Source organism: Emys orbicularis, chromosome 6 (genome assembly GCF_028017835.1).
Source record: "Emys orbicularis isolate rEmyOrb1 chromosome 6, rEmyOrb1.hap1, whole genome shotgun sequence".
Lineage (NCBI taxonomy): Eukaryota > Metazoa > Chordata > Testudines > Emydidae > Emys > Emys orbicularis.
Genome location: NC_088688.1, coordinates 250,406 through 322,494, shown reverse-complemented (window position 1 = coordinate 322,494; position 72,089 = coordinate 250,406).

Here is a 72,089-nt window from a genome sequence, read left to right as displayed (position 1 = left end):
CTGAGATTGGCACTCTCAGTTGTGAACCTCTCCAGACAGCATGATATCGAGCTTAACACGGCTTGACTTTGTGTGAAATGTCATAATCTAACCAAGACTGGCCTTCCTTCAGTGGCTCATTACATTCAAAAGTGGCATTGCATGCGCCTCAGCCACGTCGCCAGAATGGACACCCTGCCCCCAGCATACCGTGCTCTCAACCTCTCCACTGATGCACGAAGGGATGCATGCCCTGACCCTGCCTGGCCCCACCAGCAGGCTCACCCCAGAGACTTCTGTGTTTGCAGGATTGAGCCAGATCTGGGAACTTCAGTACAGGATGCCTGTTGCGACACCATCAACCGCGGTCGCTCTGGCTGGTGTAACAGCCTCAGTAGACTGTGTGAATTGATGATGATGATTTAGTACCTGGTATATTCTCCCGGGAAAGGCACTGATACACCACAATCAAGTCACCTCTCAGTCTTCTTTTTGGTAAAGTAAATAAATTAAGTCCCTGAAGTCTCTTGCTATAAGGGCTTGTCTAGACAGTGTGGTAATACGCACTATGGGGTGTGATTTCTCAAGTGCACTGTGTTGCACATTAAGTGGTCTGTGTAGACCCTGCTGGGGTGCACTAAAGCATCCCCTGTGCACTTTAGTGTAGTGCTACTTGAAATGAAAGTGCACTAGGGAAACTTTAGTGCGCACAAGCAGGGTCTGCATGGACCAATTAATGCACAACACATTAGTGTGCTTTAGAAATCACCCACCTTGACAGCCCAATAATCCACCAGGTAGACAAGTCCTAAGGCATTCTTTCCACCCCTCAAATACGAGCAGCAAGGGCCTGGTTCAATATCAAGGGGTTGATGCCTCTTAGTATTATAAAACAAAACCAGTCCCTACGCAGAAACCTGGGCACACTAAATACCTCCCCTGGCCCCCCCAAATAGGCAGTACTTCCCCTCTCACAAGCTCTTAGGGCTTGTGTACACAAGCCACACCATACTCGTTGTCTTGATGGAGTGCGTCCTCACTAGCAGCGCCTGCATTGATGCACAAAGCAGTGCATCGTGGGTAGCTATCCCAAAGTGCAACTTGCCGCAGTGTGTTTTGGGAAGTTTGTGCAATGCCTCATGGGACCAAAACATTGTCACAGGGGAGACTGGGAACATTGCGTCGGTATCCCATGATGCACTGTGCTCTCTCCATCAATGGCAAACAACCCAGTGGTTTTTGCGCCTTAAAACCGCCATGCGTACGCCATAATCCCAGAAGCCTGGCGCCTGCTCAGTTGTGCACTCTTGCTGTGAGCATCTCAAACACCTCGCGCCTTCTCCTGCAGTATTTCCAGAGCCAAAGTAGGGTCCGCCGCGCGGAACATAGCGATGTCCTGCAAGCAGCCCTGCTGCAAGCCATTGAAAAAAGAATTCACAGTTACCGATGGCAGTCACAGAGCAGCTGCACTCTGTTGAGCGCTGTTTCTGTTCCCGTGAAACAAGCACTTACTGGAGGGACCACATCATTTTGCAGGTATGGGATGATGAGCAGTGGCTACAGAACTTTCAAATGCGGAAGGCCACCTTCCAGAAACTTTGTGCAGAGCTTTCCCCTGCCCTGCAGTTCAGCATAGGGGACCAGATAGCAAATGTGAAAAATCGGGACAGGGGATGGGGGGTAATAGGTGCCTATATAAGAAAAAGCCCCCAAAATCAGGACTGTCTCTATAAAATCGGGACATCTGGTCACCCTAGTTCAGCAACACAAAAATGAGAGCTGCTCTGACAGTGGAAAAGCGAGTGGTGATCGCTATTTGGAAGCTTGCAACGCCAGACAGTTACCAGTCAGTGAGGAATCAATTTGGAGTAGGTAAATCAACAGTGGGAGCTGCTGTGCTCCAAGTGTGCAGGCCATTAATCGAATTCTGCTACGAAGGGTAGTGAGTCTGGGAAATGTGCAGGACATAGTGGATGGGTTTTCCACGATGGGGTTCACTAAGTCCGGTGGGGTGATAGATGGCAAGCATATCCCCATCTTGGCACCAGACCACCTTGCTAAAGAGTACATAAACCGAAAGGGATACTTTTCAATGGTGTTGCAAGTGCTGATGGATCACAGGGGGCGTTTCACCGACATCAATGTAGGATGGTTGGGAAAGGTTCATGACGTGCACATCTTTAGGAATTCAGGTCTGTTCAAAAAGCTGCAATCCGGGACTTTCTTTCCAGACCACAAAATTAACACTGACGACGTTAAGATGCCTATAGTTATCCTGGGGGACCCAGCCTACCCCTTGCTCCCATGGCTTATGAAGCCATACACCGGCCGTCTGGACAGCAGTAAGGAACGGTTCAACTATAGGCTCAGCAAGTGCAGAACGGTGGTTGAATGTGCCTTTGGTCACTTGAAAGGGCGTTGGAGAAGTGTACTAACAAGGTTGGACCTTACTGAGGAGAACATCCCCATGGTTATAGCTGCCTGCTGTGTGCTCCATGATATCTGTGAAAAAAGGGGGGAAATTCTCCGCAGGGATGGGCAGTTGAGACAGATCCCATGGCAGCCATTTTTGAGCAGCCAGACACCAGGGCAAGGGACGCTGCATATCCGTGAGGCTTTGAAAAGTCATTTCAATAATAATGAGTCACAGTAATGTGAGCTGCTTGTCTGCATTGTGCTTTCCCAAACCTTCACCTGGCTTGTATCACTGTCCCTGTAAAGCCAACCCCCCACCCAAGCCCACTGTTTCTACTCAATAAAGAACATTTATTTCTCGAATCCATTTACTTTATTTAACAAACATAAGTGAAGAGGGAGAGCAGAAAGAAAAGGTAAACTTGGGGAAAAGGGGTTGTAAAGTTGGAACAGGAGAAACATTTTCATCAAAGGTCTGTGAATGGGTGCCTTCTGTTCCTTGTACCCTCCCCCCACATCCCGAGTTAAGTGAAAGGGATAATGGACTTTTTGCCCACGCCTCATGGAAAACTTGGGGGAGGGTGATTCTGTGCCAGGCGATGCTGGCTGGCTGTCCATCGGGGTCTGCAGAGGGACTCTACCCTCCTGCTTCTGTTCCTGCAGTTCAACCAGACATCTCAACATGTCTGCTTGGTCCCTCATAATCCGAAGCATCTCATCCTGCGCCGCACGCTCTCACTCATTGGAAGCTTTCCTGCGCTCCTTGTCCAACTTCTCAGACAGTGAAATCCTCCACGCTCTCAGCTCTGCGTCAGTCGTCCCGGAGGCGTTCATTATCTCAGTGAACATGTCCTCCCGCATTCTCTTTCTCCTCCTGCTAATCAGCGAAAGTCTGCTTTCAGGTGTTGATGACCTGCCAAAGGACACATTTCTAGCTGTCAATCAGGGGGGGAAATAAAGGAGCCATTGTACATGAATAAAATGTTTCCATAGCAAGGCATTAAAAAAAACAAAAACAAAAACCCTTATTACACTAGGGGCAAGCCATAACATAATCAGAATCCGTAACCGTTCAGTGTGCTGTTTTGCTGCTCCAGCCCTGGTGAGTAGGCCCCCCCCCCCCGGGTCATGGGTGACTGCACTTTTAATGAAGTTTATGGCAGGCTCATGTCAGGAGCACAGGTAGCTAGTCGAACAATGGCCCTTCCCCATAGCACCATGGGAAGCTGTTTATGAACAGGGTGGGGGAAACATTTTCACTCCCAAATTGTGGAATCTCTCATGTGGGGCCCCAGTCCACTATCCGCCACTTTAAACTACTTGCCAACCCATGCCGAGCACAGTAAAGGCACAATAGTGGCCGTGTGGGTTGGCGATCCGGAATGTGTGTGTGGGGAGTCTACACGCCTTTTTTTCCCCGTGTAAAAGCACTTTTAATGAGAACTTCCCCAGTTTTCCCTAGGTGACCCTATGTGATATCAGTCTCTTGAGGATAACAGAGGCAGAAAGGAAGGAGATCACAGAATCATAGAATATCAGGGTTGGAAGGGACCGGTCATCTAGTCCAACCCCCTGCTCAAAGCAGGACCAATTCCCAACTAAATCATCCCAGCCAGGGCTTTGTCAAGCTGCGCCTTAAAAACCTCTAAGAATGGAGATTCCACCACCTCCCTAGGTAACCCATTCCAGTGCTTCACCACCCTCCTAGTGAAAAAGTTTTTCCTAATATCCAACCTAAACCTCCCCCACTGCAACTTGAGACCATTACTCCTTATTCTGTCATCTTCTACCACTGAGAACAGTCTAGATCCATCCTTTTTGGAACCCCCTTTCAAGTAGTTGAAAGCTGCTATCAAATCCTCCCTCATTCTTCTCTTCTGCAGACTAAACAATCCCAGTTCCCTCAGCCTCTCCTCATAAGTCATGTGTTCCAGACCCCTAATCATTTTTGTTGCCCTCCGCTGGACTCTCTCCAATTTTTCCAAATCCTTCTTGTAGTGTGGTTCCCAAAACTGGACACAGTACTCCAGATGAGGCCTCGCCAATGTTGAATAGAGGGGAATGATCACGTCCCTCGATCTGCTGGCAATGCTCCTACTTATACAGCCCAAAATGCCGTTAGCCTTCTTGGCAACAAGGGCACACTGTTGACTCATATCCAGCTTCTCGTCCACTGTAACCCCTAGGTCCTTTTCTGCAGAACTGCTTCCTAGCCATTCGGTCCCTAGTCTGTAACAGTGAATGGGATTCTTCCATCCTAAGTGCAGGACTCTGCACTTGTCCTTGTTGAACCTCATCAGATTTCTTTTGGCCCAATCCTCTAATTTGTCTAGGTCCCTCTGTATCCTATCCCTACCCTCCACAGCGTATCTACCACTCCTCCCAGTTTAGTGTCATCTGCAAACTTGCTGAGAGTGCAGTCCACGCCATCCTCCAGATCATTAATGAAGATATTGAACAAAACCGGCCCCAGGACTGACCCCTGGGGCACTCCACTTGAAACCGGCTGCCAACTAGACATGGAGCCGTTGATCACTACCCGTTGAGCCCGATGATCTAGCCAGCTTTCTATCCACCTTATAGTCCATTCATCCAGCCCATACTTCTTTAACTTGCTGGCAAGAATACTGTGGTAGACTGTATCAAAAGCTTTGCTAAAGTCAAGGAACAACACATCCACTGCTTTCCCCTCATCCACAGAGTCAGTTATCTCCTCATAGAAGGCAATTAGGTTAGTCAGACATGACTTGCCCTTGGTGAATCCATGCTGACTGTTCCTGATCACTTTCCTCTCCTCTAAGTGCTTCAGAATTGATTCCTTGAGGGCCTGCTCCATGATTTTTCCAGGGACTGAGGTGAGGCTGACTGGCCTGTAGTTCCCCGGATCCTCCTTCTTCCCCTTTTTAAAGATGGGCACTACCTTAGCCTTTTTCCAGTTATCCGGGACCTCCCCCGATCGCCATGAGTTTTCAAAGATAATGGCAAATGGCTCTGCAATCACATCCGCCAACTCCTTTAGCACCCTCGGATGCAGCACATCCGGCCCCATGGACTTGTGCTTGTCCAGTTTTTCTAAATAGTCCCAAACCACTTCTTTCTCCACAGAGAGCTGGTCACCTTCTCCCCATACTGTGCTGCCCAGTGCAGCAGTCTGGGAGTTGACCTTGTTCGTGAAGACAGAGGCAAAAAAAGCATTGAGTACATTAGCTTTTTCCACATCCTCGGCCACTAGGTTGCCTCCCTCATTCAGTAAGGGGCCCACACTTTCCTTGACTTTCTTCTTGTTGCTAACATACCTGAAGAAACCCTTCTTGTTACTCTTAACATCTCTTGCTAGCTGCAACTCCAAGTGTGATTTGGCCTTCCTGATTTCACTCCTGCATGCCTGAGCAATATTTTTATACTCCTCCCTGGTCATTTGTCCAATCTTCCACTTCTTGTAAGCTTCTTTTTTGCGTTTAAGGTCAGCAAAGATTTCACTGTTAAGTCAAGCTGGTCCCCTGCCATATTTACTGTTCCTTCTACACATTGGGATGTTTTTTTCCTGCAACCTCAATAAGGCTTCTTTAAAATACAGCCAGCTCTCCTGGACTCCTTTCCCCCTCATGTTATTCTCCCAGGGGATCCTGCCCATCAGTTCTCTGAGGGAGTCAAAGTCTGCTTTTCTGAAGTCCAGGGTCCGTATTCTGCTGCTCTCCTTTCTTCCTTATGTCAGGATCCTGAACTCGACCATCTCATGGTCACTGCCTCCCAGGTTCCCATCCACTTTTGCTTCCCCTACTAACTCTTCACGGTTTGTGAGCAGCAGGTCTAGAAGAGCTCTGCCCGTAGTTGGTTCCTCCAGCACTTGCACCAGGAAATTGTCCCCTACACTTTCCAAAAACTTTCTGGATTGTCTGTGCACTGCTATATTGCTCTCCCAGCAGATATCAGGGTGATTAAAGTCTCCCATGAGAACCAGGGCCTGCGATCTAGTAACTTCTGCTAGCTGCCGGAAGAAAGCCTCGTCCACCTCATCCCCCTGGTCTGGTGGTCTATAGCAGACTTCCACCACCACATCACCCTTGTTGCTCACACTTCTAAACTTAATCCAGAGACTCTCAGGTTTTTCTGCAGTTTCATACCGTAGCTCTGAGCAGTCATACTCCTCTCTTACATACAATGCAACTCCCCCACCTTTTCTGCCCTGCCTGTCTTTCCTGAACAGTTTATATCCATCCATGACACTACTCCAGTCATGTGAGTTATCCCACCAAGTCTCTGTTATTCCAATGACATCATAGTTCCTTGACTGTGCCAGGACTTCCAGTTCTCCCTGCTTGTTTCCCAGGCTTCTTGCATTTGTGTATAGGCACTTAAGATAACTCATCGATCGTCCCTCTTTCTCAGTATGAGGCAGGAGTCCTCCCCTCTTGCGCTCTCCTGCTCGTGCTTCCTCCCAGGATCCCATTTCCCCACTTACCTCAGGGCTTTGGTCTCCTTCCCCCGTGAACCTAGTTTAAAGCCCTCCTCACTAGGTTAGCCAGCCTGCTTGAGAAGATGTTCTTCCCTCTCTTCGTTAGGTGGAGCCCGTCTCTGCCTAGCACTCCTCCTTCTTGGAACACCATCCCATGGTCGAAGAATCCAAAGCCTTCTCTCCGACACCACCTGCGTAGCCATTCGTTGACTTCCACAATTCGACGGTCTCTACCCAGGCCTTTTCCTTGCACAGGGAGGATGGACGAGAACACCACTTGCGCCTCAAACTCCTTTATCTTTCTTCCCAGAGCCACGTAGTCTGCAGTGATCCGCTCAAGGTCATTCTTGGCAGTATCATTGGTGCCCACGTGGAGAAGCAGGAAGGGGTAGCCATCCGAGGGCTTGATGAGTCTCGGCAGTCTCTCCATCACATCGTGAATCCTAGCTCCTAGCAAGCAGCAGACCTCTCGGTTTTCTCGGTCGGGGCAGCAGATAGATGACTCAGTCCCCCTGAGGAGGGAGTCCCCGACCACCACCACCCTCCTCCTTCTCTTGGGAGCGGTGGTCGTGGAACCCCCATCCCTAGGACAGTGCATCTCATGCCTTCCAATCGGTGGAGTCTCCTTCTGCTCCCTTCCCTCAGATGTATCATCTACTCCACTCTCCGCATTAGTACCTGTGGAGAGAACATGAAAACGGTTGCTCACTTGTATCTCCATTGCTGGTACATGGACGCTCCTCTTTCTTCTTCTGGAGGTCACATGCTGCCAATTTTCTTCACCGTCCCTCAGTCCCCTCTGCGCGACCTGCTCCGATTCTTCAGAACGTTGTGCCTGTAGAAGCATATCCTGACGTCTGTCCAGGAAATCTTCATTTTCTCATATGCAACACAGGGTCGATACTTGTTTCTCCAGACCTCGAACCTTCTCTTCCAATATGGAGACCAGCTTGCACTTTGTACAGACAAAGTCGCTTCTGTCCTGTGGAAGAAAGACAAACATGGCACAACCTGTTCAGGTTACAACAACTGAACACTCACCTTCCATAATTTCTTCCTTCTAAGAGCTTCCTCAGCTGTTGCAGCAACTCACAGAAACCCACGAGATGTAAGCCTCAGTGGGCTCTCCGCAGGCAAACTCCTCTGTTACCCTCTGCTATTCGCCGCTCAGCTGGTTTGCTGCTGACTGCCCTTATATACCAGTCAGGCCCACTCAGGCCCACCTGGAACAAAGCACTCCCAATTCACACTGTTCAAACAAACAATCAAACAATCAAGCACACAGTCAAACTGACAAACTGTCCCCTGCAACAGACACTCAGATACTCATCAACACAGCCCCGCTAATGCAGCACGTAGCGTACCTCCTCTCTGACAGATCCCAGGCAAACTCCCTCTGTTAGCCTCCGCTATTCGCCACTCCACCACTGGATCCACCACTTGCCAGTCTCCTATTATCCGCCTCCTACTCTTCGTCATCCACCATATAATCCTCCTTGTTGTCCCTAGACTCACACACCTGTGAGGTGTCCACATTGCTTGTGGGGATGCTGGTAGAGTCACCCCCCGAGAATCGCATGCAGCTTGTTGTAGAACCAGCATGTGGGTTTAGCACCAGCACCAGAACGACTGTTCGCCTCCTTTGCCTTTTGGTACGCCTGGCAAAGTTCTTTTCTTTTCACACAGCACTGCTGTGTGTCATAGAATCATAGAATCATAGAATATCAGGGTTGGAAGGGACCTCAGGAGGTCATCTAGTCCAACCCCCTGCTCAAAGCAGGACCAATTCCCAACTAAATCATCCCAGCCAGGGCTTTGTCAAGCCGGGCCTTAAAAACCTCTAAGGAAGGAGATTCCACCACCTCCCTAGGTAACGCATTCCAATGCTTCACCACCCTCCTAGTGAAATAGTGTTTCCTAATATCCAACCTAGACCTCCCCCACTGCAACTTGAGACCAATGCTCCTTGTTCTGTCATCTGCCACCACTGAGAACAGCCGAGCTCCATCCTCTTTGGAACCCCCCCTTCAGGTAGTTGAAAGCAGCTATCAAATCCCCCCTCATTCTTCTCTTCTGCAGACTAAACAATCCCAGCTCCCTCAGCCTCTCCTCATAAGTCATGTGCTCCAGACCCCTAATCATTTTTGTTGCCCTCCGCTGGACTCTTTCCAATTTTTCCACATCCTTCTTGTAGTGTGGGGCCCAAAACTGGACACAGTACTCCAGATGAGGCCTCACCAATGTCGAACAAAGGGGAACAATCACGTTCCTCGATCTGCTGGCAATGCCCCTACTTATACAGCCCAAAATGCCGTTAGCCTTCTTGGCAACAAGAGCACACTGTTGACTCATATCCAGCTTCTCGTCTACTGTAACCCCTAGGTCCTTTTCTGCAGAACTGCTACCTAGCCATTCGGTCCCTAGTCTGTAGCAGTGCATGGGATTCTTCCGTCCTAAGTGCAGGACTCTGCACTTGTCCTTGTTGAACCTCATCAGATTTCTTTTGGCCCAATCCTCTAATTTGTCTAGGTCCCTCTGTATCCGATCCCTACCCTCCAGCGTATCTACCACTCCTCCCAGTTTAGTGTCATCTGCAAACTTGCTGAGAGTGCAGTCCACACCATCCTCCAGATCATTAATAAAGATATTAAACAAAACTGGCCCCAGGACCGACCCTTGGGGCACTCCGCTTGAAACCAGCTGCCAACTAGACATGGAGCCATTGATCACTACCCGTTGAGCCCGACAATCTAGACAGCTTTCTATCCACCCTACAGTCCATTCATCCAGCCCATACTTCTTTAACTTGACGGCAAGAATACTGTGGGAGACCGTATCAAAAGCTTTGCTAAAGTCAAGGAATAACACGTCCACTGCTTTCCCCTCATCCACAGAGCCAGTTATCTCATCAAAGAAGGCAATTAGGTTAGTCAGGCACGACTTCCCCTTGGGGAATCCATGCTGACTGTTCCTGATCACTTTCCTCTCCTCTAAGTGTTTCATAATTGATTCCTTGAGGACCTGCTTCATGATTTTTTCCAGGGACTGAGGTGAGGCTGACTGGCCTGTAGTTCCCCGGATCCTCCTTCTTCCCTTTTTTAAAGATGGGCACTACATTAGCCTTTTTCCAGTCATCCGGGACCTCCCACGATCGCCATAAGTTTTCAAAGATAATGGCCAATGGCTCTGCAATCACATCCGCCAACTCCTTTAGCACCCTCGGATGCAGCGCATCCGGCCCCATGGACTTGTGCTTGTCCAGTTTTTCTAAATAGTCCCGAACCACTTCTTTCTCCACAGAGGGCTGGTCACCTTCTCCCCATACTGTGCTGCCCAGTGCAGCAGTCTGGGAGTTGACCTTGTTCGTGAAGACAGAGGCAAAAAGATCATTGAGTACATTAGCTTTTTCCACATCCTCGGTCACTAGGTTGCCTCCCTCATTCAATAAGGAGCCCACACTTTCCTTGACTTTCTTCTTGTTGCTAACATACCTGAAGAAACCCTTCTTGTTACTCTTAACATCTCTTGCTGGCTGCACCTCCAAGTGTGATTTGGCCTTCCTGATTTCACTCCTGCATGCCTGAGCAATATTTTTATACTCCTCCCTGGTCATTTGTCCAATATTCCACTTCTTGTAAGCTTCTTTTTTGCGTTTAAGATCAGCAAGGATTTCACTGTTTAGCCAAGCTGGTCGCCTGCCATATTTACTATTCTTTCTACACATCGGGATGGTTTGTTCCTGCAACCTCAATAAGGATTCTTTAAAATATAGCCAGGTCTCCTGGACCCCTTTGCCCTTCATGTTATTCTCCCAGGGGATCCTGCCCATCTGTTCCCTGAGGGAGTCAAAGTCCCTCGTGTAGTCCTTCTCCCCCATTCCACGAGCAATCTTTGCATACATGTCAGCGTTTCTTCTGCTGGATCGGAGCTCTGCCTGCACAGACTCTTCCCCCCACACAGCAATGAGATCCACCACCTCCTGTGCAGACCAGGCTGGAACGCGTTTGGGGTGTGTAGTTCCATGATCAGCTGTGCTCAAGCTGGCATGCTCCCAATGCTGATCAAACCGGAAATGGGAATTCAAAAGTTCCTGGGGCTTTAGCAGGGGAGGGGCTGTTTCCTGTGTACCTGGCTGCAGTACAGCTGAGTTGAGAATGATCTCCAGAGTGGTCACAGATGAGCATTGTGGGACACCATGTGGAGGCCAATTAAGTCGAATTACACAGTGCTGCATCTGCACTACCTTGCAGTCGGCCCATGAAAATCGAACTAAGCGCTACACCTCTCGCAGAGGTGGATTACAGAAGTCAACATCAGAGGCGACTTAGGTCGATGTAAAGGACCCGGTAGTGTAGACACATACATTAACAGGTCGACTTAAGGCATCTTCCTTCGACCTAACTTTGTAGTGTAGACCAGGCCTCAGTCAGTGTATAATACACAGGACACTTATTATGGGGAGAGGGACAGAGCATTAATTTGAGAACACACAGCAACAATGACTCAAAAGTACGCAGATAACAATTCAAACCCCGATCCCACAGTATCTTGGACAGCATCCTTTGTCTCACTTTCCCCCTTCCAGTGTGAAAGTCCAGTGGACAAATGTCCCTTTAACATGCCACTTCCCCTTCCCTCACTGTACCCCACTTACAGTTTGTTGTCAGAGGCTAGCGAAGTCCCAGCATCATGGAGTGCATTCAGGCGGGTTCATGTCCAGTCCCAAGGGATGGGGGTGGGGAGTTACTGCTGCCTGGCTGCCATGAAGAGATGTTTTGCTGCCTGTCTCCTCTCTTGCCACTGCTGCTACGACCACCTCTCGCTGTTGCTGTTACCTTGCTGCCTCTCCTTGTCACTCCGCCTGTCCGATCTGGTCCCACCATGCCATGACCACCTAGCCCAGCTGTGATCACAGTTCTGGGATTGTTGAGCAGGGGGCACCTTGCTGCTGCTACAGCTCCCACCACCAGGCTGCCTTCAATTGCAATGTTATTTTGCTAGTGGTTTCACTAGGTAGGGGGGAACAGTACTGCTGCAGCCTCCTCTGCACCACTGGAACTCTGTCTCCACGCCACGTCATAGAATATTTGGGTTGGAAGAGACCTCAGGAGATCATCTAGTCAAATCCCCTGCTCAAAGTAGGACCAACACCAACTAACTCATCCCAGCCAGGGCTTTGTCAAGCTGCGCCTTAAAAACCTCTAAGGATGGAGATTCCACCACATCCCTAGGTAACCCATTCCAGTACTTCACCACCCTCCTAGTGAAATAGTGTTTCCTAATATCCAACCTAGACCTCCCCCACTGCAACTTGAGACCATTGCCCCTTGTTCTGTCATCTGCTACCACTGAGAACAGCCGAGCTCCATCCTCTTTGGAACCCCCCCTTCAGGTAGTTGAAAGCAGCTATCAAATCCCCCCTCATTCTTCTCTTCTGCAGACTAAATACCCCCAGTTCCCTCAGCCTCTCCTCATAAGTCATGTGTCCCAGACCCCTAATCATTTTCGATGCCCTCCGCTGGACTCTCTCCAATTTGTCCACATCCCTTCTGTAGTGGGGAGACCAAAACTGGACACAGTACTCCAGGTATGGCCTCACCAGTGCCGAATAGCGGGGAATAATCACTTTCCTCGATCTGCTGGCAATGCTACTACTAATACAGCCCAATATGCCATTAGCCTTCTTGGCAACAAGGGCACACTGCTGACTCATATCCAGCTTCTCATCCACTGTAATCCCCAGGTCCTTTCCTTATGTCTAAGGCTCAGCCCCCTAGACCAGCTTCAGTAATTTCAGTTCCAGTGGTCGCTGGGAAGGGAGGGGGACTCTCAATTGAGTCTAATCAGCTCTGTCTTTGAACTCTGGAAAGGGAGGGCTCAAATGGGGTATAGGACCCTGTAGAGAGGTTAGCCGGGGCTTGTCTCTCTCTGGGGCGGCGGGGAACCAAAGCGCCTCACTAAACTCAGGAAGATGCCTTTTGGGGAATTAGTCCGGCCATGGGAGTCTTCCTCTGTGGCCTTTGTGAGGGCAGAAATAAACACAGTGAGCACAGGCCCTAGGCTAGGGCGGGGCAATGGTGAGTCAGGAGCTCAGGTGCTCAGGTAGGGGCTGAGCAGTAACAGTACAGGTAGTAGTGAGCCCAGGCCCTAGGCCAGGGTGGGGCAATGGTGAGTCAGGTGCTCAGGCAGGGCTGAGCAGTAACAGTACAGGTAGTAGTGAGCCCAGGCCCTAGGCCAGGGCGGGGCAATGGTGAGTCAGGCGCTCAGGTGCTCAGGTAGGGCTGAGCAGTAACAGTACAGGTAGTAGTGAGCCCAGGCCCTAGGCCAGGGCGGGGCAATGGTGAGTCAGGCGCTCAGGTGCTCAGGCAGGGCTGAGCAGTAACAGTACAGGTAGTAGTGAGCCCAGGCCCTAGGCCAGGGCGGAGCAATGGTGAGTCAGGCGCTCAGGTAGGGCTGAGCAGTAACAGTACAGGTAGTAGTGAGCCCAGGCCCTAGGCCAGGGCGGGGCAATGGTGAGTCAGGCGCTCAGGTGCTCAGGCAGGGCTGAGCAGTAACAGTACAGGTAGTAGTGAGCCCAGGCCCTAGGCCAGGGCGGGGCAATGGTGAGTCAGGCGCTCAGGTGCTCAGGTAGGGCTGAGCAGTAACAGTACAGGTAGTAGTGAGCCCAGGCCCTAGGCCAGGGCGGGGCAATGGTGAGTCAGGCGCTCAGGTGCTCAGGTAGGGCTGAGCAGTAACAGTACAGGTAGTAGTGAGCCCAGGCCCTAGGCCAAGGCGGGGCAATGGTGAGTCAGGCGCTCAGGTGCTCAGGCAGGACTGAGCAATAGCAATAGGCCCAAGCCTCCAAGGCCGGGGAGAGGGGGAGACGGCCACCCGCGAGGTGGGTGGCAGGGGGGACGCAGGCCCTCCCACTCCACTGCGTCCCAGCCCAGGGCCCTAGCAGCGGCACAAGACTCGCTGCTGTGTCAGTGGGGATCCTGGTCGCAACTAGAGTGACCAGACAGCAAATGTGAAAAATCGGGACAGGGGTGGGGGATAATAGGAGCCTATATAAGAAAAAGACCCAAAAGTCGGGACTGTCCCTATAAAATCGGGACATCTGGTCACCCTGGCCGCAACACACTGACATGGGCTCTAGCAGTGCTGCAGCCAGACTAGGGTCGGCTGCCCCTGGGCTACTTCCTACCTCCCCCTCGGGTCATACCTGGGTTGGGGTGGTGTCCTCCGGGGGGGCCAGCACCACGGGTTCCTCAGGATAGCTGGTGAGGGGTAGACTCGGCAACTCGTCCGGGTAGCTGGCGCGGGGCAGGTCGGGCCAGTCCTTGGGTTTACTGCAGGCCGCTGGGTTTCCCAATCGCGAGCTAGGCTGGAGGCATCTGTCCTCCCCGGCGGCTGCTCTCTCAGTGAGCTCTGAGGTCGGCCCTTTATACTTCCGGGGCAACGCCTGGCCCTCTGGGGGTGGGCTCAGAGCTCCCTGGCTCCGCCCACTCTGGTGTCCGGAGGGACTTGTCTCTCTCCAGGGCGGTTGGGAACCACATTGCCTCACTACAGACCCTTACACAGAGTCCTTACCACCAGGTAGGAGCACCTGTCCCTACCACTTCTCCTTTTCACTGGGATTTTGGCTCACTACATCGCAGACCAGGACACACCAACTCAAAACGGCCTCAGACCCTGCCAGAACAACAGATGTAAAACCTGCAGACATATCTTCACTGCTACAAAGATCAACACCCCCCAACACACCTTTCAAGATCCATGGGTCATACCTATGCATAGGCACCGACTCTGTGGGTGCTCCGGCACTGGAGCACTCACGGGGGGAAAATGGTGGGTGCTGAGCACCCATTGGCAGCCCTCTTATCAGCTCCTCCCATCCCCAGTGCCTCCCAGCAGGCCCCACGGATCAGCCTCTCCTTCCCGCACCTCCCGCCCACCGCAACCAGCTGTTTCACAGCGTTCAGCAGGTTCGGAGGGGGCGGGGGGAGAAGCGGGGACGAGGCGCACTCAGGGGAGGGGGCGGAACTAGGCGGGAAGAGGCAGGGTGGGGGTGGAGCGGGGACGGGAAGAGTTGGGGCAGCGGTGGGGCCTTGGGGGAAGGGGTGGAGTGGAGGCAGGGCCTGGGGCAGAGCCGGGGGTCGAGCACCCCCGGCATTTTGGAAAGTCAGTGCCTGTGTACCCATCCCTATCACAACATGATACAAACATCATATCATAAACAAACTAGGGAAATGCAACCTAGATGGAGCTACTATAAGGTGGGTGCAAAAGTGGTTGGAAAACTGTTCCCAGAGAGTAGTTATCAGTGGTTCACAGTCAAGCTGGAAGGGCATAACGAGTGGGGTCCCACAGGGATCAGTTCTGGGTCCGGTTCTGTACAATATCTTCATCAATGATTTAGATAATGGCATAGAGAGTACACTTATAAAGTTTGCGGATGATACCAAGCTGTGAGTGGTTGCAAGTGCTTTGGAGGGTAGGATTAAAATTCAAAATGATCTGGACAAATGGGAGAAATGGTCTGAAATAAATAGGATGAAATTCAATAAGGACAAATGCAAAGTACTCCATTTAGGAAGGAACAATCAATTGCACACATACAACAAAATGGGAAATGACTGCCTAGGAAGGAGTACTGCGGAAAGGGATCTGGGGGTCATAGTGGACCACAAGCTAAATATGAATCAGTAGTGTAACGCTGTTGCAAAAAAAGTGAACATCATCCTGGGATGTATTAGCAGTAGTATTGTAAGCAATTCACAAGAAGAAATTCTTCTGCTCTGATTAGGCCTCAGCTCAAGTATTGTGTCCAGTTCTGGGCGCCACATTTCAGGAAGGATGTGGATAAATTGGAGAGAGTCCAGAGAAGAGCAACAAAAACGATTAAAGGTCTAGAAAACATGACCTATGAGGAAGATTGAAAAAATTGGGTGTTTAGTCTGGAGAAGAGAGGACTGAGAGGGGACATGATAACAGTTTTCAAGTATGTAAAAGGTTGTTACAAGGAGGAGGGAGAAAAATTGTTCTTCTTAACCTCTGAGGATAGGACAAGAAGCAATGGGCTTAAATTGCAGCAAGGGAGATTTAGGTTGGACATTAGGAAAAACTTCCTAACCTTCAGGGTGGTTAAGCACTGGAAGAAATTGCCTAGGGAGGTTGTGGAATCTCCATCATTGGAGATTTTGAAGAGCAGGTTAGACAAACACCTGTCAGGAATGGTCTAGATATTACTTAGTCCTGCCTTGAGTGCAGGGGACTGGACTAGAGACCTCTCGAGGTGCCTTCCAGTTCTATGATACTATGTAGCGTACCTCATGCAGTGCACTAAGTGCCCCAATTACAACTATGTGGGTGAAACCAAACAATCACTATGCTCTCGAATGAACTCATACAGGAAAATGATAAAGGACAAACACCATATCACCCATGGGTGATAGGGGTGCCAATCCTCCAGGATTGTCCTGGAGTCTCCAGGAATTCAAGTTTAATCTTTTATTAAAGATTATGTCATGTGATGAAACCTCTAGGAATACATTCAACCAAAATTGGCAACCCTAGTGGGTGAACACTCATCACACAGCGACCACGCTGTATCTGACCTATCAGTCCTCATCCTCAAAGGAAACCTGCACAACACTTTCAAAAGATGAGCCTGAGAACTTAAATTGATTTATCTTCTAGACACTAAACATCATGGACTGAACAGAAACACTGGATTTATGGTTTATTACAATAATTGACAACAAACTTTGGCCCACTAATCCCCTCTTTTTATCCTATAACTGCAGAGGTGTTAAAGGGCCACTCTGCCTTGAATGGTCCCTTATAATATGCGCTAATACTTATGCTAAACAATCTGTTCCACCTGGAGTTTAGCTGTGATGCTCCTTGTTCCTTTCCCAGACCTGAAGAATAGCTCTGTGTGGCTGGAAAGCTTGTCTCTCTCACCAGCAGAAGTTGGTCCAATAAAAGATATTGCCTCACCTACCTTGTGTCTCTCATATTAGAGATCTGCGTTTTTACACCAAACTGGTCTCCTTCTGTTCACACAAATATCTAGGCCTGTCTCTGAAATCTCATGGATGTGTAGCCGCCAGCTCAAGCTAAATGTGGCTAAAACAGTGCTCCTAATCTCCCCCATCCCACCAAGCCCTCCCCGTTACCTCCTTACTTGATCACTGTAGACAACACCACCATCCTGCCTGTCACTTAGTCCTGTAACCTTGGCGTCATCTTCGACTTGGACCTCTCTCTAGGTCCTCACATCCAGGCTACAGCTTGCCAACTCTTCCTGCAGAACGTCTGTCAGATCTGGCCTTTGCTGTCCATCCACACAGCTAAACTCTCAGCAAAGCTTTCATCATCTTGCCTCTCATGGCAACACCCCTCTCTGTGGCCTTGACAAATGCAGTCCTGCCCTGCTCATACCCACTCCGAGTGCTGCTGCAAAGAGCATTTGCCAAAGGTCCCCAAGCACTGAGACTAAGGAGCTCCAGGAATGATGACCACACAGGATTATTGCATCACCCTCCTAAATCAGGAGAGTCAGTAAGGAGCCACTGACCCCCGCTGTGGAGACAGAGCTGTACTCATCCCTCCACACTCACTGCAATGTGAACTCAGCCCTGCACCTTATTACTGCACAGTTCTCACAGCCTGCCAGCCTCCCCACAGGCTACGGGCACCACACGTGCTGCACTACACAGCAACAATAACCGACAAGGAAAACTGCTTCAGCCGCAAGCAGCTGTACTGTACCCATCACCCTCACCCCTGTCCTGAGTGAGGCATTCCCTAGGAAACCCATAGGAATTGCCAGACAGCATCAGACCTACAGCCCCCGTCAAGCCCAGTATTATCTGGCCTGTGCTATACTGGAAGTCAGATTAGCTAATCTAATGCAGGGGTTCTCAAACTGGGGGTCATGACCCCTCAGGGGGTCAGGAGGTTATTACGGGTGTGTGTGTCACAAGCTGTTAGCCTCCACCCCCAAACCCCGCTTCACTTCCCGCATTTATAATAGTGTTAAATATAAAAAAAGTGTTTTTAATAGATTAGGGGAGTCACACTCCGAGGTTTGCTGTTTGAAAGGGGTCACCAATACAAAAGTTTGAGAACCACTGATATAATGGGCACTGCTGGCCTTGGAATCTAGGAATCTATCTTGACTCCGACAATGGCCAGCAGCAGATGCTTCAGCAAAAGGTCCAAGAAACCCACACCAGGGGATGTAGAATAATCTCCCTTCCATGAAGGGCACCTCCTGGTCTCTAATGGTTATGGACTGGCTCAAGACCAGTTCCTTTCTGAAACTCTTGTTTCCAGTGCTTAATTTGTGCAGGGGTGAGCCCCGGCACCTCTGGGCCTGGCAGCTCAGAGCCCCGGCACCTCTGGGCCTGGCAGGGCTACATAACAATGGCCACACTGGATCAGACCAAAGGTCCATCTAGCCCAGTATCCTGTCTGCCGACAGTGGCCAATGCCAGGTGCCCCAGAGGGAGTGAACCTAACAGGTAATGATCAAGTGATCTCTCTCCTGCCATCCATCTCCACCCTCTTGCAAAAAGAGTCTAGGGACACCATTCCTAGTTCTTATATTATGGGAAAAAGTAAATAACTTTTCCTTATTCATTTTCTCCACACCACTCATGATTTTATAAACCTCTATCATATCCCCCCTTAGTCTCCTCTTTTCCAAGATGAAAAGTCCTGGCCTCTTTAATCTCTCCTCATATGGGACCTGTTCCAAACCCCTAATCATTTTAGTTGATCTTCTCTGAACCTTTTCTAATGCCAGTATATCTTTTTTGAGATGAGGAGACCACATCTGTACGCAGTATTGAAGATGTAGGCGTACCATGGATTTATATAAGGGCAATAAGCTATTCTCCGTCTTATTCTCTATCCCTTTTTGAATGATTCCTAACATCCTGTTTGCTTTTTAGACTGCCACTGCACACTGCGTGGATGTCTTCAGAGAACTATTCACGATGACACCAAGATCTCTTTCCTGATTAGTTGTAGCTAAATTAGCCCCCATCATATTGTATGTATAGTTGGGGTTATTTTTTCCAATGTGCATTTCTTTACATTTATCCACATTAAATTTCATTTGCCATTTTGTTGCCCAATCACTTAGTTTTGTGAGATCTTTTTGAAGTTCTTCACAGTCTGCTTTGGTCTTAACTATCTTGAGAGGTTTAGTATTGTCTGTTAACTTTGCCACCTCACTATTTACCCCTTTCTCCAGATCATTTATGAATAAGTTGAATAGGATTGGTCCTAGGACTGACCCTTGGGGAACACCACTAGTTATCCCTCTCCATTCTGAAAATTTACCATTTATTCCTACCTTTTGTTCCCTGTCTTTTAAACAGTTCTCAGTCCATGAAAGGATCTTTCCTCTTATCCCTTGACAACTTAATTTACTTAAGAGCCTTTGGTGAGGGACCTTGTCAAAGCTTTTTGGAAATCTAAGTACACTATGTCCACTGGATCCCCCTTGTCCACATGGTTGTTGACCCCTTCAAAGAACTCTAATAGATTAGTAAGACATGATTTCCCTTTACAAAAACCATGTTGACTTTTGCCCAACAATTTATGTTCTTCTATGTGTCTGACAATTTTATTCTTTACTATTGTTTCAACTAATTTGCCAGGTACTGACGTTAGACTTACCGGTCTGTAATTGCCGGGATCACCCCTAGAGTCCTTTTTAAATATTGGCATTACATTAGTTATCTTCCAGTCATTGGGTACAGAAGTTATAGGACAGGTTACAAACCATAGTTAATAGTTCTGCAATTTCACATTTGAGTTCTTTCAGAACTCTTGGGTGAATGCCATCTGGTCCCGGTGACTTGTTACTGTTAAGTTTATCAATTAATTCCAAAACCTCCTCTAGTGACACTTCAATCTGTGACAATTCCTCAGATTTGTCACCTACAAAGGATGGCTCAGGTTTGGGAATCTCCCTAACATCCTCAGCCATGAAGACTGAAGCAAAGAATTCATTTAGTTTCTCCGCAATGACTTTATCGTCTTTAAGTGCTCCTTTTGTATCTCGATCATCCAGAGGCCTCACTGGTTGTTTAGAAGGCTTCTTGCTTCTGATGTACTTAAAAAACATTTTGTTATTACCTTTTGAGTTTTTGGCTAGCCGTTCTTCAAACTCCTCTTTGGCTTTTCTTATTACATTCTTGCACTTAATTTGGCAGCGTTTATGCTCCTTTCTATTTACCTCACTAGGATCTGACTTCCACTTTTTAAAAGATGCCTTTTCATCTCTCACTGCTTCTTTTACATGGTTGTTAAGCCACGGTGGCTCTTTTTTAGCTCTTTTACTGTGTTTTTTAATTTGGGGTATACATTTAAGTTGGGCCTCTATTATGGTGTCTTTGAAAAGTGTCCATGCAGCTTGCAGGGATTTCACCCTAGTCAATGTACCTTTTAATTTCTGTTTAACTAACCTTCTCATTTTTGCATAGTTCCCCTTTCTGAAATTAAATGCCACAGTGTTGGCTGCTGAGGTGTTCTTCCCACCACAGGAATGTTAAATGTTATTATATTATGGTCATTATTTCCAAGTGGTCCTGGTATAGTTACCTCTTGGACCAGATCCTGTGCTACACTCAGGACTAAATCGAGAATTGCCTCTCACCTTGTGGGTTCCCGTACCAGCTGCTCCAAGAAGCAGTCATTTAAAGTATCGAGAAATTTTGTCTCTGCGTTTCGTCCTGAGGTGACATGTACCCAGTCAATATGGGGATAATTGAAATCCCCCACTATTATTGAGTTCTTTATTTTGATAGCCTCTCTAATCCCCCTTAGCATTTCATCATCACTATCATTGTCCTGGTCAGGTGGTCGATAATAGATCCCTACTGCTATATTCTTATTAGAGCATGGAATTACTATCCATAGAGATTCTATGGAACATGTGGATTCATTTAAGATTTTTATTTCATTTGAATCTACATTTTCTTTCACATATAGTGCCACTCCCCCCGCTGCACGACCTGTTCTGTCCTTCCGATATATTTTGTACCCTGGAATGATTGTGTCCCATTGATTGTCCTCACTCCACCAGGTTTCTGTGATGCCTATTATACCAATATCCTCCTTTAACACGAGGCACTCTAGTTCACCCATCTTATTATTTAGACTTCTAGCATTTGTGTACAAGCACTTTAAAAACTTGTCACTGTTTATCTGTCTGTCCTTTTCTGATGTGTCAGATTCTTTTTTATGTGAATGTTTCTTGTCTGATCTGGCCCATCCTTTATCCTCTTCCATCCTCTGCTCCTGACTAGAACCTAGAGAATCTCTATCAATAGACTCTCCCCTAAGAGAAGTCTCTGTCTGATCCACATGCTCCTCTGCAGCAGTCGGCTTTCCCCCATCTCCTAGTTTAAAAACTGCTCTGCAACCTTTTTAATGTTTAGTGCCAGCAGTCTGGTTCCACTTTGGTTTAGGTGGAGCCCATCTGTGGGCTTGGCAGGGCTGAGCCCCAGCACACCCGGGCTTGCTGCATCAGTTTTGAAAGTAAAAAAATTGCTTGAGCTCTGGCACCTCTTTCATAAGCACTGCTTGTTTCCAGTAACTGTTATGACGCTGGATATTCTTGATATCCAGATAACCCTCTAATCCTTCTTTGAACCTTATTAAGTACTTGGCGTCAATGATCTCCTGTGGCAACAAGTTCCACAGTCTAATTATAAGTTGAGTGAAAAAGTATTTCCTTTTATCGATGTTCAGTTTTCCACCGTTCAGTTTCACTGCATGTCCCCTTGTTCTTGTGTTATGAGACAGGGAAAACAGAAGCTCCTGATCTCTCTTCTCTAGACTGGTGTTTGATATTTCTTTATCATGTCCCGTCTTAGTCATCTGCCTCGTGTAACAGTTCCAGTCTTTTCAGTTTCTTCCTATGAGTTTTTCCAGGCCCTTAATCATTCTTATTGCCCACCTTGTGAACCCCCTTCACTCTGCACTATCCTTTCTGAGATGGGGGGACTAGTGCTGCACACAGTATACAGATGATGCCAAACTATTGATTTATATCAAGGCATTAGAATATTCTCTGCATCACCCTCAACCCCATTCCTTCCTTATGCCTCCTGACATCTTTGTTAGCTGTTTGTACCACTGCTGCTCACTGAGCAGAGTTCTCCATTGCACTGTCTGCAGTGACACCCAGGTGCTTTCCCGAGCTGACAGAGTAATTTAGAATCCTCCCTCCAATGACATTACTTTGTATTATAGACATCAAATTTCACTTGCCCTCATGTTGCCCGCTCATCTGACTTTTGGGTTCAGGGTGTGAAGTTCCTCAGTCCATTCTGGTCCTGACTAACCTGAAAAGCTTTGTGTCATCTGCAAATGTTGCTCCCTCCCGGCCGATTCCCTTTTCCAGATCATTAATATATTTAACAAGACTGGGCCTAGTGTGGAACCTTGAGGCCCTGATGGAAATTGACCATTTAACCCTCCTCTTTGTTTTCTCTCTCTGAGCCAGTTTCTGATCGATGACAACACTTTGCCTCTCACCCATGACAACTCAGTTTCCTTAGGAGACAGAATAGGGTTTAGAGGCTTCGGAGGTGTTGGAGTCATGTGAGCCCTGGAAAATGCTCCGGAGTTAAAATTAAACAGCAGCAAATCCAACTTATGCTGTGTGCGCGCCAGTGTCTGTGTCAGGGTGGAGGAATGCAAAGAGATGTGTTCCAGGCTCTCCCCTGAGGGGGCTTCTGAACTCAGTAGCGAGAGGGGGACTCATACCTATACCCCAAGTTAGAGATGGCACAGAACTTCTCTCCTCCTACAGCAGGTCAGAGGTTCCTCTCCCAAGTCCCCCTAGTATCAAGTGACACACACACACACACACACACACCTCGCTCCCCCTCAAGCAGCTGCACTGGCCAAGTATGGCCTTTGAGCGCTTTGAAATGGCCAGGTGGTAGTGCGCTGTTCCCCATTAGCCAGGCAGTCGTAAGTTGTTTTCACACAGGAACAATGTTTGCCCAGGTGCTTCTTTTTGGGGAGCGAATTAATCCCCTTCGTTCTCCTCAGCCAATAGCACTCCTATCTCGCATCCCACATGCAGGAGTGGACACACCGCTGGCGACAATGGGCGTTACTCTCAGTGGCGTAGCCAGCTTCTAAGAGGAGGGGGAGCAAACATAAAAAAGGCGTCCCCCCTTGGCTCCTCCTCTGGTCACGCCCCCCTTGGCTCCTCCTCCGGCCGCACCACCCTTCCCCCCCCATGGCTCCTCCGGCCCTGCCATGCCACCCCTGTGCCCTCCCCCCTCGCTCCTCCAGCCGCGGCTGCCGGCCACCATGCTGCGCCCCCCCGTTCCTCCGGCCGCCCCCGCCGCCCCCTCATGGCTGCCGGTCACGCTGCGGGCCGCCAGCCTGCGCCCCCCCTCGCTCCTCCGGCCGCGCCCGCCGGCCGCATGCCGTGCCCCCCCTCGCTCCTCCGGCCGCGCCCGCCGCCCCCCCATGGCTGCCGGCCGCGCTGCGAACCGCCAGCCTGCGCCCCCCCTCGCTCCTCCGGCCACTGCTGCCAGCCGCATGCCGCGCCCCCCCTCGCTCCTCCGGCCGCGGCTGCCGGCCGCGCCCCCCCTCGCTCCTCCATCCACGCCCGCCGCCCCCCCATGGCTGCCGGCCGCGCTGCGAACTGCCAGCCTGCGCCCCCCCTCGCTCCTCCGGCCACCGCTGCCGGCCGCATGCCGCGCCCCCCCTCGCTCCTCCATCCGCGCCCGCCGCCCCCCCATGGCTGCCGGCCGCGCTGCGAGCCGCCAGCCTGCGCCCCCCCCTCGCTCCTCCGGCCACAGCTGCCGGCCGCATGCTGCTGTGCAAAGGGGGCTGCACCACTCTCAGCACCACTGAAAGATTCAAGGGAAGCCAGAATAGTGCAGACAAGGCCTTGGGACAGCCTTTCATGATCCAGTACAACCCCTACCACACAGGGCTGCCCACCTGTGGTGTTCGTCTGTGGCACCCTGCCACGGAGGAGGCAATTCAGAAATACACCAGCAAAAGCAGAGAGCCGTGGAAGGGCAGCCGTCCAGCACTGAGGGCTCTTCTAGAAATCTAAACAAATTAATCTAAATAAAAATACTAAATAGAATTCTGAATAAAACTGGAAGTCTTGGAAGCCTTGTCAAAACAGCTACCAATACAGATGAGGTTAAAAAAAAAAAAAAAAAAAAAAAGACTTGGACAATGTATCACATACAGATCAGCTGGTCTAGACAAAAGACATCCAAGTGTGTAAGTGCATGCACACTTACTGAACCACTGACAAGTCCTCAGACTCATGGGTCCCAGAGAAGGTATCCGAAGGCAGGAAAAAGGACATGTGGCACTGATCTTTAGAACAGAGCAGCCGAACATTCCTGGCTCCTATCACCCCACACAGAAAGTCGGGCGTCTTTCTGAAGTCTTATCCTCTACAGATAAGAAGAGGAAAAGTGCTAAGAGAAAAATCTTCAAAACATCTATGAAAAACATATACAGTGAAAATAAAGAGTCAAACCTCACATGGCTACGCAGCTGGGGTGCTGTAATCGCAGATTCCTATGTGAAGCCCACCTGTCCTGCTGTTACCTTGGGCTCCCTGTTTGTTGTACTCTGCTCATTGCCTCTTGTCTTGTACTTACATTGTAAGGTCTTGGGGCAGGGACCAGCTTTCTGTTATGTGTGTACAGTGCTTAGCACAGTGGGCAGGGCCGGCTCCAGGCACCAGGCAACCAAGCTGGTGCTTGGGGCGGCACCTGGAGGGGGGCGGCGCGGCGCTCGGGCCGCCGGGGAGAGCGGGGCCACAGCCGGGCTCGCCGCCCTCCCCCCGGCGCTCTGGCCGCCCTCCCCCCCGCGCCCTCCCCCCGGCTGCCGGGGGGAGAGCAGCGAGCCCCTGCCGGGGCTCGCCGCCCTGCGCTCTGGCCGCCGGGGGCAGAGCCGAGCCCCCGCCGGGGCTCGCCGCCCTCTCGCTGACCTGCCCCCGGCGCTCTGGCCGCCTGGGGGTGAGCCGAGCCCCCGCCGGGGCTCGCCGCCCTGCCCCCGCCGGGGCTCGCCGCCCTGCCCCCGGCGCTCTGGCCGCCGGGGGGGGGGGGAGAGCCGAGCCCCCGCCGGGGCTCGCCGCCCTCCTCCCAGGGCTCCGGCCGCCCTCCCCTCCGGCGCCCTCCCCCCGGCCGCCGGGGGAGAGCGGAGCTCCCGCCGGGGCTCGCCACCCTCCCCCGGCTCCGCCCTCCCCCCCACGGGGGGGGGCGGGCGGAGGCTTTTTTGCCTGGGGCGGCAAAAAAGCCAGAGCCGGCCCTGACAGTGGGGGATCTGACTCCAGACTGAGGTCTCTGGTTGGTACTGTAAGAGGAGGTTACTTACCTGTAACTGGAGGTGGTGAACCAATTAATAATTTGCGCCGCTCATCTTGAGCAGTGCAAGACGGTACATTCCTGGGGTACAGCGCTGGAAGCTGCGGGGGGATTCGGCTGGTGCCTTTCTCTGTGCGATTCATGAGTGGCTCTGGGAGCATTCATGCAATCTAGCTGGGTGTGAGGCTCCACATGCGGTTGTGCTGAGTGATACCAGCACCTGGAGGGGGTTGCTGCTGGTCACTAGCAAGGCATTGTGAGAGACAGCCCAGGCTGGAGAGAGCTCAGGGGGCACAGCGGTCCCGCAGTCCCAGGCTGCATCCCGGGGATCCCGTCACACTGGGACAGTCCTTAGGAGTGTGGATTCCCTTCAATGGGCCATCAGCATGTCTGGCTCCTCCATTGTTGCTCCTGAAAGGCTGGTTGTGGGTGCTCCCAACCTCACAACATATTTTTGTAACACACACATAGCAAAACTTCATAACTTCCTATACAATGATGGCACATACAATCCAACAGGCTATTAATGTTCACCAAATCAAGACATCTAAAAATGATACCTCACAAGACATACTTTGTACAGAACATATCATAGTTATATGATGGGGTGAATATGGGGGTTCCAGGGTGCTGCTGTGAGGTACAGAGTGCCACAGCTGCTATGTGCACCTTGATGGAATTGAGAGCGAGTCCTGACGCCTTCAGGGATAGAAGGTAGTCCAAAAGAAGGGGAATGTCCACGTGCTCATGGGCAAGACCCATCTGTAGGCCCAGAAAATGAAACATTTCCACTTAGCCCAATAGGAACACCTTGTGGACTCTTTCCTGCTACTTGAGAGGATGTCTTTTACTCCTGACGAGCATTCCCGTTCTAGCAAAGTTGCTCGTCCAAAAACCAAGCTGTGAGGTGAAGTGTCTATGGATTGGGATGCCTGATCTTGCCACTGTGTTACATAAGCAGTTTCAGGAATGTTGGCAGCTGAAGAGGGAGACAGTGACATGCGAAGACGGAGGGGAAACCAGAACTGGCAAGGCCAAAATGGGGCAATTATAATAACCATAGCCCTCTCCTGCCTGATCTTGTGGAGGACACGTATCAGGAGCAGTAGCAGGGAAAGGCATAATTGGTTTGGTCCGATCAGCGATGACAAGGTCACCACCTTGGGAATGGGTGCCAAGGCCCCCTCTGGAGCAGTACTTGATGCATTTGCTGTTGGCATAGGAGGCAAAGAGGTCCCTGGTTGGAGTCCCCCATTGGGTGAAAACATCACTGACTAGAGTCGTGAAACTCCCATTTGTGGTCAGCCACAAATTTCCTGCTCAGAGAGTCTGCAGTCACGTTCTGAGTCCCTGGAAGATAAGCTGCTGACAATAGGATCTTGTGGGTGATGCACCAATCCCATAGACGAACCACTTCCAACCAAAGTGCTGGTGACCGCCTGCCCCCTTGTTTGTTGATGTAATGAATGGTGATGCTGTTGTCTGATATGACAAGATCATCATGAGAGTGAATGGATGAGAGAAATGCATGGCATGCCTCCGTACCACCCGAAGCTCCAAAATGTTGATGTGCATTCTGGATTCCCGATAGGCCCAAGTCCCTTGTGTCATGTGGGCGCCCCATCTGGTGCGTGATGTGTCTGATTATTATCATGCTCGGGGAGGACAGCAGGAAGGGTATCCTGGTGCAGACCTGACCCAGGTCCATCTACCAGTGGAGGGAAAGGAGTACCTCTGGGGGAACTGCCAACAGGAGGTCCATGGTATGTAGCAAGGGAGAATAAACACTCTGGAGCCACAGCTGGAGGCAGTGAAGGCAAATATGAGCGAAGGTGGTGATATACGTGCAAGCCACCATGTGCCAAGGAGGGAAAGCCAAGTCCAGACCGTAACAGAAGGACTGGTGACCATCTTGGCAATCAGCTCTTGTAGCGTCTGGAACCTGTCACTTGGTAGGCAGGGTTGTGCCGAGATCACATTGATGCGGGCCCCAATGAATTAAAGGGATTGTGTGAGATCCAAAGTCGATTTTTTGACATTTACTCTGACCGCCAAGGAGGAGAGGGGTCTGAGCAACATGGAGGTTGAGGCTCAAGCCTCCCTTTTGGATCATGCTGCTAGCAGCCAGTCATTGAGGTAGGGGAATATGAGGACTCCCTGACATCAGAGGTGGGCCGCCACTCCAGAGAAAACTTTGGTGAAGACCCGTGGAGCAGTGGTGAATCTGAACTGTAAGACCTCGTGTTGGAAGTGTTAATGGCCTACTGTGAAGCTCAGGAACCTTCTGTGGGTTGGATGGATGTCTATATCATAGAATATCAGGGTTGGAAGGGACCTCAGGAGGTCATCTAGTCCAACACCCTGCTCAAGGCAGGACCAATCCCCAACTAAATCATCCCAGCCAGGGCTTTGTCAAGCCGGACCTTAAAAACCTCTAAGGAAGGAGATTCCACCACCTCCCTAGGTAACCCATTCCAGTGCTTCACCACCCTCCTAGTGAAAAAGTTTTTCCTAATATCTAACCTAAACCTCCCCCACTGCAACTTGAGACCATTACTCCTTGTTCTGTCATCTGCTACCATTGAGAACAGTCCAGATCCATCCTCTTTGGAACCCCCTGTCAGATAGTTGAAAGCAGCTATCAAATCCTCCCCCCCCCCATTCTTCTCTTCTGCAGACTAATTACCCCCAGTTCCCTCAGCCTCTCCTCATAAGTCATGTGCTCCAGCCCCCTAATCATTTTTGTTGCCCTCTGCTGGACTCTTTCCAATTTTTCCACATCCTTCTTGTAGTGTGGGGCCCAAAACTGGACACAGTACTCCAGATGAGACCTCACCAATGTCGAATAGAGGGGAAAGATCATGCCCCTCGATCTGCTGGCAATGCCCCTACTTATACAACCCAGAATGCTGTTAGCCTTCTTGGCAACAAGGGCGCACTGCTGACTCATATCCAGCTTCTTGTCCACTGTAACCCTTAGGTCCTTTTCTGCAGAACTGCTGCCTAGCCATTTGGTCCCTAGTCTGTAGCAGTGCATGGGATTCTTCCGTCCTAAGTGCAGGACTCTGCACTTGTCCTTGTTGAACCTCATCAGGCTTCTTTTGGCCCAATCCTCTAATTTGTCTAGGTCCCTCTGTATCCTATCCCTATCCCTATCCTCCAGCGTATCTACTACTCCTCCCAGTTTAGTGTAATCTGCAAACTTGCTGAGGGTACAGTCCACGCCATCCTCCAGATCATTAATAAAGATATTAAACAAAACCAGCCCCAGGACCAACCCTTGGGGCACTCTGCTTGATACCGGCTGCCAACTAGACATGGAGTCATTGATCACTACTCATTGAGCCCGATGATCTAGCCAGCTTTCTATCCACCTTATAGTCCATTCATCCAGCCCATACTTCTTTAACTTGCCGGCAAGAATACTGTGGGAGACCGTATCAAAAGCTTTGCTAAAGTCAAGGAATAACACGTCCACTGCTTTCCCCTCATCCACAGAGTCAGTTATCGCCTCATAGAAGGCAATTAGGTTAGTCAGGCATGACTTGCCCTTGTGAATCCATGCTGACTGTTCCTGATCACTTTCCTCTCCTCTAAGTGCTTCAGAATTGTTTCCTTGAGGAAGTGCTCCATGATTTTTCCAAGGACTGAGGTGAGGCTGACTGGCCTGTAGTTCCCTGGATCCTCCTTCTTCCCTTTTTTAAAGATGGGCACTACATTAGCCTTTTTCCAGTCATCCGGGACCTCCCCTGATTGCCATGAGTTTTCAAAGATAATGGCCAATGGCTCTGCAATCACCTCCGCCAACTCCTTTAGCACCCTCGGATGCAGCGCATCCGGTCCCATGGACTTGTGCTTGTCCGGTTTTTCTAAATAGTCCTGAACCACTTCTTTCTCCACAGAGGGCTGGTCACCTCCTCCCCATGCTGTGCTGCCCAAAGCAGTAGTCTGGGAGCTGACCTTGTTCGTGAAGACAGAGGCAAAAAAAGCATTGAGTACATTAGCTTTTTCCACATCCTCTGTTACTAGGTTGCCTCCCTCGTTCAGTAAGGGGCCCACACTTTCCTTGACCTTCTTCTTGTTGCTAACATATCCGAAGAAACCCTTCTTGTTACTCTTAACAACTTTTGCTAGCTGCAACTCGAAGTGTGATTTGGCCTTCCTGATTTCACTTCTGCATGCCTGAGCAATATTTTTATACTCCTCCCTGGTCATTTGTCCAATCTTCCACTTCTTGTAAGCTTCTTTTTTGTGTTTAAGATCAGCAAGGATTTCACTGTTAAGCCAAGCTGGTCGCCTGCCATATTTACTATTCTTTCTACACATTGGGATGTTTTTTTCCTGCAACCTCAATAAGGATTCTTTAAAATACAACCAGCGGCAAACAGCGGAGAGGCTAACAGAGGGAGTTTGCCTGGGATCTGTCAGAGAGGAGGTACGCTAAGTGCTGCATTGGGGGGCTGTGTTGGCGAGTATCTGAGTGTCTGTTGCGGGGACAGTTTGTCAGTTTGACCGTGTTCTTGATTGTTTGAAAAGTGTGAATTGGGAGTGCTTTGTTCCAGGTGGGCCTTGAGTGGGCCTGACTGTTATAAAAAGGCAGTCAGCAGCGAACCAGCTGAGCGGCGAACAGCGGAGAGGCTAACAGAGGGAGTTTGCCTGGGAGTTTGCGTGGGGACAGCCCACAGATGCTTTCATCTTGCAGGCTTCTCTGAGTAGTTACTGCAACAGCTGAGAAAGCTCTTAGGTAATATGGACGGTGAGCGATCAGCTGTTGTGACCTGCACAGGATGTGCCACGTTTGTCTTTCTTCCACAGGACAGAAGCGACTTTGTCTGTACAAAGAGCAAACTGGTCTCCATATTGGAAGAGAAGGTTCAAGGTCTGGAGAAACAAGTATCAACACTGCGTTGCATAAGACAGATGTCAGGATATGCTTCTACGGGCACAACATTCTGAAGAATCACAGCAGGCTGTGCAGCGGGGACAGAAGGACGGTGAAGAAATTTGACAGCATGTGACCTCCAGAAGAAGAAAGAGGAGCGTCCATGTACCAGCAATGCAGATACAGGTGAGCAACCGTTTTCATGTTCTCTCCACAGGTACTAATGCGGAGAGTGGACTAGATGATACATCTGAGGGAAGGGAGCAGAAGGAGACTCCACCGATTGGAAGGCATGAGATGCACTGTCCTAGGGATGGGGGTTCTATGACCACCACTCCCAAGAGAAGGAGGAGGGTGGTGGTGGTCGGGGACTCTCTCCTCAGGGGGACTGAGTCATCTATCTGCCGTCCCGACTGGGAAAATTGAGAAGTCTGCTGCTTGCCAGGAGCTAGGATTCACGATGTGATGGAGAGATTGCTGAGACTCATCAAGCCCTCGGATGGCTACCCCTTCCTGCTTCTCCACGTGGGCACCAATGATACTGCCAAGAATGACCTTGAGCGGATCACTGCAGACTACGTGGCTCTGAGAAGAAGGATAAAGGAGTTTGAGGTGCAAGTGGTGTTCTTGTCCATCTTCCCTGTGGAAGGAAAAGGCCTGGGTAGAGACCGTCAAATCATGGAAGTCAATGAATGGCTACGCAGGTGGTGTCGGAGAGAAGGCTTTGGATTCTCTGACCACAGGATGGTGTTCCAAGAAGAAGGAGTGCTAGGCAGAGACGGGCTCCACCTAACGAAGAGAGGGAAGAGCATCTTCACAAGCAGGCTGGCTAACCTAGTGAGGAGGGCTTTAAACTAGGTTCACCGCGGGAAGGAGACCAAAGCCCTGAGGTAAATGGGGAAATGGGATACCGGGAGGAAGCACAAGAGGATTCCTGTCTCTTACTGAGAAAGTGGGACGATCAGCGAGTTATCTTAAGTGCCTATACACAAATGCAAGAAGCCTGGGAAACAAGCAGGGAGAACTGGAAGTCCTGGCACAGTCAAGGAATTATAATGTGATTGGAATCAGAGACCTGGTGGGATAAAGCACATGACTGGAGTACTGTCATGGATGGATATAAACTGTTCAGGAAGGACAAACAGGGCAGGAAAGGTGGGGGATTTGCATTGTATGTAAGAGAGCAGTACGACTGCTCAGAGCTCCAGTATGAAACTGCAGAAAAACCTGAGCGTCGCTGGATAAAGTTGAGAAGTGTGAGCAACAAGAGTGATGTCATTGTGGGAGTCTGCTATAGACCATCAGACCAGGGGGATGTGGTGGACGAGGCTTTCTTCTGGCAACTAACAGAAGTTACTAGATCGCAGGCCCTGGTTCTCATGGGAGACTTCAATCACCCTGATATCTGCTGGGAGAGCAATACAACGGTGCACAGACAATCCAGGAAGTTTTTGGAAAGTGTAGGGGACAATTTCCTGGTGCAAGTGCTGGAGGAACCAACTAGGGGCAGAGCTCTTCTTGACCTGCTGCTCACAAACCGGGAAGAATTAGTAGGGGAAGCAAAAGTGGATGGGAACCTGGGAGGCAGTGACCACGAGATGGTTGAGTTCAGGATCCTGATACAAGGAAGAAAGGAGAGCAGCAAAATATGGACCCTGGACTTCAGAAAAGCAGACTTTGACTCCCTCAGGGAACGGATGGGCAGGATCCCCTGGGAGACTAATATGAGGGGGAAAGGAGTCCAGGAAACCTTGTTCTCATTTCCCTTTTTATAGATGGGCACTATATTTGCCCTCTTCCAGTCTACTGGAATCTCTCCCATCTTCCATGATTTCTCAAAGATAATCACTAATGTCTCAGATATCTCCTCAGTCAGCTCCTTGAGTATTCTAGGATGCATTTCATCAGGCCCTCGTGACTTGAAGACATCTAATTTGTCCAAGTAATTTTTAACTTGTTCTTTCCCTATTTTAGCCTCCTCTGAGCTTGCCTCATTTTCACTGGTATTTACTGTGTTAAACGTCCAATCACCACCAACCTTCTTGGTGACAACTGAAACAAAGTCATTAAGCACCCCTGCCATTTCCACATTTTCTGTTATTATTCCCCCTCCCCGCTCTTTGAGTAACGGCCCGACCCTGTCTTTGGTCTTCCTCTTGCTTCTAATGTATTTGATTTTTAGATCATTGAAGATCTCCTGGTTAAGCCAGGGTGGTCTCTTGCCATACTTCCTGTCTTTCCTGTGCAGTGGGATAGTTTCCTCTTGTGCCCTTAATGTCTCTTTGAAAAACTGCCAACTGTCTTCTATTGTTTTTCCCCTTAGACTTGCTTCCCATGGGATCTTACCTACCAACTCCCTGAGTTAGCTAAAGTCTTTATTTTGCTGTTCTCCCTCCTGCCATTCCTTAAAATCATGAACTCTATCATTTCATGATCACTTTCACCCAAGCTGCCTTTCACTTTCAAATTCTCAACCATTTCCTCCCTATTTGTCAAAATCAAATCTAGAACAGCCTCTCCCCTAGTAGCTGTCTCCACCTTCAGAAATACAAAAATTTCTCCAATACATTCCAAGAACGTATTGGATAATCTGTGCCCTGCTGTGTTATTTCCCCCAACAGATGTCTGGGTAGTTGAAGTCCCCCATCACCACCAAGTCCTGTGCTTTGGATGATTTTGTTAGATGTTTAAAAAAAGAGACGTGATGAAGTGGGAATTTTTTGTAATATTTTTATGAAGCCTGTGGGTGCCTGTTTCCACTATATGCTGCACTGTTACCTAGTGAGTGGAAAAGGGCTGTTTGCTCTCAGGGCACACTAAGGTACATGTGTGAATGGTGCCCGGCTGTCTGGGCCTTAGGCCCCATATCAATGGAGCACCAGAGAGGACAATGGCAAATCCAATTGCTCAGACCGGGGTAGGCAACCTTTCAGAAGTGGTGTGCCGAGTCTTCATTTATTCATTTAATTTAAGGTTTCGCGTGCCGGTAATACATTTTAACGTTTTTTTAGAAGGGGGTCTCTCTCTAAGTGTATATTATATAACTAACAGGAGTACTTGTGGCACCTTAGAGACTAACAAATTTATTAGAGCATAAGCTTTCGTGGGCTACAACCCACTTCAAAAGGTTTTCAAAATGTTTAAGAAGCTTCATTTAAAATTAAATTAAAATGCTGATCTTACGCTGCCAGCCTGCTCAGCCCGCTGGGTGGGGGGTTCAGGGCAGAGGGCTGGGTGTTGGGGGGGGACTCGAGGTCCGGGCAGAAGGCTGGGTGTGGGGGGGGTCAGGGCACAAGGCTGGGTGGGGGGGGTTCAGGGCAGAGGCCTGGGTGGTGGTGGGGGACTCGCGGTCAGGGCAGAGGGCTGGGGTGTGGGGGGGTTCAGGGCAGAGGGCTGGGTGTTGGGGAGGACTCGAGGTCAGGGCAGAGGGCTGGGGTGTGTGGAGGTGCAGGGCACAAGGCTGGGTGTGTGGGGAGGTTCAGGGCAGAGGGCTGGGGTGTGTGTGGAGGTGCAGGGCAGAAGGCTGGGTGTTGGGGGGACTCGAGGTCAGGGCAGAAGGCTGGGGTGTGTGGAGGTGCAGGGCACAAGGCTGGGTGTGTGGGGGGGTTCAGGGCAGAGGGCTGGGGTGTGTGGGGGTGCAGGGCAGAAGGCTGGGTGTTGGGGGCAACTCGAGGTCAGGGCAGAGGGATGGGTGTGTGTTGGGGTGGGGGGGTGCAGGGCAGAGGGCTGGGGTGTGTGGACGGGCAGGGCACAAGACTGGGTGTGGGGGGGGGTTCAGGGCAGAGGGCTGGGGTGTGTGTGGAGGTGCAGGGCAGAAGGCTGGGTGTTGGGGGGGGACTCGAGGTCAGGGCAGAGGGCTGGGGGTGTGGAGGTGCAGGGCAGAAGGCTGGGTGTGTGGGGGGGTTCAGGGCAGAGGGCTGGAGGGTGTGTGGAGATGCAGGGCAGAGGGTGTGGGCGGTGCAGGACAGAGGGCTGGGGTGCTCGGCTCGTGGGGGTGCTCCCAGCCCCCTGCCCTGAGCGGCTCATGGCAGGGGGCTGGGAGGGATATGCCCTGTTCCACCCCCTTCCCCCAGGCCCGTCCCTACCTCTCTCTGCCTCCTCTACGGAGCAGCGAGCACGCTGCGCTCGGCTCTGCTCCTCTGGGAGGAGGAGGAGGAGGGGCCGGAATGCACCACGTTGTGCGAAGAAATGGGGGGGGGGGAGTGGCTGCCGCAGGACCAAGCTTCTGCCTCCTGCCCCCGCAGGGGAGAGCGGTGGGCGGGGGGGCTGAGTGCGGCGGGGGGCCGGGACCCCCCCACCGCTCTCCCCTGCGGGGGCAGGAGGCAGAACCTTGATCCTGCGGCAGCCAAGCTTCCCCCTCCCCCTTCTTCCCACCGCGTGGTGCATTCCGGCCCCTCCGCCCCCTCTCAGTGGGCAGCAGCGTGCCACTCAGAATCGGCTCGCGTGCCGTGTTTGGCCCGCGTGCCATAGGTTGCCGACCCCTGGCTCAGACATTGACACTTAGCAAGCAGTGCCCCAGAGGTATATGGATTTCCCCACCTCTCCTTAGGGAGGCTGAACAGCATCTCCCCAGCTTGACAACAAAGGACTGGGAGAGGTGAGGTGGGGGATAAGAGTTGGCTGCTGGGAGGAGTCAGGGCTCTCCCTGGGAGTCTGACTAAGGAGGTCAGAAGGAAAGAGAGCTTGAACCAAGGGATTCACTACAGCTTGGCTGGGCTCTGGGCTGACCAGACTGCATTGTGCTTTAACCTTCTTTTCTCTGTGCTAAGAGGGGTCATCCTGTGCAGTATCGGAGGTTCTTTGAGATGGCTGTCCCTGTGGGTGCGCCACTTTAGGTGATTGTGCACCCTGCGCTTGTAATCAGAGATTTGTAGTAGCAGTACCTGGTTGGGTCGCACATGCGCTGTTCCCATCTCACGCCACCTCAGGCAGTTAGCTAGTGCTGTGCGATGAACCCCCCCCCCCCAGTTCCTTCTCTACTGCAGAGTATCTAGTGTGAAAACTCTGAAGTAGAGGGGAGGACGGTGGGCGGTGGAGCACCCACAAGGGGATACATCTTGGAAGAAAAAACAGTTACTTACCTCTCGTAACTGTTGTTCTTCAAGATGTGTTCCTCATGTCCATTCCAATAGGTGTGTGTGCGACGCGTGCACGATCATCAGAAGGTTTTTCCCTTAGTGGTACCTGTCGGTGTCACGGAGTCCCTGGGTGATGCTCTGGAACTGCTCCCTACAAAGCCAGTCAGGACTCTGGTGAAGTCTCCTCTCTGTGAGCAGACTGTCTTCAGGGCAAGGAGCTCACATGGCTTCCACCTTCCTGGGTCTGACCTTTGGAGCACTCAGCATCCTCTGCCCCTCCGTGCGCTTCCCACAGCGAGTCCACCCTGGTGGGGTCCTGGGGAAGCCACAGGGTCCTGCACCCCCACTTCACATTCAGACGTGACTCTTAACCAGCCAGTAAAACAGAGGTTTATTAGATGACAGGAACATGGTCTAAAACAGAGCTTGTAGGTACAGAGAACAGGACCCCTCAGCCGGGTCCATCCTGGGGGGCAGCGAGCCAGACACCCATGTCTGAACTCACTCCTTGTCCCCAGCTAGCTCCAAACTGACTCACTCACCCTCCAGCCCCTCCTCCTCTGGGCTTTGTTCCTTTCCTGGGCCAGGAGGTCACCTGATCTCTTTGTTCTCCAACACCTTTAGCCATCTCCTTATAGGGGGGAAGGGCCCCGGCCATTAGTTGCCAGGAGATAGAGAGTCGGCCATATATGTGCACTGGCCCTTTGCTCTGCAACAATCTCACCCCCTAGAGACTTAAGAAATGCACAGGGGAAACTGAGGCACCCACACAGTATTCAGAGGAAACATTAAGAAAAGTCCCACTTCGTCACAGTCGGGTCGGCTGTGAAGACCCGGGAGTGGCACCTTTATGACCGTGTATATAGGTCCCTGCCGACCCGCCATCTGCTCAGTTCCTTTTTGCTAGAATACTCCGACAGAGGGGAGGCGGGCGGGATTTGGAATGGACATGAGCAACACATCTCGAAGAACAACAGTTACAAGAGGTAAGTAACCTTTTCTTCTTCAAGTGATTGCTCACGTACATTCCAATAGGTGACATCCAAGCAGTTCCCCTGGGGGAGGGGTCGGAGTTCACCTGGTTGCTGAATGCAGGACTGCCCTGCCAAAGGCTGCATCATCCCTCGCCTGCTGGGTAATGGTGTAGTGTGATGTGACGGTGTGGCTGGAAGACCATGTTGCTGCCTTGCATATGTCCTGGATAGGGACCTGCGCCAGGAATGCTGCGGACGATGCCTGTGTTCTCGTGGAGTGCGCCATAAGCGGATGGGTTGGAATTTTTGCCAGGTCATAGCAAGTCCTGATACAGGACATCATCCATGATGAAATGCGCTGGGACGAGATCGGGAGCCCCCTCATCCTTTCTGCAATTGCAATAAAGAGCTGCGATGACTTACGAAATGGCTTTGTGCGCTCAGTTAGAATGCTAGGGCATGCCTGACGTCCAGGAAATGGAACATGCATTCTCTGTTACTGGCATGAGGCTTAGGGAAGAACACAGGTAAAAATATGTCTTGGTTCACATGAAACTGGGAGACTACCTTTGGCAGAAACGCAGGGTGAGGACATATCTGCACCTTGTTTTTATAATAGACCATATGGGGGGCTCGGAAGTCAGTGCTCTGAGCTCAGATACCCTTCTGACCGAGGCTATGGCCACCAGAAAGGCCACCTTCAAGGAAAGGTAGGACAGAGGGCAGGTTGCCACAGCCTCGAAAGGGGGCCCCATCAGTGTGGACAGGACCAGATTGAGGTCCCACTGAGGAACGGTCTGTCGTACCTGGGGATAAAGTCTGTCCAAGCCCTTGAGAAACCTGCCCACCATGGGATTACCGAAGACAGACCTACCCGCTGCCCCCAGGTGAAAGGCCGAAATAGCAGCCAGGTGTACCCTGAGAGATGATATTGCCAACCCTTGCTGCTTAAGGTATATCAGGTAGTCCAAAACAAGGGGAATTGGCACTAGCTGCGGTTCGGTTCCCCCTGCAGAGACCAGATGGAAAAATGTTTCCACTTTGCCAAGTATGTGGCATGAGCGGAGGGTTTCCTACTTCCCAGCAGGACTTCCCTCACTGGGTCCGAACACTGAAGCTCAAGAGGGTTCAGCCATGGAGTTTCCACGCCATGAGGTGGAGGAACCCCAGATTGGGGTGTTGCAGATGGCCGTGGTCCTGTGTGATGAGGGCCACACACACGGGAAGCACTACTGGTCTGTCCAACAACATGGTGAACCAGTGCTGGCGGGGCCACGCTGGTGCCATGAGGATCAAGGAAGCCATGTCCCGGTGAGCCTTGAGGAGGACTTTGTGTACGAGAGGGAAGGCAGCACGTGTACTGCAGGTGACTCGTCCATGAAAGGTGAAAGGCGTCCGCGATGGAGCCTGGGCCGAGAAAGAGGGGAAAGAGCAGAACCACTGGCACTTCCTGTTGCTCCATGTCGCGAACAGGTCTATGTGGGGAGAGCCCCAATTCTGGAAAATCGAATGCGCGATGTCCAGCGTGAGGGACCATTCGTGACCGTGAAACGAGCGGCTGAGGTGATCGGCTAGCTGGTTTTGCACTCCCGGAAGGTGTGACGCCTCTAGGTGTATCGAGTGGGTGATGCAAAAATCCCACAGCTTGAGGTCTTCCTGGCACAAGGGAGAGGAACGAGCACCATCATGTCTGTTTATATAGAACATTGCTGCAGTGTTGTCCGTCAGCACCAACACCCATGCACCCTGCAGGCAGGCCTGGAACGCTTGACATGCCAGACAAACTGCCCTCAGCTCCCTTACATTGATGGGCAGTGATAGTTCTGCATGGGACCATAGGCCTTGGGTTCTGATATTGCCCAGGTACCCTCCCCAACCGAGCGCCAAGGTGTCCATGACTAGGGATAGAGTAGGACATCCCGCACCAAGGCCGGGGCACTGTGCACCGATGATGGCTGTGCCGCTTCCGGTGCCGGCTGTGGGCGGAGAGCCGACTCCATCAGGAGGAGCTTCAAATGATAGTCCTGCTCTCTCTTAGTCCTGGGTCTAAAGCTCCTGAAAATTAGGCACTTACCTGTCTGATGGCCCTCTCCTAAATACTTGAGACAGGCAGCGTGCGGATTGCCTGTGGGCATAGGTTTTGCACACCTCTCGCATGCCTTAAACCCCTGCGACCGAGGCATGTCCCGGTGCCTGGGGAAACTAGGGTGGGGGGGAAGCCTCCCAAAGTAAGTCCAACTAACTACGAACTATTATCTAACAAACTAACAACTAAGAAAAGGGAACCACTAGGTAGGCAATTGTGAATGCAAGAGGCTGAGATGCTCCAACGACCGTCACTGGCGGTAAGAAGGAACTGAGCAGGCGGCAGGTCAGCCATAAAGGTGCCACTCCAGGGGTCTCCACAGCCGACCCGATGGGTACCGCTAGGGGAAAAACCTTCCGACAATCATGCACGCAGCGTGCGCACACCTATTGGAATGCACATGACAATCACTTGAAGAAGAACCTCCGTTACTGCACAGGGTGAGGAACCCTCACTACTTCAAGGAAAATCCCTGTTAGTGCTCCACTTAAGGTGACTGTAGAGCAGTGCCTCTCAGTGGAAGGGAGGGGCTTCGGAGATGCAATTGTGGTGGATAATAAGACGGTAAGTCCAAATAGAGCATCTGATGATGAATGCTGCTGTAATGCACAATATTGTGTGAATGTATGGGCTAACGCCCAGGTTGCTGCTTTGCAGATATCCATAATGGGGACATTATCAAAGCAGATAGAGCTCTGGTGGAGTATGTGCAGGTTCCCGGTGGGGGTTGAAGCTGTTGTTGATGAGAACAGAAGTCAATGCATCCAGAGATCCACTTAGACAGTCTCTGTTTAGATATTGCATCTCCTTTTGAGCATTCTGTGATGGAGAGGAATAATTTTGGTGACTTTCTAAAAGTCTTTGTTCTCTTGATGTAAAAGGCTAGCGCCTTTCGGATGTTCAGGGTTTGGAGTGCTGCTTCTCATTTATTCCCATGGGATTTCGGGAAGAACGATGGGAGATGAATGGGCTGAGTCAGATGGAATGAGGAGGCACCTTAGGTGAGAGGTCTTAAGGCAACTTTATTTTTGAAGAATAGTGTGTATGGCGGGTGTGCCATGAGGGCCCCTAGCTCCCCCACCTATCTGGTGGACATGATGGTGACAAGGAAGGCCACCTTCATTGAAAGGTGGAGTAGTGAACATGTCTCTAGTGATTCAAATAGTGGTCTGGTGAGGTCCCTTAACAAGAGACTAAAGGCCCCATGATGGAGTAGGGACTTGTATTTCAGGGTAGATGTTACAGAGGCCTTTAAGAAAATGCTTGGTGAGTGGGTGAGCAAAAATGGATAACTCATCCACCTTATGGGGGAATGCTGTGATAGCTGCGAGGTGTGCTCTGATGAAGCTCATGGAGAGACCTGATTTCTTAAGTTCCAATATATAGTCCAGCACCAAAGGTAAAGCAGAGAAGACTGTCATGATTTGTTTATTTTGGCACCCCGTAGTGAATCACCTCCATTTCTGTAGATATGTATGTCGCATAGTTGGTCTACAACTATTTAACAGAATGTCCCTTACTTCCTCTGAGTAGCATGGAGTAACCATGCCTTGAGGCGGAGTCTTGTCAGGTTTGGGTGGTGACCCTGGCCCACATCTTGTAAAAGGAGATGAGGTAGAAGAGGAAGAGTGGTGGACATGCACCATCTTTAGGAGGTTAGGAAATCACATTTGCTTGGGTCACGTGTGGGCTATCAAGATGACTTTGGAATTGTTCATCTGATCTTGTGTATTATCTGTGAGAGAAGAGGGATCCGAGGGAACGTGTACAGTAGGGGTGCATCCCATTCGATGAGATAGGCATCATCCAGGGAACAGGGACCCAATCCTGCTCTGAAGCAGAACTGTGGACATTGGCGTTTTGTGTCGTCGCGAAGAGGTCTATAGTTGGGAACCCCCTCTGTTTGAATATATTCTGTAGTACTCAGGCATCCATCTCCCACTCGTCTTGGAGAATTTTCTGCTTAGCGCATCTATCGTGGTGTTCTGACATCCTGGTAGGTAGGAGGCTGAGATGTTGATGTTGTGACTGATGCACCAGGTCAAAAGTAGCATGGCCTCTGTGCACAGGGAGTGTGAACGTGCCTCCCCTTGCCAGTTTATATAGAACATGCAAGCGACATTGTCTGTGAGGATCTTTATGGTTTTGTTCCTGATCATAGGTAGGAAATAGGAGCACGCATTGTGAATCACCTGTAGCTCCAGTAGGTTTATATGTAGGAGGGATTTTGATGGGGACCAATGGCCTTGGACAGTGTGAGTATGCAAGGATGCCCCCCAACCTAGTAGGGAAGCCGCCGTAGTGATTATAATTGTTGGAGGGTTCTGTACAAAGGGGATTCCTGCACAAACATTGTTTGGTCATGTCCACCACTATAGGGAGTCTTTTACTTTGTTTGGCATTGTGAGATGTTTGCTTATGCTGTGTCTGTGTGGAACGTAGACTGTCCAGAGCCAGGCTTGCAGGCATCTCATGTGTAGTCTTGCGTATTTGACAACGAACGTCATTGGGGACATGCAGCCCAACAGTTGTAGGCAAGTACTAGCCAATGTCTAAGGACTGTGTAATGTCATGGAGATCAGACTGAGTAAAGTTGTGAACCATTGGCAGGGTAGAGAGGCTGTAGCCTCTGGAGAATTGAGGTAGGCTGTGATGAACTCCAGTTTCTGCACAGGTATCTGTGACGTTCTATACCTTGGGGGAGCATCCTGGAACCCACATATTCTTCATTTTTATATACCGTATATACTCGTTCATAAGCCGAATATTTTTGGTAAAAATGTGATGCATCAAAGAGCAGGGGTCAGTTTATAAACAGATCTACACCAAAATTTGATGATTTTAAACTCTATGGAATCATTGAATTGAATATCTAATACATTGTCGTTTTGTTTACCTGGAGCGTCTGCAGGCATGGAGCCCCTCAGCTCCCTGTGGCTGTGGTTCACCGTTTCCAGCCAATGGGAGCAGCGAACAGCAGCCACGGGGAGCTGAGGGGCTCCATGCCTGCAGATGCTCCAAGTAAACAAAATGACCTGACCCGCCAGTGGCTTACTCTGATGGGCCAGGAGCCAAAGTTTGCCAAGCCCTGAAATATAGGGTCGGCTTATGAGAGGGTCATACAGTTTTTGCTATTTTTACCTAACCATCTTGGGGGGGTCAGCTTATAAACAAACAGGCTAATGAACGAGTATAGACGGTAATTGTGATCTTACATATAAAGCATGCCTTGTAAGGTATCGGGAAAGGTTATGATCTGCTGAAAGTCATTTCTCTATCCATATATGTATAGCATTAATGCATATGAAGTTATGAGAATTGTGTTGTATGGTTGTCACTAAAACATGCTGTAAATTGTGGAATCAGCCAGATATTAGCTCCCCAGAGGCAACAGCAAGGAAAGTAACCAACACCAGGACGGAGTATCAATCAACCCCATCAACAACCATTGTCCAGCAAGGGAGCTACAATGCAATGACTCACCTGCATAGGGCCACCGGACGGGAATTGCTCAACCTTGCTGGGAGACTCAGCAATGCCCCAGACATGCCTGGACTTGTGTTTTCCAAGCACATGGACTGAGGGTATAAAACAGACAGAGTGGCCATATGCTTGGCTTTTTCTCCTGCCCCCACCTACGCTGCAAGCAACTAAGACGATGACAAGACTCCAACAGAGGAGATTGGCCCAGGTTTAAGGAACAAACCTGTATATTAAGGACTGCAATATCCAGTAGGGTGAGAGAAACTGCTTAATCTAGATGTTGCCCAGTCTAATAGGGTTGAGAGTTTAGACCGTGTGGCTATATTTTCTTTTTTTTCCAGTAACTAACTCTGGCTTTTTGCCTATCATTTAATATCACTTAAAATCTACCTTTTATAGTCAATAAATGTGTTTGTTTATCTTTACCAGTGAATTTGTATGAAATGGTTGGTAAATCTGCTCAGGTTGAGCAGTGCAAGATGGTATATTCCTGGGGTACTGTGCTGGGAGTTGGGGGGATATGGCTCTGGTGCCTTTCTCTAGGTGATTCATGAGTGGCTCTGGGAGCATTCATGCAATATAGCTGGGTGTGAGGCTCCACATACGGTTGTGCTGAGTGATCACAGCACCTGGAGGGGCTTGCTGCTGGCCACAAGCAAGGCATTGTGAGAGACAGCCCAGGCTGGAGAGAGTTCAGGGGACACAGCGGTCTACAGTCCCAGGCTGCACCCCAGGGGGATCCATCAATGTTGATTTTTGTGCATTTATTTGTAGGCCTATACGTGTGAAAAGAGCTACTGTGTTTTGAGCAACAGAGGGTCCTGTGGCACCTTTAAGACTAACAGAAGTATTGGGAGCATAAGCTTTCGTGGGTAAGAACCTCACTTCTTCAGATGCAAGTAATGGAAATTTCCAGAGGCAGGTATAAATCAGTATGGAGATAACGAGGTTAGTTCAATCAGGGAGGGTGAGGTGCTCTGCTAGCAGTTGAGGTGTGAACACCAAGGGAGGAGAAACTGCTTCTGTAGTTGGATAGCCATTCACAGTCTTTGTTTAATCCAGATCTGATGGTGTCAAATTTGCAAATGAACTGGAGCTCAGCAGTTTCTCTTTGGAGTCTGGTCCTGAAGTTTTTTTGCTGTAAGGTGGCTACCTTTACATCTGCTATTGTGTGGCCAGGGAGGTTGAAGTGTTCTCCTACAGGTTTTTGTATATTGCCATTCCTGATATCTGACTTCTGTCCATTTATCCTCTTGCGTAGTGACTGTCCAGTTTGGCCAGTCATCGCAGAAGATGTGTTTTGAGTAGCTTCTGGTGCCCCTTGTCGAGTTGATGCTTTCAGTATGATCCCTTGTGTGCGGAGGTGAGATGCCACCACCGTGAAGACTTTTGAAAATACCCACGGGGCAGTGGATAGTCCAAAGGGCAATACTTTGTACTGAAAGTGGTCTGCTCCTAGAAGAAACCAGAGGAACCTCCTGTCTGAGGGATGTATTGTTTTATGAAAATATGCATCCTGGAAGTCAAGGGCTGAGAACCAGTACCCTCTTTCCAGTGCTGGAATTATGTTTGCTAATGTGACCACCCTGAAGCATTGGGTCTTCATGAATTTGTTGAGTTTTCTTAACTCAAGAATGGGCTTCCATCCTCCAGTTTTTTCTGGGTTAGGAAGTAATGTGAACAGAATCCCCTCCGTGTTGTATTGGTACTGGTTCTACTGCTCCTAGGTGTATGAGATGGTTTAATTCCTGTCACAGAAGATGTTTATGAGAGGGATCCCTGAAGAGGGACTGGGAGGGAGGGTGGGTGGGGGGATGGAGGAGCCAGTCTTGATTATCTCTAATACCCATCTGTCTGACGTGATGGTTTGTGAGGCTGGGTGAAATGGGGTCAGATGGTCTCCAAATGGATGGCAGGTAGCAGGTGTTTCCAGCACTTGAAACTGTGGGACTCTCAGACCCTTGACAAAAACTTCAAAATTGTTGTCTTGAGAGAAGTTGTTGGGATCTTGAAGGCTGGGGCAGAAGCTGTCATCATCTTGCAGGTCTCTGTTTCCGTCTTTGTGGGTCATATTGCCTGTGAGATTGTGTGTAAGGCGCAGACCAAAATCCTTGTGATGCATAGTACTTGCCCTGTTTTTTCTTGTTCATAGGTATGTATATGCCCAGGAACTTCAGCATCGCTCTGGAGTTCAAGGGACTCATCAGTTTTGGCTGCAAATAGTTTAGGGTCTTCAAACAGAAGATCCTTGACCGTCAATTGTATTACACTGGGAAAACCAGAGACGTGTAGCCAGGATGCGTGTTGCATGACTACAGCTGTGGGAACAGACTGCGCCATGGTGTCTGTGGAATCCAATGAAGCTTGCAATGCTGTTCTTGCAAGCAGATGACCCTCAGAAATGATGGCCCTCAATTGTTCTCTCTTTTCTTCTAGCAGGAATTAAATAAATTGACAGTTTTGAGAAATTTGTGTTGTTGTACTTAGCCAGTAATGCCTCGTAGTTGGCAAACCTGAATTGTAAAGTCACCGATGAGTAGGCCTTACGACCGAAGAGGTCTAGTCTCTGCCAGTCCCTATCATACGGGGTGGTGCTGGAGTGGTGTTGTCTGCCCATTCATTCCCTGCCTCCACCACCAGAAAGTTTTGTGTGGGATGCGAGAAAAGGAATTCCATTCCCTTAGAGGACACACAATACTTTTTGTCCAACCGTTTACAGATGGGTGGGATTGTTGCCGGGGTCTGCCACATGGCTTTTGCCAGTTCCATGAGTGCATCATTAATTAGTAAAGCAATTTTGGAAGAAGTTGATGTATGCAAAATATCTAGGAACTTATGTTGGGAGTCAGCCACTTCCTCTAGTAAAACCATCCAATGAGTCTACCACTCTCTTAAAGAGCTCCTGAACTTGTTTAAAGTCATCCCCTGCAGTGAGAGATGGGGGTATGATGGTTTCATCCAGGGAAGAGGATGAGAAATTTGCTGTTGGTGCAACTTCCTGGTCTGAAAACTCCTCCACCTCCCCAACTGCCTCTTCTGGGGACTCAGAGGGTCCCGGTACCGAAGGTGAAGGGAAATGTTGTGACCTCACCTTGGGTGAACTGGGAGGTTTGTGATGTTCTGGGAGGTATGCTGCCCATGGGTTCCAGCAAGGCCACTGTGGTGGAAAAAGCAACGATGGCATCCATGGGTGCCCACACCAGCTCTGAGGTTCAGACCCTGTATGATAACCTCTTTGCTGTGATGGACCTAGTCTGGTAGATGTGTGGATGGGGGGGGGGGGAAGAGTAGTGTGAGAAGCAGATTTCTCCTTCGTCATTGTCATCCTAATCACTCAAGAAGGGAGGGGCAGCGTGGTGAGATAGCTCGGTACCGATCGAGCTGGAATGTCAGTAACAAGAAGAGGAGATTCCGGCATTGAGACTAGCAAGTCTTTATGGCGCAGGAATTGCTGCGATACTGGGAGCATTGGTGCCACTGAAGGTGTTCCGGGTGTTACCGTCGGCTATGGTATGATTGCCGGTGCTGAGGATCGCACCATATGGGTTATGCCAACAGAAGATGGCACCATGGTCTGTAGAAGTCCCAAGTGTCTTGTAGTCTCCGACGGTGCCAAGGCAGAGGGTTTCAATTTCCCTTTGTTGCCCTTGTCTGAGCTAGCCCGCTTAGGGTCTTTTGCTCTTGTGGTACTCGCTGTACCAGATGATCCCACTATCTTGGCTGTGGAAGGTCCCGGGGCGGTCGGTACCAACAGGGTATGCAGAGTTGGGGAATGCTATTTCTTGGCAGATTCCCGGGAAGGAGAAGTTGGAACCTGCTTTTTAGTTGCCTTCTTGGCAGAGTGCTCTTTTGCCTGAGCCAATAAAGCAGTCTCTCCATCAGAGGCTGCTGTGAGAGACCGTTGTCCGAGGGGGTGGTAATTCAGGCTTGCAAGGGAGAACAACTACTCTACTCTAAAGGGTCACTAACAACTGAAAATTTCCTAATATGAGAGATTTTTTTTTTCATAAAAAGGTAAGTAAAATAAACAAGGAAGGAAAGTTAACTATAAGCTAATAGACAACTAACTCTTAACTGAATAACTATGCTATTTAGGGTAAGGTACAGAGGTTCTGCTAAGTGCTCTGACTGAAGCCAAAGGCAGTAGAGAAGGAAAGGAGCACTGCGGTATGTAACCACCTGAGGCAGCGCGAGACAGGGACAGTGCATGTGCAACCCAACCAGGCACTGCTACTACAAATCTCCGATTACAAGTGCAGGGGTGCACAATCACCTAAAGTGGAGCACCCACAGGGACTCTCCTTGAAGAAGAACCTAAAGATTTCCTATGCTGTGTTCCACATGACTAATAAGCCCTACTGTTTTGACAACACTGTAGAGTCACTGCAGATGCGGGGCGAGGTGCATTAATCCCTGAAGAGCATCCAAATCTCCAAAAGGGTCTGTCTCAGTTGAACTCACTAAACTGAGCTCATGGTGTGAAGCAGGAGGGCTGCAGACCCAGAGGTCCAGATTACGGAGGTGGTAAAGCCGCGTGGCTTACCCTGGAGGAAGTGTGAGACCCTAGGGGATCTGGCACACTGAAGCGGTTCCTCCTAGAGACCGTTCCAAAGGTGGGCCATAGCAACAATCCTATCAACCCATGAGAACTTCAATCTACCATATATGGACAATTGAGTGTATAGAAACATTATAAAAACCACTAGCTGGACCTGGTCTAATTGTTATTTAAACTGTATATTATTAAGCAGAGTGAGTTCATGCATACATGCGTAGTTCTAAATCTCTCTCATTGGAATATGGCTTAATTTGGTTATTGTGTAAAAGCAAATGTATCATTACTGTATACTTCTTTATTAATTAATATAATAGCTTCTTATCAGGAATGTGCACATGAGCCAGTAGCCAGGCAAGAGGTCATCCCACGAGCTGGAATCTTTCAAAACAGGAGACTCCAAAGTCTAGATGGAATTATTGGTTACATTTCAGGATTATTCAAATCTGGAATGCCTATTTGGAATGGGGTAATATGAAAAAATATATTTATTTTAACACTAATTATTGTGAACATCAGGCAGCAGAAACAGATTCAGAACCCATAGTTCATGGTAATAAGGGCCTGGCTACTGAAAAACAAGTACACAAGCTACTATATGCATGACCATTGCAAAGCTATTTAATCAAACACAAATGGAGATTACTTACCTGTATCTGGAGGTTCTTTGAGATGTGTGGTCCCTCTCTGTATTCCACACATGGGATATGCATGTGCACCATGCGCCTGAGGTCAGAATTTTTTTTAGCAAGCCATGTCTGTTGGTAGACACAGGCGCCGTAGCTCTTTGAGCTCTGAACCGAGGATATAAGGGACACTGTGGACAGAGACCTCTCCAGTTCCTCCTCTTGCCACAAATCCAGATAATCCTCAGCAGAGGGGCTGGAGTATGAGCAGTGGAATACAGATCGGGACCACACATCTTGCAGCACATTCAGTTACAGGTAAGGTATCGCCATTTTTTATTTGAGTGGTGGTCCCTATGTGTATTTCACACGTAGGAGATTAACAAATAGTGGTCAAACAGGAAGTGGATGCGAGGACACAAAAGTGGTAGCCGACTGTAATACTACTGTCCCCACAGTTGGATCTGCAGCAGAAGACTGGACCAAAGCATAATGCTTTATGCAAGGATCTCCAGGTGGCTGCCCTACATACCTCTAGTACAGGCACGTCTCTCAGAGATGTGGCAGAGGTTGCTTGTGCTCTGGTGGAACGAGCCCTCATCCCTCCGGGGAAGGGGTGGGAAATGTGAGCTAGCTGGCAGCAAAGGATAATACAACCAGAAATCCATTTTGAAAGTCTCTACTCAGATATAGCTTGACCCTTGATCTCTCTGCTATGGTTTGGAGCATGAGGAGAGCTACGGCACATATGCAGACTAATGGACACTGCTTGCTAAAAAATCCTGAACTCAAGTGCATAGTGTGTGAGCATATCCCACATGTGGAATTTACATAGGGACCATCACTAGAAGAAGTAAAAATTAATGAATGAATTGCAGTAAATAATATGAAGGCAAGAGAAAACAGGGTTCACAGAAATATGCTTATGAATGTATCTATGACATAACTGGAATATGTTTTATGCTACATGTGCCATGTAACATATCTCTGTAAAGGTTATGATCTACTGAATCTATTCCTTCTATTTATATGCACGTATCATTTTTGTGTTTGAAGTTATGAATATTGGCTGTGTACTTGCTTGATTTCTAAGTAGCCTTAGTAAAGCATTTGGTCAGCTTCTTGAGAAAGGAATGTGCAAGTTAAGTGCCCAATTAAAAAACACTTAATGGACAATGGATCTTGGAAGGCTTCAATCCACATAAGAAGTCTACCTGAGGACGTTCAAGGTAGCATGTGAACAATGGCTGCTACCTGCAAGTTCTGAGTCATGCATGGACATGTGACTTGCCCCTGTGACTCCAAATCTCCATTTTGTAGCTGGATTCTACACAGGGGGAGGGAGGGGTGTCCACCCACAAGAGAAAGGCTATTTAAACCTCAGGGAGACCCCTCCATTTTGTCTTCAGCTGGCTCAAGAGATAGCCTCTCCACCCCCAAAGGATACCTGAAAGAAACTGGGACAAAGGACAGTAACTACAGGGGGTGTGAGTGATTGCTGGACCCAGACTAGAAGGAGGCTAGTCTGTAAAAGAGGCTTATTGGAACATCTCTGAGGGTGAGATTTTATCTGTATTCAGCTTCTTACTGTATTAGGCATAGGCTTGCATGCTTTATTTTATTTTGCTTGGTAATTTGCTTTGTTCTGTTACTACTTGGAACCACTTAAATCCTACTTTTTGTTTTTAATAAAATCACTTTTTACTTATTAATTAACCCAGAGTATGTATTAATACCTGGGGGGGGGGCACAAACAGATGTGAATATCTCTTTATCAGTTATAGAGGGGGAACAATTTATGAGTTTACCCTGTATAAGCTTTATACAGGGTAAACCGGATTTATTTGGGGTTTGGACCCCATTGGGAGTTGGGCATCTGAGTGTTAAAGGCAGGAACACTTCTTAAGCTGCTTTCAGTTAAGCTTGCAATTTGTGGGACGTGGTTCAGACCTGGGTCTGTGTTTGTGGCCAGCAAGCGTGTCTGGCACAATCAGGCAGGGCTCTGGAGTCCCAAGCTAGCAGGGAAAGCAGGGGCAGAAGTAGTCTTGGCACATCAGTTGGCAGCTCCAAGGGGGTTTCTGTGATCCAACCCGTCACAACTACCATAACCAACTCATTAGGCAACATTAAAAAAAGGAAATTGCCTGACCTTATTAGCAATAAACAGCTAAATGGTATTGTCCTCAGTGTATAACAAAAATAGTGGTAAACTGGCAATGTGTTAAATTGTGTAGATAGTTCCCCTTTAGTACCATTTGTAATCCATTGTGAGGAGAGATTAAAAAGATTGGGACTTTTCAGCCTGGAAAAGAGATGACTCAGGCGGGGACATGACAGAGATCTAAAAAAAAATCATAAATGGTGTGGAGAAAGTGAATAAGGAAGTATTATTTACTCTTTTACATAACCCAAGAACCAGGGGTCACCCAATGAAATTAATAGGTAGCAGGTTTAAAATAAAACAAAAGTAAGTACTTCTTTACACAGTGCACAGTCCACCTGTGGAACTTGTTGCCAGGGGATGTTGTGAAGGCCAAAACTACAAGAAGGGTTCAAAAAGAATTCACTAAATTCATGGAGGATCTGTCCATCAGTGGCTATTACCCAAGATGGTCAGGGATGCAATCCCATGCTGTGTGTCCCCCTAGGCCTCTGACTGCCAGATGCTGGGAGTGAATGACAGGGGAGGATCACTCAATGATTGCCTGTTCTGTGCATTCCCTCTGAAGCACCTGGCATTGACCACTGCTGGAAGACAGGATACTGGGCTAGACAGACCATTGGTCTGACTCAGTATGGCTGTTCTTATGTAATCTGGGGTCAGTGACACAATATAACTAATCAAGGCACATGTTATTCAAAACAATCTTTCTCAGTGTCTGATTCCATGTATACCAATACTGGTTCCTGATACAGCAATATTTAATAAATAAGCTACTGTCCATTAGGGGGTTATCTGAAAGACAGCATGTACAAGAAACAACAGGCTCTACCTCAACTACTGGTGCATCACACAGCAATGCAAACCTGAAGAGCACTGCACAGGTTTGTTGTGCCAGGAACATTTTTAACATTGCAAAATCAGGTGTGTGGCCACGATTGCTCAAGCCAGTACAATGGGACACAGAAGCTAGCCACTCCTGCCTGGTGAAGCTTTCCAGATGGTGACAACAAGCAGTAAGGGTGACCTATAATATGGATGGACAGTAGCATGTAGTAATTAATTACACTGAATTTATATATGGAGACCTCATTTATAACGTTACTACTCCAAATTTCTGGTTTATTCCTCATGTACATAGCACTGTGGGACACACTATGATACTGTCTATCCCAGTTTTTCAAAATGAATCTATTATCCAAAGTGAGCCCCAATACCAAGATAAAGTTTAAACTTACCAACCAGTTTTTTGAACATGTAAATTAATCCACTCAGTTTAAATTTAAAATCATTACTAGACAGAAAACACACACACATTATTCATATTAGCCACGACATGCACAAGGCAGAACAAACCTTGAATGACCTTATCCATGATGGGGATCTTGAAATACTGATTTCCCACACCTGGATGGCCTATATCTTTACTATAATTCTGGTCTCCTACGCTAAGTGTCCTATAACATCTTGCATTAGCTGAAGTAAGCTTTGGCTTAAATAGTTAGGAAAGTTGTCAGGATCATGACCTATGATTATTTTACTATAGCAACAGGTAAGGAGTTATACTGACAAACCAGTACCTGGAATATGAGTATCCAAAACAAAGAGAAGGGAAGGAACAGAGCAACAAGATAAGAAACTGGGTTGAACTGATGGCATGGATTTTAGTGACACGTAAAGAGATGTCTAACGTGTAAAATCATCCTATAAATACTATCAGCTGAAACGCATAACTTTGGGAGTGCACCATCTGTGTAAGGTGAACATAACAACACTGCATGAGATGGCTTCCAGAGACCACAATCATAATGACTCTTTTTTCCCCATAGTATATTCTTATTGGCTTTAGCAGTAAACCTGACAGATAATGGTTCTTTGGTCTTCTGAATATATTTCATAACGAGTCAAAGTGAGTTAAAGCAACTGACTATGCAATTTATCAACTACCATTAGGTCAAGTAGCAGGGGCTTGTGATTGTTACTGATGGCTTGGGGTGATGGCTGTAGCAACCTAGGAGCCTTAGTCATGGACCAGGACCCCAATGTACTAGGCGTTGTATAAGGACAGAAAAAAACAGATGGCCCTTGGCACAAGGCGCTTACATTCCAAGTATCAGACAAGAGACTATAGATGGATAGACAGACTAACGGGAGTACAAGGAAACAATGAAACAGTATTGGTCAGCATGATAGGCTGTGCTCTCAGTGTCCTCTGGCCTAATCACTGTCATGTTTTTTGTAGGCATCACTACAAAAGAGTTTTGAGAAGGGATCTGACGGTGAATAATGAGGTAGCTTTGAGGGTTTTTATAGGGAGGGCCTTCCAAGCCTGAGGGGCAGCATGGGAGAAAGCATAAAGGCGCTTGTTTGAATATCGAACAGGTGGGCAGTGGAGGCTGGCATCATGCACCCATGTGTCGACAACTTGATAGCGAATGAGATAGGACAGGGAGGATGAGGATTGACCAGGAAGGCCCTGACAGTGAACACAAGCAGCGACAGAGAAGGGTGTGCCAGTGAAGGGATGCACAGAGAGGGACGCCAGAGCCAAAGCAACAGGCTAGGACAGCAGGATAATGTCGCACTACAGTTGCTTTAGCACTGAAAGGAGTCTGTGAATATTATCTCTGCCCTGGTTACCAATCACTAACCATTTCTTTGCTCCCTAAGCAGACTCTTGGACAGCACTTTGCCCACACCCAGGACTCAGAGAAATGGCTGCAGACCATAGGAACACAGATGTCATGGTGTCCACCTAACATCAGAGAAGCTGTTCCAAAAAGTCTCATTACATTCAATGTGTTAAATGAGAGAAAATGCAAACAGTGCAGCATCAGCTACTCTGTGCCATGGGACACACTGTGCAGCCTGGAGACTTAGTGTTACTGTTCCATGGAGACCAAGGCATGGGGGACAGGAACAGGTCCCTCATTTTCTCTGTTCTGGGCTAGAACCCAGCTCAGAGATGGGGGAGTCGTCCAGGTGAGGGCTTTGGCTTACGGGAGGCAGCTGCTCCCCCTGGCAGCAATGCCTTCCTGTTTCTGTGAGGGTCTCAGTTCTGGTATTGATGCTAGAAAGGCATAAGGAACAAATCAAGTTCATTCCCTATCCCCAGCACCAGACATCCATGGCCTGCCAGAACAGCAGGTCCAAACCCCCACAAACTCAAAATGGTAGATTGAAAATCAGCACTCTAATTGTGAGCTAAAGGAATACTGTGAGACAGCCTGAGTGATCAGATTTGTTAACCAAAATGTAGTAGGAAGAGAGCCTGAGACATAAGCCCTTGGATTAGAGGCCTGGTATGAGGCAGGATCCGCTCACAGAATGTGGCAAAACAGGGCTGATATTGCAGAAATACACATTCCTAAGAAGTGCTAAGCACAGAGTACTTACACAAACACATCCCGATATTAAGTGGTAGCAGATCATCCTGATATCAAGGATGGTACAAAAACATTCCCCAAGGATAACAGGAACAAACTAACCCCTCCTAAAAGATAAGGTCAGGATGACAGTACGAAATAGAGATGTTTTGATCGAACCAACACGAGCAAGGTGATGGGTGATAACTAGCCACATCAAGGGGCAGTAACCATGTCAGAGGCAGTACTAACTTGTTTGTATCGGGATATAAAGATGTATCCCAGAGGGAGTATCTTTGACTAGCTGAGGGGGGAATGGAAAGTCCTGCCATTCACTGAACTGCATCCCTTAACATGGGCATACATGTCTTAGTATTGTGAAAAAAAAGAACTGGGGGGCCTTCTTTATGCCAGCCAAAGTAACACCGAAGGCCCAAAATCAGGCCCTCTGACAGAGGCTCGATATACTGACTGCCCTTATAGAAGGCAGTACAGGCCAGGGCCTGAACAAGACTAAGCTGTACAATTCCCTGCCAAATTCGGTCAAGGGTTATGACCAGAGGAGGGAGGGGGAGGGACAATGCGGAAGGCCTCAGCAACATAATAACCGCTTGTTTATGAAATATAATAACCGCTTACATGAAGAAATTGCTTCTAGTAAAGGCCAACTTCTCCTGTAGTTCCAGCTAACTGTCAAACTAGCCAATCATATATCTTCTTTGGGCGTCCTGTGATAAGCCCCTATGCCCTTAACCGTAAAACCCCGGAAAATAATATGTACCTTGACGAGAAAAAACATCCCAACTGGTGCCAAGTACCACCCAAGGCGGAAACCACCAAGAAACCCCCCACCCAATATGCACCCAATGTTCGTAAAATGATTAGGAAGGTATCGGGAAAAGGGGACAGACCCCAACTCTTATTACTCGCAAATGACGTATTATTTGTACTATGCTTGTGGTTTGAAGGAATAAAAGCAGCCTGCGTGCTGTGCTAGGTGTGGTAGTTTTCGGACTGCTACCCCAACGCGTTGGTATGTATTGCAATAAACTGGCCTCAGGCTTGAGTCTGTGAACTAAAATCAATGCGTGGTTGACTTTTTCCACGACAGTAGAGTCTGCTCGTAGAGTCTGCCAGGTGCTATTACAGTGCTTTGTCAACAATAAACCTGGCCGGGTGCCTTCGCACCTTAACGGATCTTGTGGTCATTGGGCGGTTTGCTTGAGGTCTGCTGCGCCAGCTGTCTGCGCAGAGCTGGGACAGCACACAGGGAGAACACACGCAGCCAAACATCTAACCACACAAAGTACACAGCATTCATTCTCCAGCTATATTAGAAAAATCACCACCAAGATTTCCATACACATTTGCACAATGACCCCAGCTCTTGGTCATGTCATCACCTCCTCCTGCCAGAATCAGAGAGTGGCCCGCACAGCAGCTCCCCAATGGCAGAGCATGACAAAAAGCCTCAGAAAGTTCTTCTCTCCCAGTGTCTTGTCCATAGGGTACAGAGCCAGCCCTGTGCATGTGGAAGAGGCTGCCATCTCCCCAGGTGCTTCTACCAGATGATGCAGGGCCCTGTGGTACCAGAGGAGGACGGGGCCTGAGGCAGGTTTATCTGTAAGAGGCAGGGAAACAAGTCTCAGGGGAGAATGTAAAGGGAAGGTAGGGAAGGCAAAGAGGGCTCTGCGATTCTCACACTATGAGCTAACGAAGATCTGTGAAGTACCCAGAATGCAGATTGCATGGTAGTTATGTTTCAAGTACATCTGACTACAGGTGCAAGACACAAAGCACAGCAATCAACAACAGAACTGAAATCGTCACAAGAACTCCTGAAGAGCCTCTCAGTTGCCAACAGATCTTCACCACTCAATACACACACAGAAAAGCCAAAGAGAGTAGATGGGTCTTATACCATGGACTGAACATCACTAAATCCAGACTCAAGGTTTGGGGACAGGGAGAATGTTCCAAAGTCCAGGAGCTCCTCCCCACCTCCTCCTATTTAGCTTCAGAACTGTGCATGATCTCAGCTGCTGCAGTGTCCATGGGGAGAGAGGTGCCTCTTGAGACCTAAACCATGAAAAAACTTTCCATGGAGGGCAACTGGGACCAGTGCAGGCTCTGGAGCACAGGCAGAACTGTGCTCTGTGGGGAACACTGTTTAAGTAGCTGCAGTTATTGCTGGAGATGCTTTACCACAACCTCCTCAACAATCTTGCTCCAACAGGGGAGATTTGGGACATGGCTAGGCAGACTGTCTGTGCCAAGGGATGGTTTCTGCAGCAGGGTCTAACTTGCTGAGAGAAGCCAGCTCCTTGCCCTCTCTTAGAAGATGACAACAGTGACATCAACACCTCTCCACTGGCTCTCACCAGCCAGGTGGGGCATGGCTCTCACCCACTGCCTGTACATCCATTAGATATGCATTAGTCAAACAAAGTTATTGGGCCCAATACAGGAGAAGCTGCATAAAATTCTCTGACCTCTTCTGTACAGGAGGTCATCCTAGATGATCTAATAGTCCCTTCTGGCCTTACAATCTATGAATCCCCCAGCACCGCAGCTAGCATCATAGGCTGACACTCTCTAAGGTGCCACAAGGACTCCTTGTTGTTTTTGCTGATACAGACTAACACGGCTACCACTCTGAATCAAGCAGAGAAGACTGTCCCCACCACTCCTCGAGAACCAGCTGTGCCCCTGTGGAGGCAGCGAACATTGGCCTGAGCTGTTGTTAATTCAGTCTTACCCTCTGAGTCTCCAGCTCCCAAAAGTCTCAGGAACCCTGGATTTCAGGTTCACACACTTGCATTCATTAGAGGAGACAGTGGCCACTCACTGTCCTTGTTCAAAGGCTTTGCTTCCAGAATCTTGCCTTTTCTCCGGCACTGATTTTTTCCTCTATGCCTCCCTCCAATCCTGCCACTCTGCCGCAGCTCTTGACCCCTGGAACAGCCTTCCTGTCTGGCCATCTTGTATCAGAGGTCACCCCCTCCCCAGTGCCCTCTCTGCCCTCCCCGTGCCCTCTCTAATCCATCCCACATACTACAGCTACAATACCCTCCCTCTCCTGCTGCTTAGATTATGTCAGCCTTGCTCAAACCCCATCATTGGCTGCTCTTTCCTCCCACATCAAGTCCCAGCTCTTCTACTTCACCTGCACAGCTCTGCCCCCTGCTTTTCTCTCTCCTCACTATCCCTGCTACACCCCAATGCTACCTGCTCAGTGTCTCCCCACTGGCACTATCTGCTCCTGGGTCCCCCCTCAGACCCACAAGCTGTACACGCAGCTGAACAAAGCAGAGCACAGATTAACTTGCTGTAACCCTCATTCTCTCCTACTCCCCACGCCCAGCTGTTGTCATATGTTGTGGCCTTTAACAGGCTAATCTCCTCAGGGCAGGACATGGTTATTGCCTTTGAAGCACTTTGCTCACCCCAGTGCCACTGAAACAAAAGCCTATGCTGAAAATGCAGCTTTCCTCCCCTCCCCGAGCTCCCTATGGTGCAGGCTCCCAGAAGCCCCTCTAGCTTCTGCTGGCAGCTGCTCTCCCATTTTACCCTCCACTCCCAAATCTGTATAGGTGCTGGTCCAGAGGGGCTCTTCAAGCAGCCACAGGTCCAATGAGATGAAATGGCTCCTCTGTTCCTCTGACTTCCCTAGGGAAGCTGCATCTACCACCTGCCCCGCTGCAGAGGCCCCGCTCTTACCATGTCACTCTTGCTGTGGGCCCCGCTGCCTTCAGTGCTGGGGCTTCAGCTCGGCATAGGAGCCATTTGAGGGGTGGGAAGAAAACTGCAGGGCAAAGCAGAGGCACAATGTCAGGTGATCAATGGCAGCCCCCCCCCCATCACACACACACAACCCCCTCTGCCATCCCACACTGGGGACCTCCCCACCAAAGCCCTGCAGGGCCCTGTGCTATTCATGCCCAGAGGCTCTCACACCATCTGCTCTCCAGGAGTGAGGAAGCCTGAAACCTTGTAGTTCCCAGTGAATATATCCTTGATCCAGAGGCCACATAACCACAGGGCATGGAAAACGAGAAGCCTGGAAAACCTGCCTCAGGGAGGAGACCACTGCCTTCCACTTGCAGGGAGCCCTCTTCCCCACTTGGTCCCCAGGCAAAGAGCTTCCAACTCACCTACAGACACTCTGGACAGACAGGGTTTGCTGTGGTGGCCAACGGATACAGGGTGGATGGACAGAACCCGCCAGCCTTCTTACCTGCTGGATTTCCCACATTGCCAATCGTATGGAGGGGTAGAGGCGAGGAATGGCCCGTCTGGCCACCCCAGCCTGACATGGGCTCGGCTCCGCCCCCTCCTTGCCTGGGCTCAGCTGCTGCTCTTGGCATTTCTTTGATTTCATGAACCGCATGTGCTTGAGAACAGCAGTTGCTCCTGCATGCTGGATGTGGCTGATAGCAGGTGCCCCATTAAGATCAGCCTGTTCTTTTTGAGGCTGCTTCTCCCCATCTGCTGGGCATGGGGCCAGGGTGTGGAATTTCAACTCCTCATAATCAGAGTCCCCATCACCTTTCTGAAGGAAAAAGGGCAGAATTCAGAAGACACGGAGATCCACAGCTAGCTGCAGGAGTCTCCAAGTCAGCAGCCAGAAGTAAAATGCCCAGATGCAGCAGTCCCCAGGAGTGCCCAGCTATGGGAGTGCCCCTGCCTCCAGAACATCAATGAGGGGCTTGGGATGCAATGCAGCTGTGAGAGCCGCTCCCCAGGATGGTAACTGGGGGGCAGGGACATAATGCACAGCTCGTAGAGATGCCCTGGGATGGCCAAGGATGCAATGGGAGCATCCCTCTTCCCCACCAAAATACTAACCTGTGTTGCTGTGCCTAGCTTAGTGGTTCTCAACCTATTTACCATTATGGGCCACATATGCAGCTCTCTATGTTTTGTGTGGGCCGCAGCCACACAATATATATACTACCTGTATGGCCTTGAGGATGTCATGTGGGCCGCAGCTGTGTGCTGACTGGGCCGTGGATCGAGAACCACTGGCCTAGCTGCTAGAGCTCCCTAGTGAATAAAGGTAGGAGGGGTCTGGGCTGCCTGACCAGTTGGTAAAGTACTGGACATTTCCTATGGGAACACAAAGCAATACTACCATCGGGACAATTCCATTAGCTCAGTGGGCACAGTCTGAGTCCTCCCACCCTTTGCCCATAAGGCACAACTGGAGTCCCCAACACTCACCTGCTCACAGGGCACAGTCAACGTCTCCATGAAGGGCTGGATTCCCACAGTTCGATGGTATTGGACCAGCGCGGTGAGCGAGGTGTGAGCTCGGTCCTCCCCCAGGATCACGTAGCGTGCATTGGGCTGCATCTCAATCATGTAATGTCTGCAGCGGCTCTCACCCCTACAGAACCAGACAGACTCACTGCTCTGGGCCCCAGAGCCTCTCCAGGCCTTTCTTAGCAGCAGCATCTGCATTAGAGATGTGCCTAGAAGCCCGAGCTGAGATCAAGGCCCTACTGCTCTGGGTGCTGCTTAGACACTAGTGAGAGATTGTCCCTGCCCTGGATTTACACTAAATAAACCAATGCTGGGAGGGGAAACAGAGGCACAGAGAGGGGAAGTGACTTCCCCAAGGTCACAGCAGGGAGGTGACAGAGACAGGAACAGAATCCAGGTCTCCCAACTCCCAGTCCACAGCATGAGATATGGTAACACAACATTTTGATTAAAAAACCCCAGAATGGTACAAAATCAACAGGGCACACATTAAATGTATTAAAATGACCTGGCTGACAGGTCTCAGAATGTACCTGTAAACAAGGGAAATCTGAGACTTGGAAGAAGAAAGAGGTGTAGGAAGGAAAGGGAAGGGAAGCCAAGGTAAGAGAGACAGTCGTGTGGTATTCTGTCAGTTTTCTCTTGGACGAAATTGGCAAGAACCTGAGTAGAGAGAGAAGCAGAGGCACAAGTACGGGAGAGTTTGAAGAATGAGTCAAAAGTGGTGGAAAGATGGCTGGAATTTTGGGCTTGGGACTCAATTAACTTGGAGATGTAGAATTGTTTAGCTAGGAAGATGGCAGAACTGAAAGAGGAAAGAATGAATTTGTAATTGATGAAGTCAGCCTGGTCATGGGATTTCCACCAAAGACACTTCGCTGCATGAGAACAGGAACAGAAGGAGCAGATGTTGGGACCATGTTATGATCATCTAGTCTGACCTCTTGTACAACACAAGCCTGAGAACCTCACCCAGTGATTCATCTATCCAGCAAAGAGCTTCTGGGTGAGCTACAGCACAATCTTTTAAAAGAGAGTGTCTTAATTTAAAGACTCCAACTGATGGAGGATCTGTCACATCCTTAGGTAAATTGTTACAATAGTTAATCATCTTCACTGGTAAACAACTGCACCTTATTTCCAGTCTGAATTTAGCTTCCAAGAACATGTTATCCCTTTGTCTGCTAGATAGAAAAGCCCACTGTGCCGCTGGCAGACCAGATACCAGCTCATGCCAAGGCCCCTAGGCCTCACTGAACACTGACAAAAGCATAGCTGGAAACCAGTCTGGCTCACCTGTGTGTTGCATTGTTAAAACTGGGCAGGGGGAACAAAGCAGAAGCCCAAGGGCTTCAGCCCCAGGCAGGGGGCCTGAGCTTATAAGTCTCAGCATCCCAGGCTGAAGCAATCGGCTTTGGCCCCGGGCGGTGGGGCTCAGGCTTTGGCCCCGGGACCCAGCAAGTCTAAGCCAGCCCCATTAAAATGGGGTCACGGCCCATTTTGGGGTCCTGACCCCACAGTTTGAGAACTGCTGCTGTAAGGCATTTGATTTGGCACCATACAATGTTTTTATTACAAAACTAGAAGGATATCAAATAGGGCTGCCAATTAATCGCAGTTAACTTAATTGCACTGTTAAACAATAGAATACCCAACTGAAATTTATTAAATATTTTTGATGTTTTTCTACATTTTCAAATATCGATTTCAATTACAACACAGAATACAAAGTGTACAGTGCTCACTTTATATTATTTTTGATTACATATATTTGCACTTAAAAATGATAAACAAAAGTAGTACACCTCTACCCCGATATAACGCGACCCAATATAACGCGGTAAAGCAGCGGGGAGCCCCGGGCCCTTTAAATCCCCACCCGAGCCCACTGCCGGAGCTCCGGCAGTGATTTAAAGGGCCAGAGGCTCCGGCTGCTGCAGGGAGCCCCGGGCTCTTTAAATCCCCACCCGACCCCACTGCCGGAGTTCTGGTGTGATTTAAAGGGCCTGGGGCTCCCTGCAGCGGCTGGAGCACCAGGTCCTTTAAATCACCGCTGGGGAAGCCGGCCCAGTCCGGCCCGCCAGACCGGACCGGACCCAATATAACGTGGTCTCACCTATAAGGCGGTGAGATTTTTTGGCTCCCGAGGACCGTGTTATATTGGGGTAGAGGTGTATTTTTCAATTCACCTCCTACAAGTACTGTAGTGCAATCTCTATTATGAAAGTGCAACTTCAAATGTAGTTTTTTTGTTACATATCTGCACTCAAAAACAAAACAATGTAAAACTTTAGAGCCTACAAGTCCACTCAGTCCTACTTCTCGTTCAGCCAATTGCGAAGAGAATTTATGGGAGATGATGCTGCCCACTTCTTAAGTACGTCACCTGAAAGTGAGAACAGGCTTTCGCATGGCACTGTTGTAGCTAGCGTCGCAAGACATTTACGTTCCAGATGTGCTAAAGATTCATATGCTTCTTCATGCTTCGGCCATCATTCCAGAGGACATGCTTCCATGCTGATGACGCTCGTTAAAAAAATTATGTGTTAATTAAATTTATGACTGAACTCCTTGAGGGAAAATTGCATGCCTACTGCTCTGTTTTACCCACATTCTGCCATATATTTCATGTTATAGCAGTCTCGGATGATGACCTAGCACAGGTTGTTCGTTTTAAGAACACTTTCACTGCAAATTTGACAAAATGCAAAGAAGATACAAATGTGAAATTTCTAAAGATAGCTACAGCCCTCAACCCAAGATTGAAGAATCTGAAGGGCCTTTCAAAATCTGAGAGGGACGAGGTGTGGCCCATGCTTTCAGAAGTCTTAAAAGAGCAACACTCCGATGCAGAAACTACAGAACCCGAACCACAAAAAAAGAAAATCAACCTTCTGCTGGTGGCATCTGACTTAGATGATGAAAATGAACATGCATTGGTCCGCACTGCTCTGGATTGTTATCAAGCAGAACCCGTCATCTGCATGGACACATGTCCTCTGGAATGGTGGTTGAAGCATCAAGGGACATATGAATCTTTAGCGCATCTGGCATGTAAATATCTTGTGACGTCGGTGTGACGTTGCACTCTATATGATTTTATGAAAGTATGCTGATGTGTGAATATAATGTAACAAATATGCTTCATGCAAAAGGTATCTTGTAAGGTATCATTACAAATCTTATACTCTACTGAGTGTGGTCATCCTATTTGTATAAATGTATCACTCTTGAATCTGAAACTAGAAATATAACTCTGAGGGCCTATTGTAATTATGCAAAATGTGGGCCATTAATGGTGGTTTGGAATCTTGATGGCTCCCATCAACCAGGACAATTGTCTGTAGATGGCTCTGTTTTACTTGTAAGTCTTCTTGTATACATGTGTACTGGCAAGTGGGTAATGAAGTCTTACAGTGACATGTGATCATGTCACCTGAACTGGAATCCATCTTTAACCTGGTGCTTTTCTATTTAGAAGGGGTGGGGACTGAGAGAGACAAAAGATTCCCACCTTGTGCCAAATCTATATAAGGGGTAGAACAGAACAAAGGGGGCTGCAATCATGAGAAATCCCCTAGCTACCACCGGAGCTGGAACAAAGACTGTACCAGGGGAAAGGATTGTGCCCAGACTAGGAAGGCATCCAGTCTGTGATAGAATCATAGAATATCAGGGTTGGAAGGGACCTCAGGAAGTGTCTAGTCCAACACCCTGCTCAAAGCAGGACCAATTCCCAACTAAATCATCCCAGCCAGGGCTTTGTCAAGCCTGACCTTAAAAACCTCTAAGGAAGGAGATTCCACCACCTCCCTAGGTAACCCATTCCAGTGCTTCACCACCCTCCTAGTGAAAAAGTTTTTCCTAATATCCTATCCTAAACCTCCCCAACTGCAACTTGAGACCATTACTCCTTGCTTATTGAAACATCTCTGAGGGTGAGATTTTAATCTGTATTCAGCTTTCTTACCTTATTAGGCATAGACTTGCGTGTTTTATTTTATTTTGTTTGGTAATTCACTTTGTTTTGTCTGTTACTACTTGGAACCACTTAAATCCTACTTTCTGTATTTAATAAAATCACTTTTTAACTTATTAATTAACCCAGAGTACGTATTATTATTAATATTAATCTCTCTATCAGTGTTATAGAGGGTGAACAATTTATGAGTTTACCCTGTATAAGCTTTATACAGGGTAAAACTGATTTATTTGGGGTTTGGACCCCATTGGGAGTTGGGCATCTGAGTGTTAAAGACAGGAACACTTCTTAAGCTGCTTTCAATTAAGTCTGCAGCTTTGGGGCACGTAGTTCAGACCCTGGGTCTGTGCTGGAGCAGACTGGTGGGTCTGGCTCAACAAGACAGGGTGCTGGAGCCCCAAGCTGGCAGGGAAAGCAGGGGCGGAAGTAGTCTTGGCACATCAGTTGGCAGCCCCAAAGGGGTTTCTGTGATCCAACCCATCACAGTTGGCTACAACAGTGCCATGCGAATGCCTGTTCTCACTTTCTGGTGACACTGTAAATAAGAAGAGGGCAGCATTATGTCCTGTAAATGTAAACAAACTTGTCTGTCTGAGTGATTGGCTGAATGAGAAGTAGGACTGAGTGGTCTTGTAGGCGCTCAAGTTTTACAAAATGTTTTATTTTTGAATGCAGGTTGTTGTTTTTTTACATAATTCTACATTTGTAAGTTTAACTTTCATGATGAAGAGGAGAGAGGAGACAGGAAGACCTTTCATTCTGTCCACCACTGCCATGAATAACTGGACGGACCTTCAGAATGGTTTCGTTCTCTCGATATAGAAGGCTAGCGCTCTGCAGACATCCAGTGAGTGAAGTCTTTGCTCCCTGGTGATGGAATGCGGCTTAGGGTAGAATATAGGGAGGAAGATGTCCTGGTTGATATGAAATTGAGACACACCCTTTGAGAGAAAAGCCAGGTGAGGCCTGAGTTGAACCTTGTCCTTACGGAATACAGTGTAAGGGGGCTCTGATGTTAGGGCCCTGAGCTCTCACACCCTCCTAGTTGAGGTTATCGCTACCAGAAACACCACGTTGAATGAGAGAGAGAGAGAGAGAGATGGGAGCACATCGCCAAGAGCTCAAATGGCAATCCCGTAAATCTGGAAAGGACCAGATTGAGGTCCCAAGCTGGGATAGGCTGTCGGATCTGCGGGTATAGTCTGTTGAGACCTTTAAGGAAACGGCTGACCATCGGATTCGCAAAGACCGAGCAGCCCTCTGCGCCTGGGTGGAAAGCAGAGATGGCGGCCAAGTGAACCCTTACTGACGACATGGACAGCTCCTGCTGCTTTAAGATGGAGAAGATAGTCCGGTGTAAGTGGCACCGAGGTGAGTGTCGGGGACAAGAGGTGCTGCTCCGACCAGCTTGAAAATCTCTTCCACTTGGCAAGGTAGGTAGCTCTTGTGGAAGGTTTTCTGCTGCCAAGGAGAACTTGTCTGGCTTGATCAGAGCAGGAGAGCTCCCCTGCATTCAGCCATGGAGCTTCCACGCTATGAGGTGGAGCGACTCGAGGTTTGGATGTTGGAGGCTGCCGTGATCCTGCATTATTAGGTCTGGGAAGAGTGGCAGGGTGACCGGGGTTTCCACGGACATTTCCAGGAGTGATGTGTACCAGTGCTGGCGGGGCCAAGCTGGAGTTATCAATATCAACAAAGCTTGGTCCCTGTGAATCTTGAGGAGCACCTTGTGAACGAGAGGGACAGGTGGGAACGCATATAGGAGGAGGAACGCATCTGTGATGGAGCCCGGGCTGTGACTCAGGAAGGAGCAGAATCGCTGACACTTCCTGTTGTGTCATGTAGCGAACAGGTCTATTTGGGGAAAGCCCCACTGATGGAAAATTGATTTTACTACTTCTGGGCGAAGGGACCACTTGTGGCCGTGAAACGACCTGCTGAGATGGTCCGCTAGCTCGTTCTGTATTCCAGGGAGGTATGATGCTTGCAGGTGTATCGAGTGCTCTACACAGAAGTCCCACAGCATGAGGGCTTCCTGGCACAGGAGAGAGGAGCATGCACCCCCGTTTGTGGATGTAAAACATTGCCGTGGTGTTGTCTGTCAGGACTGATACACATCTCCCTGCTAGGTGGACTCTGAAAGTCTGGCATGCCAGGCACGCCGCTCTCAGCTCCCTGACTTTGATGTGTAGAGCGAGATCCACCTGAGACCAGAGGCCTTGTGTTCTGAGATCTCCCAAATGTGCCCAAGTCTGACGCGTCTGTCACTAAGGAGAGGGATGGCTGAGGGCTGGTGAAGGGGATCTCTGGATCTACTATCTGTGGGTTGAGCCACCACAGGAGGGAGTTGACTACCAGGTGACGCAGGGTTATAATCCTGTCCAAACTGTCCCGGACTGGCCAATATACTGATGCTAGCCACTACTGAAGTGGTCGAAGTCTGAGTCTAGCATGCTGTACTACATAGGTACAAGCCGCCAGGTGTCCCAGGAGCTTCAGGCAATTCCTTGCTGTGGTGTAGGGGAACTGCCTGAGACCCCGTATGATGTTGCCCAGGAACCGAAACCTCGCTTCCGGGAGGTATGCCCTGGCTTGTATCGAGTCCAGTACTGCCCCTATAAACTCTATCCTCTGAACAGGGGACAGCGTTGATTTCCCTTTGTTTAGAAGGAGACCCAGTTCGACATTGCTTGCGCAGAGATGAAGGACGGCAAAGACACTGATGCGGACCTGGACCTTGGTCCTTGGATTTGTCCCTGGCTCGATGATATGCCCAGGGTGTCCAGAAGGTTGCCACTACAGTGGCCAAAGCGCCAGATAGGGCTGGCAGTCACAGCAGGACCTGGAGCTTCTGCTCCTGGTCCTATCGGAGCGGTAGGATTGCGCCTCCGGGGTCTCCAAGAAGGACCACCATGGAGGAGTGGTACTCTGCAGTGCCGGCGAGCGGTGCCGAGAAAGAGGGGACTGGTACGGCTCCCCCACTTGGGTGGACCGTGCCAGGGAGAGGGGCGCTGGAGATGGAGATCGGTGCAACATCATCGCCAGCTTGCCCCTTGATGGGAACGGGGGCCGGGCAGTCACCAGCGACTTGTCTTTCCTCTGTGGGGAGGATGGCGCCATGAGGCATATAAGGTCTTGAGCCGCCTCAAACACCTCTGGCATTGAGGGGAGCTGGAGCTGTCCACCAGGACGATCTGGAGAGCAATGAGGATTCGGACTCGAGTGTACCCGGGGGGGAGGGGAGGCAGGAGTTGACGAGACCCTAGGAGGCGGAGGAGCCGAGACCCGAATCGGGTCTCCCTGCTGCAGGCTCCTTGGGCTTGGAGGGGGAGAGCGACTCCTCTCCGGCCTTTTCTTTTTCTGGGGCACCGGGGACTGAGACCGGTGCCTGACAGAAGACTGTCTATGGGTGGAGCCATGGCAGTGCCGTGACTCCCTGGGGTCCTTCCTCGGTACCAGCTCATGCACCGTCGGTGCTGGAGCACTGCGCACCGACGAGGAGGTGCTGGGTGTGGGTTCTGCCGACCCCGGGTCGGATTGCGGTCGGAGTGCTGCCTCCATTAGAAGGATCTTGAGTCTTTGATCTCGGTCTTTCAAGGTCCTAGGGTGGAATCCTTTGCAAATTCTGCACTTCTCCTTCCGGTGGCTCTCCCCGAGGCACCGCAGACAGGAAGAGTGCGCGTCGCTCTTAGGCATAAACTTTCCACAGTCCTCACAGAGCTTGAACCCTGGGGACCGGGGCATACCCCGGAACCGTGGAAACGTTGTTGGGGGGGACCCCCAAAAGAAAACTTAAGTGCTACTAGAACTATCAAATATTAACTATTAACTAACTAACACTAGAAGCTATAAACATGAAGAGTGGACACTGCCCAAACGCGCTTGCAAAGCAAGACAACAGTTTGTTCCAGCTAGCCGTCACCGGCGGTAAGAAGGAACTAAGGGGGTGGCGGGTCTGCTAATAATAACCCACCTTAACTGATTACTCTCGTTACAGTTACTATGGCAACACCCATTTTTTTATGTCATCTGTGTCTATATATCTTCCTACTGTATTTTCCACTGTATGCATCCAATGAAGTGGGTTTTAGCCCACGAAAGCTTATGCTCAAATAAATTTGTTAGTCTCTAAAGTGCCACAAGTACTCCTCATTCTTTTTGCTGATACAGACTAACATGGCTACCACTCTGAAACCTGAATATTGTTGTGATTTTTGCTGTAAGAGACCATCTATCACAAAGACAAGCTTGCCTGGGTGGCAAGATAGACTGGAGTGCCCAATGTGACGGTCTGTGACTCCAGGATAAGGCTGTTATAGAGCTTGTGGAGTTCACTCTTGTTACTTGGTTGGTGAAACCTAATTATGGAACATACAACCAATTTAGGGTTTGTGCCCTACTTCTTGACAGTCTGCCCGGAGCCAGGCATGCACAGACATGAGCCAGTTGAGGTAGCCTGACATGGTTCTTGGCCCTACACTATTTAACATTTTTATCAATGACCTGGAACAAAATTATCACTGACAAAGTTTGCAGGTGACACAAACATTTGGGGAAATATAAGTAATAAAAAGGGCTGGTCACATATACTGAATTGGTTGGTAAGCTGGATGCAAGCAATGTGTGTTTCAATATGGCCAAATATGAATGTATATACCTAGGAACAAAGAACATAAGCCACATCTACAAGATGGGTGACTCTCCTGGGAAGCAGTGACTCTGAAAAAGATTTGGGGATTGTGGGGGGATAATCAGCTGAACAGGAGCTTCCTGTGCGATGCTATGGCCAAAAGGGTTAACACAATCCTTGGATGCACTAACAGGGGAATTTCAAGCAGGAGTAGAGAGGTTTTATTACATCTGTATTTGGCATTGGTGGTACCCCTACGGAAATACTGTGTCCATTTCTGATGTCCTCATTTCAAGAAAGATATCAATAAATTAGAGAGGGTTCAAAGAAAAGCCATGAGGATGGTTAAAGGATTGGAAAACATGCCTTATAGTGATAGACTCTAGGAGCTCAACCTGTTCAGTTTCTCACAGAGAAAGTTAAGGGTGACTTGATCACAGTTTATAAGTACCTACATGGGGAATAGAAATTTGATAATACAGGGCTCTTCAGCTTAACTGACAAAGGTACAAGATCCAGTGGCTGGAAGTTGAAGTTAGACAATTTCAGACTGGAAACGAAGGTGGCAAATTTTTGATAGTGAGAGTAATTAATCATTGGAACAATTTACCAGTGGTCATGGTGAATTCTCTATCACTGACTATTTTAAAATCAAGATTGGATGTTTTTCTAAAATAGATGCTGTAGTTCAAACAGGCATTATTTTGGGGCAGTTCTCTGGCCTGTGTTAGGAGATCAGACTAGATGATAATAGTGGTCCCTTCTGGCCTTAGAATCTAGGACTCCTCACTAGCCCATTCGATCTTACAGGCTTGTGCCCCTGCATCACTACCCTGCACTTTCTCTTGCATGTATCGGTGCAAAGGATCCCTTTCCATCACTCCCCTCTGAGTATATTCCTAGCCTATGCATCCCAACCTCCTCCAGTCTGTCCCCATTCCAGGCAGCAACTTCTCCAGCCTGATCCCACAGTGCAGGACCCAGAAACAGCATCCCCTTCCCACCCAATATGGCACTTCCTCATGCAGTACCCACACCCACCATCCTCCACCTCCCATACAGCTGCATGTGGGGATGGATGGAGCATCCACATCAACTACCCACCATCTCAGCTCCAGCTCCATCCATCCCTACATACAGCATCTACATCAACTGCCCACCTTCTCAGCTCCCCACACAGTGCCCATACTTAGCATCCCCTCCAGCTCATGTCCTGCGGCTACTATACATAGTTCATGAATCAATCTAATCCTCAGTAAAAGGCAGAGGCTATCTCTTCTTTATGGAGGCCCCAGAGTCCCCATCTGTCCCTTTGGGGTGTGTCTAGGGCACCCAGGTCAGGAGTGTCTAAGCACCAGTCTCAGTATCTCAGTCCACGGAGAAAGCTGACGCACTGTGCTACCATTGCCCCATGCAGCCCATCACCAAGAGTCCTGGTAGAAGAAAAGTAGTGGGTGCGTTACCTGTATGACAGGGTGTAGCCTGGCCTGCTCTGACTGATTCGAACCAGGAAGCAGCCCAGAGGCTTGTCCATCAGCAAGTTCTCAGCTTCCCTGAAAGCAAAGAGGAAAGATTTTAATCCGAGAGTCAGCAATAAAACCCTGTGCTCTCCCTGTTCAGGAGCCCCCATCCCTTTTTAACATCCTGGTAACACTCCCTCTATGGTGCAGCCAGCATCACTCTCATGCTGTCCGCTTCACTTCAGGCACACTGTGACACTAAGTACCATTCCCAGACCTGAGGAAGAGCTCTGTGTAGCTTGAAAGCTTGTCTCTATCACCAACAGAAGTTGGTCCAATAAAAGATCTCTCACCCACAATGTCTCTGAGACAAGACAGTCAGGGAATACAGTGTGGGCTTTTGGAGGAAACTGGTTGCTCTCTCCTGGGACTGACAAAGGAGTCAGAGAGATAGAGCTGAAATAGCTGGTGAATTGCTCTGGATTGACCATAATGGACCAAGTTTTAACCTTTATTTCTGTATGCTAATGTAAGGACTTCCAATGCTGTGTTCCAGTTGACTAATACATCCTCCTCTGTTTTGAAAAGACTGTTTGGTGTCACTGCAAGCACTTGCTTGTGTGCATTAGTCCCTGAAGAGTGTCCAAGTTGTTACCAGGAGTCTGTTTCAATTGGGTTTGCTGAACAGAGCTCACAGCGTTAAACCGAGGCTCAGTCTAGGAGGCAGTGAAGCTGCAGAGGCTAGCCTGAAGGAAGGGTGGGACTCCTTGGGGGTCTGGCACACTGAAGGGGACTGCTTAAAGGCTGGGCTATAGCACAGATCCTGTGGATCTGTGACAACAGTATTGCCGTATTGAACTCCACATACAGAGTTAAAATCACCTCCCTACTCCTGTCTCTACACATCCCAGGATCCCTTTTAGCCACAGCATCACATTGGGAGCTCATGTTCAATTGCTGGTGCCCTATGACCTCTAAATCCTTTACAGAGTCACTGCTTCCCAGGACACAGTCCCTCATTCTGTAGGTACAGCCTGCATTCCTTGATCCTAGATGTATAACTTTGCATTTAATTATATTAAAATTAGGATTGTCAAGCGATTAAAAAAATGAATCGCAATTAATTGTGCGATTAATCACGCAGTTAAACAATAATAGAATATCATTTATTTAAATATTTTTGGATGTTTTCTACATTTTCAAATATAATTGATGTCAATTACAACACAGAATACAAAGTGTACAGTGCTCACTTCATATTTATTGTTTATTACAAATATTTGCAATGTAACAAACAAGAGAAATAGTATTTTTCTATTCACCAAATACAAGTATTGTTGTGCAATCTCTTTATCATGAAAGTTGAACTTACAAATATAGAATTATGTACAAAAAAAACCCTGCATTCAAAAATAAAACAATGTAAAACTTTAGAGCCTACAAGTCCAATCAGTCTCACTTCTTGTTCAGCCAATCACTCAGACAAACATGATTGTTTACATTTGCAGGAGATAATGCTGCCTGCTTCTTGTTTTCAATGTCACCTAAAAGTGAGAAAAGGCATTCGCATAGCACTGTTGTAGCTGGCGTCACAAGATATTTACATGCCGGATGCACTAAAGATTCATATGTCCATTGATGCTTCAACCATCATTCCATAGGGCATGCGTCCATGCTGATGATGGGTTCTGCTCGATAATGATCCAGAGCAGTGTGGACCGACACATGTTCATTTTCATCATCTGGGTCAGATGCCACCAGCAAAAGGCTGATTTTCTTTTTTGGTGGTTTGGGTTCTGTAGTTTCCGCATCAGAGTGTTGCTCTTTTAAGACTTCTGAAAGCATGTTCCACACTTCGTCCCTCTCAGATTTTGGAAGGCACTTCAGATTCTTAAATCTTGGGTCGAGGACTGTAACTACCTTTAGAAATTTCACATTTGTATCTTCTTTGCATTTTGTCAAATTTGCAATGAAAGTGTTCTTAAAACGAACATGTGCTGGGTCATCATCCGTCTCTGCTATAACATGAATTATATGGCAGAATGCAGGTAAAACAGAGCAGTAGACATACAATTCTCTCCTAAGGAGTTCAGTCACAAATTTAATTAACGCATTATTTTTTTAATGAGCGTCATCAGCGTGGACACATGTCCTCTGGAATGATGGCTGAAGCATGAAGAGGCATATGAATCTTTAACGCATCTGGCACGTAAATATCTTGTGATGCCAGCTACAACAGTGCCACGCAAATGCCTGTTCTCATTTTCAGATGACACTGTAATTAAGAAGTGGGCAGCATTATCTCCCACAAATGTAAACTTTTTAGCGTTTGGCTGAACCAGAAGTAGGACTGAGTGGACTTGTAGGCTCTAAAGTTTTACATTGTTTCGTTTTTGAGTGCAGTTATGTAACAAACAAAAAAACCTACATTTGAAAGTTGCACTTTCATGATAAAGAGATTACGATACAGAACTTGTATGAGATGAATTGAAAAATACTATTTCTTTTGTTCATCATATTTACAGTGCAAATATTTGTAATAAAAAATAATATAAAGTGAGCACTGGACATTTTGTATTCTGTGCTGTAATTGAAATCGATATATTTGAAAATGTAGAAAATCATCCAAAAATATTTAATACATTTCAATTAGTATTCTATTGTTGAACAGTGCGATTAATCACGATTAATTTTTTCGAGTTAATCGCGTGAGTTAATTACGATTAATTGACAGCCCTAATTAGAACACTTTTATTCTAAATGGGCCCAGCTTACCAAGCAGTACAAATCTACATGGCTGTCCTGTCCTCATCAACATTTACCATTCCATCAATCTTTGGGATAAAAATCAGATAAAAACCTTCAGTTGCTGCCACCCTGGATTGGAACTAGTGACCTAGAAGTAAAAGGCCCTGTACCCCACTCCCAGCTCCATAAATCAGCCAATCCCCCTGACGGGTCTGGATGGGAATCAGTGCTCTAGAGTGGAAAGGCCATGTGTCCTATTCCCAGCTCCCCAAGAAACCAGTCCATGCTATCTCCAGGGACCCCAACCCCCACTCTCATACACACTCTCCCTAAGGACATGCCAGCCTCTGCCTGCACAGCCCAGCCCCCTTGGTATGCTGCAAGCCCCTAGGGTTCTCACCTCCTGCTGATCATCCCATGCAGCCAGCCAGGAAAGGCCCCATCATCCTGCATAACCTTCCAGGCCTGTGTCTCTCTGAACCAGCGGAGAGTTGCTCCCCTCTTGATTTGCCTCATTTCTTCCTCTTCTCCTGTCTGCCCCTCTGTCCCCAGCACAGGGCAGGGCCTGGAGCGCAAAAAATTATCAAAGGGAGTCGACTGAAAACAGGAAAGAGAGAGAAAAAAGGAAGGTGGGTGTGAGAGTGATAGATTCCTAGGCCAGAAGGGACTACTGTGATCATCTAGTCTGAGCTCCTGTATAACACAGGCCACATACCTCTCTCAAAATAATTCATAGAGCATAACTTCTGGCCGCCACTTCCCACAGCTCCCATTGGCCGGGAACAGTGAACCGCAGCTGCTGGGAGTTACGGGGGCCATGCCTGTGGACGGTCAACGTAAACAAAATGTCTCACGGCCCACCAGCGGATTACCCTGATGGGCCACGTGCCGAAGGTCTAGCTTCAACTTCCAGCCATTGGATCAGTCTGCTAGACTGAAGAGCCCATTATTAAATATTTGTTTCCTGTGTAGATACTTCTAGGCTAATCAAGTCAACCCTTCACCTTCTCTGTGTTAAGCTAAGTAGATTGACCTCCTTGAGTCTATCACTATAAGGCGAGTTTTCTATTCTCATGGTTCTTCTCTGAACCTTCTCTAATTTATCAATCTCCTTCTTGAATGGTGAGCACCCAGAACTGGACACAGGATCCCAGCAGCCGTCGCACAAGTGCCAAATAGAAAGATAAATAAACCTCTCTACTCCTACTTGAGATTCCCCTGTTTATGTATCCAAGCATTGCATCAGCCCATTTAGCCATAGTATTGCACTGGGAGCTCATGTTCAACTGATTATCCACCACAAACTCCAAATCTTTTTCAGAGTCCTGCTTGCCATTCTGTAAGTATGGCCTACATTATTTGTTCCTAGATGTACACATTTACATTTAGTTGTATTAAAACGCATATTGTTTGCTTGCATCCAGCTTACCAAGCGATCCAGAACACTTTGAATCAGTGACCTGTCCTCATTATTTACCACTCCTCCAATTTTTGGGTCATCTCCAAACTTTATCAGTGATGATTTTATGTCGTCTTCCAGGTCAATTATAAAAATGTTAAATAGCGAAGGGCCAAGGAC